The 72,089-nt window shown below is 32.7% G+C and overlaps 3 protein-coding genes across 3 annotated transcripts; 1 reads left to right on the top strand and 2 right to left on the bottom strand.

Annotated features, from left to right (window-relative positions):
* Positions 1-7,037: 7,037 nt before the first annotated feature.
* Positions 7,038-7,733, bottom strand: LOC139510390 (uncharacterized). Its single transcript, XM_071296972.1, has one exon. The coding sequence runs from the start codon at positions 7,731-7,733 to the stop codon at positions 7,038-7,040; it is 696 nt and encodes a 231-aa protein (XP_071153073.1).
* Positions 7,734-8,496: 763 nt separating this feature from the next.
* LOC139510389 (uncharacterized) lies at positions 8,497-9,801 on the bottom strand. Its single transcript, XM_071296971.1, has one exon. It carries the CDS (start codon positions 9,799-9,801, stop codon positions 8,497-8,499), a length of 1,305 nt encoding a protein of 434 aa, XP_071153072.1.
* Positions 9,802-39,723: 29,922 nt separating this feature from the next.
* On the top strand, positions 39,724-65,406 carry LOC139511191 (uncharacterized). Its single transcript, XM_071297769.1, has 6 exons — positions 39,724-39,826; positions 44,193-44,353; positions 55,199-55,763; positions 59,487-59,656; positions 62,473-62,690; positions 65,004-65,406. Exons 2-6 carry the CDS (start codon positions 44,234-44,236, stop codon positions 65,185-65,187), a joined length of 1,257 nt encoding a protein of 418 aa, XP_071153870.1. The 5' UTR covers positions 39,724-39,826; positions 44,193-44,233; the 3' UTR covers positions 65,188-65,406.
* Positions 65,407-72,089: the final 6,683 nt, after the last annotated feature.

Genomic DNA, 72,089 nt, shown 5'->3' with positions numbered 1-72,089 from the left:
CTTGACATACAAGGTAATAAAATATAAAATTTATACTAGATACTCTGAAACTCATTTAGCCTAAGTTTGGCTGAAATTGATACAGCAGTTTCAAAGGAGAAGATTTTTTAAAGTAAGTCAACATGATGAACAAATTGTGAAAAAAGTCTTTAAAGGGCAATAACTCCTTAAGGGGTCAATTGACAATTTTGGTCAAATTGACTTAATTGATGATCTTACTTTGCTGAACATTATTGCTGTTTACAGTTTATTTCTATCTATAATTATATTCAAGATGATAAACAAAAACAGCAAAATTTCCTTAAAATTATCAATTCAGGGGCAGCAACCCAACAACAGGTTGTCTGATTCATCTGAAAATTTCAGGGCAGATAGATCTTGACCTGATAAACAATATAACCCAAATTCAGATTTGCTCTAAATCTTTGGTTTTTGAGTTATAAGCCAAAAACTGCATTTGACCCCTATGTTCTATTTTCAGCAATGGCGACCATGTTTGTTGATAGATCATAACTTCGGATACAATTTACAAACTAGATACCCTAAGAAACATTCAGTTAAAGTTTGGAAGTATTTGGCCCAGTAGTTTCAGAGGAGAAGATTTTTGTAAAAGATAACTAAGATTTACGAAAAATGGTTAAAAATTGACTATAAAGGGCAATAACTCCTAAAGGGGTCAACTGACCATTTCAGTCATTTGACTTATTTGTAAATCTTACTTTGCTGAACATTATTGCTGTTAACAGTTTATCTCTATCTATAATATTATTCAAGATAATAACCAAAAACAGCAAAATTTCTTTGAAATTACCAATTCAGGGGCAGTAACCCAACAACAGGTTGTCTGATTCATCTGAAAATTTCAGGGCAGATAGATCTGGACCTGATAAACAATATTATCCCATGTCAGATTTGCTCTAAATGCTTTGGTTTTTTGAGTTATAAGCCAAAAACTGCATTTGACCCCTATGTTCTATTTTTAGCAATGGCGACCATGTTTGTTGATAGATCACAACTTCGGATACAATTTACAAACAAGATACCCTAAGGAACATTCAGTTAAAGTTTGGAAGTATTTGGCCTAGTAGTTTCAGAGGAGAAGATTTTTGTAAAAGATTACTAAGATTTACGAAAAATGGTTAAAAATTGACTATAAAGGGCAATAACTCCTAAAGGGGTCAACTGACCATTTCCGTCATGTTGACTTATTTGTAAATCTTACTTTGCTAAACATTATTGCTGTTTACAGTTTATTTCTATCTATAATTATATTCAAGATGATAAACAAAAACAGCAAAATTTCCTTAAAATTATCAATTCAGGGGCAGCAACCCAACAACAGGTTGTCTGATTCATCTGAAAATTTCAGGGCAGATAGATCTTGACCTGATAAACAATATAACCCAACGTCAGATTTGCTCTAAATGCTTTGGTTTTTTGAGTTATAAGCCAAAAGCTGCATTTGACCCCTATGTTCTATTTTTAGTAATGGCGACCATGTTTGTTGATAGATCACAACTTCGGATACAATTTACAAACAAGATACCCTAAGAAACATTCAGTTAAAGTTTGGAAGTATTTGGCCCAGTAGTTTCAGAGGAGAAGATTTTTGTAAAAGATAACTAAGATTTACGAAAAATGGTTAAAAATTGACTATAAAGGGCAATAACTCCTAAAGGGGTCAACTGACCATTTCAGTCATGTTGACTTATTTGTAAATCTTACTTTGCTGAACATTATTGCTGTTAACAGTGTATCTCTATCTATAATAATATTCAAGATAATAACCAAAAACAGCAAAATTTCTTTAAAATTACCAATTCAGGGGCAGTAACCCAACAACAGGTTGTCTGATTCATCTGAAAATTTCAGGGCAGATAGATCTGGACCTGATAAACAATATTATCCCATGTCAGATTTGCTCTAAATGCTTTGGTTTTTGAGTTATAAGCCAAAAACTGCATTTGACCCCTATGTTCTATTTTTAGCAATGGCGACCATGTTTGTTGATAGATCATAACTTCGAATACAATTTACAAACTAGATACCCTAAGGAACATTCAGTTAAAGTTTGGAAGTATTTGGCCCAGTAGTTTCAGAGGAGAAGATTTTTGTAAAAGATTACTAAGATTTACGAAAAATGGTTAAAAATTGACTATAAAGGGCAATAACTCCTAAAGGGGTCAACTGACCATTTCCGTCATGTTGACTTTTTTGTAAATCTTACTTTGCTGAACATTATTCCTGTTTACAGTTTATCTCTATCTATAATATTATTCAAGATAATAACCGAAAACAGCAAAATTTCCTTAAAATTACCAATTCAGGGGCAGCAACCCAACAACAGGTTGTCTGATTCATCTGAAAATTTCAGGGCAGATAGATCTTGACCTGATGAACAATATTACCCCATGTCAGATTCCCTCTAAATGCTTTGGTTTTTGAGTTATAAGCCAAAAACTGCATTTGACCCCTATGTTCTATTTTTAGCAATGGCGACCATGTTTGTTGATAGATCATAACTTCGAATACAATTTACAAACTAGATACCCTAAGGAACATTCAATTAAAGTTTGGAAGTATTTGGCCCAGTAGTTTCAGAGGAGAAGATTTTTGTAAAAGATTACTAAGATTTACGAAAAATGGTTAAAAATTGACTATAAAGGGCAATAACTCCTAAAGGGGTCAACTGACCATTTCCGTCATGCTGACTTATTTGTAAATCTTACTTTGCTGAACATTATTCCTGTTTACAGTTTATCTCTATCTATAATAATATTCAAGATAATAACCAAAAACAGCAAAATTTCCTTAAAATTACCAATTCAGGGGCAGCAACCCAACAACGGGTTGTCTGATTCATCTGAAAATTTCAGGGCAGATAGATCTTGACCTGATAAACATTATTACCCAGTCAGATTTGCTCTAAATGCTTTGGTTTTTGAGTTATAAGCCAAAAACTGCATTTGACCCTATGTTCTATTTTTAGCAATAGCGACCATGTTTGTTGATAGATCAAAACTTCGGATACAATTTATAAATTAGATACCCTAAGGAACATTCAGTTAAAGTTTGAAAGTATTTGGCCCAGTAGTTTCAGAGGAGAAGATTCTTGAAATAGTTTACCACGACAGACGACAGACGACGACAGACGACGGACGACGACGGACGCCAAGTGATGGCATACGCTCACTTGTCCCTTCGGGACAGGTGAGCTAAAAAGTAAACTTCTTTTAAATGTGGACAAATTAAATAGACCGTGGTTTTACACTAGTAATTTTGAGGCCCTTTATAGCTTGTTGTTCGGTGTGCGTCAAGGCTCCCTGTTGAAGGCCTTTCCATGACCTATAAAGGTTTACTTTTATAAATTGTTATTTGGATGGAGAGTTGTCTCATTGGCACTCATACCACATCTTCCTATATCTATGTTGGGCTGTCTTTTTTAATTTTTGATCGGTCCACACATACCATTTCAGTAGGACGAACACCCATTTATTTTTATTTGTACCGGGAAAGAGGTGTTCAAAATATTCAACATCATATTTCAGAAAGACACAATGTCATAAATGAAACAAATTGTAATCACATATATATATATATATATATATAGTCTTGATTTATAAAATTTTCAACATTATGTTTTAGAAAGATACAATGTCATAAATGAAACAAATTGTAATCACATAGTCTTAATTTATACGACTTTGTTGAATAATTTATTGACTGTGTCATTAACATTTCAGTGGCGCGATAGACTAGTTCTATTTGATGATAAAAAAAAAAAAATATGGCTATGAAAGAGACGCCTAGTAAAAATAGTTAACTCAGAAAAAAATATTTCACTTACCTGTTAGTTTGTTTGACAAATTCTTTGATGAGATCAATTGAAAACAGCAAATAAAAGTAAGCTATTGGCGCGGCATCTCTAGGCGGCATATTAATGGGTCCAGTGGGTGCTCCATTAAATGGAGGATCATTCATTGGCTCTGGTGGGAGAACCCGGAACCACGGATTTGGTTCAATTGCAGCCATGTTTCTTTCAGCGCTGCTCAAAGTCTATGACGTCACATATTACTTCATTGATGCTGCACATCAGTCACTGCCGATGTTTGCCAATCAAAGGTACATTTTTCAAATCGTCGCTCTTTTTGGGCTGTGTGTAAGAGTGGTATACCCTTTTTAGCTCGTAATGTTCAGTCGACATGCAAAAAAATATATTCGGTACCCAAAGGAACGGTATACAGTATCAGAAATTAACGTGACGAAAACGCCGAAATCGTTAATTGTTTCTGTTTATGCCACCACCCACCGTACGTTAAATATGACCTATATACTAGTATAAGATATCTTATAAACTATATAAGATATATTATAAACTCTATAAGATATCTTATAAACTCTATAAGATATCTTATAAACTCTATAAGATATCTTATAAACTCTATAAGATATCTTATAAACTCTATAAGATATCTTATAAACTCTATAAGATATCTTATAAACTATATGAGATATCTTATAAAGTTTATTAGATATCTTGAAGTTAGAATAAATAGTAAAACGGCTTGCCATAATGCTGTGTTTTTTGGTCTCTTTTGTGGTTTTGTCTCTTTAACAATTATACACATCTTCTTATTTATATTTATAAAGTCTATTGCCCATAAACAAAACATAGTTCTGTTTAATTGTTATATATATGATACACGGAATATGGCAAAGATGCATATATACAATTAGCATATTGGAACTCATAGGCGGATCCAGGGGGGGAGTGGCCTGGGGGGCCCGGGCCTCCCCTTTCGTCGGAAAAATTTGGTTGATTATATAGGGAATCATTGAAGCATGACTGGAGCGGGGTCCCCTTAGGAAAAGTTCTGGATCCGCCACTGGAACTGGGACGACTTTTAAACATATCCGTTCATTTGGTAAAAACAATAGAAAGAAATATGTTAATGTAATAAATGACAATAACTTCTGTGTAATAATAAATTGATAGGCTCCATCAAAGGAAAATTTCATGAGCCTGGTAGCAAAACTCTGAACAACAACGGATTTTCTTCAATGCTGGCTTCGCGGGGCACTGCTACTTCTCTATGACGTCAAGTAACACCGTCACAGCAGAAATAACATCGGCTTTGGGCCGATCCTTGGCAGTCAAAGGTACTGTTTCTACATCGGCCAAATCGGCCGTATGGCAGAAAGAAGGTTAATCTATTGAAAAGAGCTTGCATAATCAGACATATATATTTAAAAACTGAGACTGGACATAGCAGTGTAGTTTTTAATCCCGACAACATCATAAAAACAATTAAGTACAGGTCTGGGATTACATGCATCAAATAAAAATTCCTGCTTCCTAGATTAAAATATATTTACTTTACCATTTCTTCTATCAATAATTTACAGTACACTATATGTCATTTTCCACGCGACGGGCATACAATTAAGAAGTTTACTCAAATGAAGTTAGGGATACAATAGTTGTTTCCATTCTTCAGATGAGTTCGAGCTTTTGATTTTTCCATTTTAAAAAATTACACAGATAATGTTTTTTTTTAAATTTCAAGAAATGTGCTAACCCTCATTTGTTTCACAATTTGAACACTTCAGGAGTTGTTAAGATAGATACATGGTATACCGCCATCTTGGATTGTACAATCACAGTAAAAAATCGGTCTAGTTATTTACCTAAATCTGCAAATTTGGAGACAGATTTGCAATTTTAAGGTTATACTGTTTAATAGTATTAAGAAAACTTGGTAATTTATTGTATAATTCAAAATATTTAAACAAACATAATTTTTTTTTGTTTTTAGAATCATTTTTTTCAAATGAGTCATTTAAGGGCAGATAACTCTTTTAGTAAAAAATTATACTGGACTGATAGGGAATTTTTTTCTTTTTACTTGTAGCAAGAAAACAAGTTCGGTGACACCATTTTTTCTTTTTATTTTCTTAAAATATATTACAAAACCTAACTTTTTACAATTTATTTCAAAATTCTATCTCATAGATTTTTTTTTATGCACACAAATGTGTTTCAACGACTCATAGCTTGAAAAATAGCACGGTGACCCATACTTTTTATTATATATTTGAAAAGAGCATAGTAGAATCTTCATTTTGGCTTAGTATAAGAAAATTCTGTCTCAAAAAATATTTACTTTTGATCTACTTTAAGACACTTTACAATGTTACACATACTATATTGTGTCATGTGTACCATAATTTGTCTATTCTTCTATTATTTTTTTTTAGCCGTGGCGTTGTCAGTTCACTTTCAATCTACTAGTTTGACTGTCCGTCTGGTATATTTTGGGACAGGCACATTTGTAGATTATTGCGTTGCGTTGTGTATTTGATCGTAAGCTAACTAAGGCGTTAAAGATAGAACTACGTATGCCATTATACGTTTCTATTCAATACAACATAAAGTATTACAATTACGCGACGTCACAAAGATAGTGGCCGTACCGCAAAAAGGTACGTTGATATTAGCGCAATTCTTTACATTCTGGGGCCGCAGAAAATGATATTTAACTAAAATTTAAATACAATATGAAAAATTCGTAAATTTTAAATTAAATGTCTGATCAATTGTGACATAAATGAAATAAAATCATAGTTAAAGTCTCTCAATATTTTTTAACTGTTCACGTCTGAATAATTTAACACTTTTACAAGTCTATCTAATAACCGTAGTTAATTGAACAGTCTATACATAAACTAATTTCTCCAGGGCAGAAAAGTTCATTAACTGTCATCATTTGTACTGCGTATTTCTAACGGATAGAGCTTCACAATCGGACGGTTGGTGATTCTTGTGCCGGTCTTGATAACAGCTGATCGAATGAGCCCAACCTTTCCACGAACTAAATCTTGTACAACTGCTAATTTCCACATTATACGATTTGTGTCATTGTGTACTTGTACAATGTCACCTATTTGTATTGTTTGTTCGTTTGTTCCAGATGTACGGTGGAATTCACGGAGTGACGTCAGATATTCGTGTTTCCATCTTGAGCGAAAATGGTTGATTAGGTCATTATTTCTCTGTAATATTTATTCAGTTTCACGTGCAAATCTTCGGAAGTAACACTGTCAATATTCTGTTCCGATTGGTTGTCAAGTCGACGACCATATAAAAGGTGCGCTGGCGTCAGCGGTTCGGGATCTTTAATATCAGTAGAAATGTGAGTTATAGGACGATTGTTTAGAGTTCCCTCGATTTCGATTATAATTGTATTCAACATTTCCGTAGTGACACATGACTTTCCTAGTATTGCTTTAATTGGCTTTTTCGTGAGTCCAATTAGGCGTTCCCAAAAGCCTCCAAACCACGGTGCACGGTTGGGTATGAATTTCCACTCAGTTCCTTGATCGGCAAGTTTTTCTTGTATTCGGTTGTCTTGGCTTGATCTTGTAATCTTTTCGGCGGCTGCCTTGAAGGTTGTTGCATTATCGGACAACATAATCCTTGGTGTAGATCTCCTAGCGACAAATCTTTTAAAAGCAAGCATGAAAGACTCCTGGGTTAAATCTGTGACTATCTCCAAGTGTATAGCTCGTGTAGCGGCGCAAGTGAATAAACAAATATATGTTTTGCTTAATTCGTTGTGTTTTCCTATTGTATACAAAGCCCCTGTGAAATTAACGCCGGTTACTGAAAAAGGATAATCGTAGTTGACTCGATCTTTAGGTAGAGGTGGCGGATCGGGTGCACTATAAGGCATTCCTGATATTTTAATGCATTGAACGCATTTACGAATTTGTGATTTTACGCACTGCCTTATTCTCGGTATCCAATATTTCTGTTGAATATATGCGATTGTACTGTTAAGTCCGGCATGTAAAGTCTTTGTGTGTGCATCCATTACGATTAAGGACGTAAGACTGTGGTGTGTTGGCAATAACAACGGATATTTAGTACTCTCCTTCACAGGTGCGTTTTGTATTCTCCCGGTAGAACGTAGTAATCCATTTTTGTCTGTATATATAGTTTAAGTTGTCGAACAAGTGGCACTTTTTTCTGTGACGATGAATTCAAGCTTTCAATTTCATCCTTAAATGTTTCCTGTTGTACTGTTAATATTAGAACTTTTAATGCTTTACATCGCTCCTCAATACTGATAAATCCGATTGACCGTTTATCTTTTGAATTCCGTAAATTCTGTATAAAACGCAAGACGTATGCTGTTACTCTAATTGCTTTTTCTAAAGATCTGTATCGTTGTATATCTATACATGAAATTGTCTTTGTTGAAGCATTTGTACTTTTATCGTCTGTATAGTCATCACTAACAGTTACCATCGTGCTGCAGTCTTCAATTTTCCTCGTCCATATCGGGCAATTTTCACGATTTAAAATCCATTGTGGACCGTTCATCCATAAGCTGTTATTATAAAGGTGTTTAGCGTAAATTCCGCGAGTTAAGTAATCAGCTGGATTGTCATCTGTTGGACAATAATTCCATTCAGCATTCTCTGTTAATTTTCTTATTTCTTTAAGTCGATTTGATACGAACGGTTTTTTGACGATTTAATCCAACTCAAAACAATTTGACTATCGCTCCACATATACACATGTTCTGTTGTTATGACTTTAAGCAGATGTCTTGCTAATCTGGCGCCGATAAGCGCGCCCATAAGTTCTAAACGTGGTAATGAAATCGGTTTTACGGGTACTACTCTGTTTTTAGCCTTGACGATGACCGATGAATTTGCTGTAACTAAGTAAGCACAAGCTCCGTATGCTAACTGACTGGCGTCTGTGAAAATATGTAGCGACGTTTTCTCGTTAATAACTCCTTCCGTTAACATTCGTGGAAATACTATTTTGGTAGCCTCCTCGATATCTAAAGCTATTACCTGCCATTTACTTCTCAGTTCGTCGGACAAACATTCATCCCAATCCAACTTTGCCTTCCATAAAGTCTGCATAAACAGCTTAGCTTTCACCGTAATTGGCGTGATTAATCCTAGTGGGTCGAAAATTCTAGACGATGTGCGCAAAACCTCACGCTTTGTTATCATTTTGTCTTTTTCCATAAATTCAATCTGTTGAAATTTCAAATTGTCGGATTCCCTATCCCATCTCATGCCTAAAATTTTGACGATGTCGTCATTGTCGCCGATCTTGTCTCGTCCTGCGACGTTCTGTAATTCCGTACTATTAGAATTCCAAGACCGTAAGTTGAATCCTGCCTCTGACAATAATTTTCTTGACTCCGTGTAGAATTTCAAAAGTGATTGTTTATCTGTAAAACTGGTCAGAACGTTATCCACGTAAACATTTCTCTGTAATTCTGTTGATGTAGTTGACGGATTGTCTCTAAAATGTTTCATTAGCGTGGCGCTTAACATGAATGGCGAACAGGTGGCGCCGAAAAGTACAACCTCAAACCGATAAGTAATCAAACGGCTTTCTGTGTCCATGGGATTCTCTAACCAATAAAATCTTGTGACATCTCTGTCATCAACATCTAATTCAATATGCAAAAATGCTTTTTCAATATCCGCTGTAACTGCATATTTATACATTCTAAAGCGTACTAATATCTCCGTCAAATCAGTCATAATTGGTGGATATGTTTCTAGGCAGTCGTTAAGACAAGGACTACTGTCGTTCGCTCTACAGCTACAGTTATATACTATGCGTATCGGGAAGGTGACTGCATCCTTTTTTACGGGATGATGCGGAATGTAATGAACCTTGTTTGTGCATGTACTTTCATCATATACCTTTTTAATGAATCCTCTTTGTTCTTGGTCTGTAATTATCTCACCATACTTTCGGAACATCTCGGGATCCTTCTTAAGACGACGAATAACGCTTTCCGTTCTGCGTTTTGCGATCTCATCATTTGTACTGCGTATTTCCAACAGATAGAGCTTCACAATCGGACGGTTGGTGATTCCTGTGTCGGTCTTGATAACAGCTGATAGAATGAGCCCATCCTTTTCGCGACAACCCAGGTTCGAATCCTGGTCACGGCACCAATGTAGATTATTGCGTTGCGTTGTGTATTTGATCGTAAGCTAACTAAGGCGTTAAAGATAGAACTACGTCTGCCATTATACGTTTCTATTCAATACAACATAAAGTATTACAATTACGCGACGTCACAAAGATAGTGGCCGTACCGCAAAAAATTACGTTAATATTAGCGCAATTCTTTACAACATTCATACTGAATGAGGCGTGGTTAAACATGTTAGCGGAAACTCAACCCTCCCCTCAACCTGGGACAGTGGTGTAAGAGTACAATATAAGAATTGACTATAAAAATCAGTTGAAATACGCTGAACTCATCAAATGGATACAAATACTACACAGAGTGGAAGGTCACCGTCACTGGCAAGGTAATTATATATCACATCAACAAAAAGACAAAATACAGATCTGAGAATACTCGCAGCTACTGACAGCTAGTTCAAAGCCACTAACAACTAATAAAACAAATCATGCATCTAACACTGAATTATCAATCAGAACAATCCAACTTCAAATTGATTTAGTGTAAAATCGTCTTAATAAACCAGAGAAAAAAACATGACCTGATGTAATGTAAAAAAAAAAGTATCGACTTTTTCAACTGATAATAGTTTTTTATAGGTTGAAATGTTCCCCCACTGTCCAAGGTTAGTAGGAGAATTGGGATCCCCCTAACACGTTAAACACTGCTACATTATATATGAATGTGCCTGTTCCAAGTCAGGAGCCTGTAATTCAGTGGTTGTTGTTTGTCTACATGTTACATATATGTTTTTCGTTCAATGTTTTGTACCTAAATTATGCTGTTAGTTTTCCCGTTTGAATGGTTTTACATTTTCATTTCGGGACCTTTTATAGAGGACTGCGGTTTTAGCTTTGCTCATTTTTCAAGGTCGTACAAAGACCTATAGTTGTTAATTTCTATGTCATTTGGTCTCTTGTGGAGAGTTGTCTCATTGGCAAGTATATACTTTTCTTCTTGTAAGTCCCCTACCGACGAAGTCGATAAATAAACTCATTATAGATACCAAGACTAAATTTAGTATATACGCCAGACGCGCGTTTCGTCTAAAAAGACTCGTCAGTGACGCTCGAATCCAAAAAAGTTAAAATTGCCAAATAAATTACGAAGTTGAAGAGCATTGAGGACCAAAATTCCTAAAAGTTTTGCCAAATACAGCAAAGGTAATCTATGCCTGAGGTAGAAAAGCATTAGTATTTAAAAAAAATCAAAATTGTGTAGACAGTTAATTTTTAAATATAACCATATCAATGATAAATTAATAATAAAAGGGGTCGCAATTAGCGCTGGTCCGGTGGTCCGGGACCAGTAGAATGTGCGTCGGACCAGTAGATTTTGTCAGCTGGTGGTCCGGCGGACCAGTAGAAATTTATCGATGAAAATCACTGATTGCATCGCAACCTCCGTTTGTTTACAAAACAATTTACCTGTGAAATCAATTACACGGTACTCACTGGAGGGTATTACAATTGATCAAGTTAATTAATATCTCGGGTGAGCGTCCTTCAAAACAATATAAAATGTGGACATTTTTGGAAGGAGTTAAACCGCCGGACAAAAAATTTAAAATCAGTGAAAATCAAAAGGAAGATCGAAATAAAGTATATGAAATTTACAAAAGGAAACACAAATACCAAAAATCATGGGGAAAAGATCGCTCCAGACGACCAAGTCAGGCACCCTATGGTTGTCGTGAGGATTGCTGTGACGTGGAAGACAATGTTGATATTTTTTCTGTCCTTGATCCTGATTTTGATAAAGAAAATCATTGAGATTATCAAAGCCTTTATCAAGATCAGAATCATGCTAACTGGTTTTCAGAATATTCTAAATTAATGAAAGCAATACCAAAACAGTGGTTACAAGAGCTAACTAAAGAAGAATCATTAAAAACAAAAGTCACCATTGACTCCGAACATAAATTTAAAGATAAAAAAGGGAAAATGGTATCACTTAAAAACATTTCCTCCTAAGACATTTACATCTCCCTCTTAAATAGATATTATGAAAAACCAATAGGATTTCAAAAATGGGACAACATATTTATCTTAGAAAACAACACAAACAAAAGACAACAAATGCTAAATTATATCTTTTACTATATACAAGATAATAAATTCAAAATGTTAAGATGGAAATTTCTGCACTACATTTTACCAACCAAACAATTACTTTTCTCTTGGAAAATAACTAAAACTCCGCTATGTAATATTTGTGATGTCATCGAAGATTATGAGCACTACTTTTTAACATGCAAATTTCTGAAATCATTTTGGAATCAAATAAAACTTTTACTTGATAAACTTAAAATAGGACATCACATCATATCAATTAAATCACTTTTGTACGGATACAAAATAAACGATACAAGTTACTACAGTATTAATGATTTAATTACAATTATTCTTTTTACTGTATACAAAGGATACTATATATCCGAACAAAAAACAAAACAAATTAATATGTTTGAAATTTTCAAAAAAAGAATTTCTTCAATATCATGAAATATTGATAAATAAAGAAGGCAAATACGAAAAATTCCATAATCTGGTTGCAGCAAAAATTAAATTAATTTCATAAATTAGAATTTATTATACATCATGTTATCATATTTCTATTCAGTTACATACATGTTATTATTACTATATATACATATTGTGCACTAACAAGTACTAACTTATCAATAAAATGCTATATACTAATGTTAACGAGGCCGGGATAAGGTACCGGTACTTCTTGTATCTCTAACAAATGTAAAATTCAAATAAAATATTATAACACTTAAAAAAAAAAAAAAAAAAAAAGATCAGAATCAAGACTATCCTTTTGTTCCTGTCTAACTTATGTAAATGAAAGCATCAAAATAAAATTAAACATCTATCAATTATATTAGTGTTTGTCAAATGAATGTCATGTTTGCAGGGCCAGTAGATTTGGAGCCGGACCAGTAGAGTTTTCAGTCCATTGGTCCGGCTGACCAGTACACAAAAAAGCTTAAATTCGACCCTGATGATAATTCATGTCAGCACAAAAGTGCTGACTACGGGGCTGGTGATACCCTTGGGGAAATTAATCTCCACCAGCAGTGGAATCGACCCAGTGGTAGTAAATAAACTCATTATAGATACCAGGACTAAATTTAGTATATACGGCAGACGCGGGTTTCGTCTAAAAAAGACTCATCAGTGACGCTCGAATCCAAAAAAGTTAAAACTGCCAAATAATGTACGAAGTTGAAGAGCATTGAGGACCAAAATTCCTAAAAGTTTTGCCAAATACAGCTAAGGTAATCTATGCCTGAGGTAGAAAAGCCTTAGTATTTAAAGAAATTCTAAATTTTGTAGACAGTTAATTTTTAAATATAACCATATGAATGATAATTCATGTCAGCACAAACGTGCTGACTACTGGGCTGGTGATACCCTCGGGGAAATAAATCTCCACCAGCAGTGGCATCGACCCAGTGGTATTAAATAAACTCATCATAGATACCAGGACTAAATTTAGTATATACGCCAGACGCTTGTTTCGTCTAAAAAAGGCTCATCAGTGACGCTCGAATCCAAAAAAGTTAAAATGCCAAATAAAGTACGAAGTTGAAGAGCATTGAGGACCAAAATTCCTAAAAGTTTTGCCAAATACAGCTAAGGTAATTTATGCCTGAGGTAGAACAGCCTTAGTATTTAAAACAATTCAAAATTTTGTAAACAGTTAATTTTTAAATATAACCATATCAATGATAATTCATGTCAGCACAGAAGTGCTGACTACTTGGCTGGTGATACCCTCGGGGAAATAAATCTTTACCAGCAGTGGCATCCACCCAGTGGTAGTAAATGAACTCATCATAGATACCAGGACTTAATTTAGTGTATACGCCAAACGCGCGTTTCGTCTAAAAAAGAGACTCACCAGTGACGCTCGAATCCAACAAAGTTAAAATTGCCAAATAAAGTACGAAGTTGAAGAGCATTGCGGACCAAAATTCCTAAAAGTTTTGCCAAATACAGCTAAGGTAATCTATGCCTGAGGTAGAAAAGCCTTAGTATTTAAAACAATTCAAAATTTTGTAAACAGTTCATTTTTGAATATAACCATATCAAAGGGGACTTCAGGTTTGCACTCCGTCTGTCTGTGTGTTCATCAGTCAGTCTGGCAAATAATTTTTCCACACTGTTTTCTTTGTTCTTAAATATATATATTTAATATTTGGTATTTAGTTTTATCACGGCAAGTTATAGTTCAAGTTCGAAGGTTTGTTTGTTGTTTTGTATAAACTTATTTTCTGAATGCTATATGAAATCCTTTATTCAGATAATAATCTGTTTTTATTAAGGTATATATTTTACAACATTACATTGTGTAGATAAAGTTGTTGGCATTTTATAGATAAGTTATAAATCTATATAAGTTTTGTATGTGACAAATGAAAGAAAAAATAGTTGAATCTATTAATTATATCTCATTATTTTTTATTACATAGATATATATATACATTGTTCATTGTATTACATCATATCTAATTTTAGAGAACTGTCAATCATATCCAACGTTAGAAAGTTTATTACCACACTTTTTTTCATCATGCTTTAAGATATTGATTGATAATTGATATTTAGTTTTATCATGACATGAATATCAATAATGTGATCATTTTTATAAATTTCCTGTATACAAAACTTTGAACTTTTTGAAAAACTAAGGATTTTCTTATCCCAGGCATAGATTACCTTAGCCGTATTTGGCACAACGTTTTGGAATTTTGAATCCTCAATGCTCTTCAACTTTGTACTTGTTTGGGTTTATAAATATTTTTGATTTGAGCGTCACTGATGAGTCTAATGTAGACGAAACGCGCGTCTGGCGTACTAAATGATAATCCTGGTACCTTTGATAACTATTTACAGATTAAATTTAAATGTTTGTGTCGGCCTGACAATTTTGTGCAGAGTTATGGTCCTTGGATATGAAAAATTCACTCATTTTCAGTTGTCCATACTGTTTTCTTACGCCCTTTTACAACTTCGTACTTTATTTGGCCTTTTCTAACTTTTTTTGATTCGAGCATCACTGATGAGTTTTTGTAAACAAAACACGCGTCTGGCGTAAAACAAAATTTTATCCTTGTATCTATGATGAGTTTATTTACGGGACTGTTGTCCGTCTGTCCGTCCGTCGTCAACATGTCGGACATATCTAAAAAAAAAAACGCTTTAACTAATAAAACTTTAGTTAGTGAATTGTTTATATCTATTGTCATGGGCTTCTTTTGAATTTTTTACGTTTCGGAAATATGGGTTTTTTTATTCATAAAAAGGGAAGGGGAATTTTTCAGTTTTCGGGCAGTAAATCAAAAACACTTTCAGCATATCTCATGAAACTTTGGTGAATTGTTTATATCTATTGATGTAAGCTCCCTTTAGAATGTTTTAACCTTTAGACAATGTTAGATTTTACATTTCCAAGTTCTGTTTGATTTTTAAAAAATTTATTTGTTTATAGTCGACAACAGATTTACTAAGTATTGCGCAACATCACAGTGTTTTGAAGAAATCTTCAATTGAATTTTATTCAGAAAACTATATGTCAAATATTTAATATAATCTAAATTCAGATCTGTAGGGAATATTATATTGCCAAGCAATGCTCTCAGAATGCTTGTTTATTATAACTCGTCATTTGGATACCAATAGAAATACTACACAGAGTGGACTAGGCCGGGTACATGTATATCTCAACAACAAACAGACATAAGTACAGATCTGAGAGAACTCACAGTAACTGGCAGCTAGTTCAAAAATAAAAAAAAAAAACATGCGTCTAAATCTAAATAAGGTCAGTTTAAAAATGTGCAGTGAGAGTTCTTTTCAAGCATATCCTACAGAACTTTGAGTTTTGTCCCACATACTTAAATTATACACTGTAAACTGTTTAAAAATTCTTAAAACTTCCAAATTACTCTTTAAAACAGTGTATTGCATGTTTTGCTTTGATATTTGACAAAAATATTTTAAATGTGAATGCATATGATTACTTCTCTTTGACCAAGATATTGTTTATTTTTTATTTTCTTCTTGTCCTTCATCGTTTGTATAATAAACGCTGTAACTAAAATCATAATTAGCTGGAAAGAGATTATAATTATTATGCTTCAGCTTTAGAATATTTAAGTACACAAATTGTGAAGAATAACATTGCTATTTCAAGGTTATAGTTGTAAAGGACATACCGATAGGTAATTAATTTCGATATAAAATATTGTTACTTATTACCTACTTGCAGCAACCCGACAATAGCCACATATAGGGGAATATCTACTGAACCTGTCGGAGCACCCAAAATCATCTGGCTTTTGCTGATGATCCTTTTGCTCGGTGTTTAATCTAACCATGTAGAGTTTTGTATACTGTCTTCTTATTTCAGCCATGATTTTTTCAGTCCCTTCGACATGAGTTTTGATTGTGCTTCGACAACCACCTCTTCTCTATGGAAGAAATTTAATAGCAAACTATTGCCGAGACAGCCAAACGACAAGGAGAAGACTTTAATATCAATAAAATTAAGGGAAAATGTCTTTGCCGCTTCAGAAAATTTCTAAGCCAGTTTTGACATATCTTCTTTTATGTTAAGAGGTGATTTTTTTTCTATCATTTCGTTATTTTGCAATATTTTAGTCACATTAAAACAGAGATCCAGTTAGGAAGGTCCTTAATCACATAGCACAATCAAACCTAATGGATAACAACTGTCATATGCCTGACTAGGTAAAGACATTTCAAAGGGGAATGCATCTGGTTTATAGCTAGCTAAACATCTCACTTATATGACAGCCGCATCAAATTTCAGTACCTTGACAACGATGCGTGAACATAACAAACAGATATAATAGGTAAAAATATCAAAAATACAGCAGTCAATATTGTGTTATAATTGTAGGGACCAAATTTATGTTTAAAACAAGTTCTCTTATATATTTTTATTTTGGATTGCTGTTTAATCGAAGTCTTGTCCACGTCTCTCTACATTGTGTATTAAGGTGCAATATCTACATATTATAGTGTTCTAAACCTCTAAGTTTATAGTGGTAATCTATCACTTTAAGCTTTTCACGTGTTTTGAGTACTTGTACGTTCTCAGTTTTCAATTATTTTGCTTTGATCATTCCTGCAGTTCGGGCGCTCAGTTGTTTTTCCCCCTTATATTGTTTAATTCAGGCACATTTATAGTTTAAGAACATTTATTATACATAATATTTTAACCAAAAAATTTAATTGGACGTCTTCAAATTAGATAAACCACTGATATGTTTATCTTTTGTTAAAATCAGCTGATCCATCATTTTCAGTTTGAAATCTTTTTTAGCGTAGGAAAAAATATTACTAGTTGCAGAAAAAAAACAAGGTAATCAGATTATATTAACGCGTTGTACTATTATGAAATATAGGTTTCAAATTCATTTTGGAAATTCAGTAATTGTTAAATTTAATAGTTTAAATTCTATGTCTATTTTTGGAAGGTTTTAATTGTTTTTTTTATGACTTCTTTTCGATAGCAAATCACGGATTTACGTATAAATTAAGGATAACTACTTTATTCCAAGTATGAAGAGACCATATATTTACAAAATTGATTCTGAAGGGCGACATATACATTTGCTAAGACATATACAGAAAGTAGTGCTCTCATACTAAAAAAAGGTCGTTCGTCTTTTTCCTTCGGTATGATAGCACACAAATCGTCTCCATTTACATTCATTTCAATCGTCCTGAATATGCATGAAATATTTGCCACAGGACGTTAAGCAACCAACAATGAATCAATCAATCATTAATTTCAACTGTACAAAAATAAAACCATAACCAGACTGTTTCTGTACCGGGCAATTTTGGACAATAAGGACACATTTAGTGATGGACATGTTTGAAAGTAACAGCTTTTTATTGTAGTTTGCTTTTTTTGTTGTATTAGTATACCACTCTATCTGGAAACTAGTTTAACCCTTCAACATTATGTATGTGCTTCTCTGTCTCTGTCCTATATGTTCTCAAATTTATTTGTATTGAAGTCCTGTAATTGATTGTTGTCAATATAAAGTTATATTTAACATCGTCATAAAAGTGGAAGGTTTGGCATGCCACAAAACCAGGTTCAACCCCCCATGTTTTAGTTTAAATGTCCTGTGTCAAGTAAGGCAAATGGCCAATGTTAAATTATAGTTCGTTTCTGTGTGTGTTACATTTTAATGGTGTGTTTCTGTTGTGTCGTAGTATTCTTATATTTGGTGTGTTTCCCTAAGTTTTAGTTTGTAACCCGGATTTGTTTTTCTCTCAATCGATCTATGAAGTTCGAACAGCGATATTCTACTGTTGCCTTCATGGATATCTTATAATAATCTAAAACCAGTTTGCTTTATTGATATTCCATCTCAGATGATCTTTGCAATAGCAAGAGGAAACACATGTGGTTTCCTGCCAAACCCGTACCTTTCTTTTTATTTTGAATACTGTCTTTATATGTGTTTAAAAAATTGCCAATAGGGAACATATATTACATTGTTGTAGTATTTTTCCTCGGAGTCGATACATATGAAATGTCTTTAAAAATGGTTTATTACTACAATATTGTCTTTTTGTCTATTTTTGTTGTTTTCTATTGCATTCACAGCTTAATTGTTTGAATTTGCGTTTGAATATCCATGTGGAATCTGATGAAATTTAATTTTAGATACAGTTTAGTCACCGGTAGTTTGTCCATCTATATTATATTGTAAAACTATATATAACATTCCTGTAGAAATTATTCTGCTGAAAAAGACTTGATTTTGTTTTATTGTTAAATAATCAATGTAATCAATATGTAATCACTTGTATAAAATTGAACTGCGCAAATTATTGGGCGTCAAAATTGACAATAAAAAAGTTTGTATTGTATTATATTGTGTCTCTTGTATTTTTTAATTGTCAGAAAACAGTTAGCAGCTGCCTGATGACACCGAACAGAAAACAGGTAGCAGCTGCCTGATGACACCGAACAGAAAACAGGTAGCAGCTGCCTGATGACACCGAACAGAAAACAGGTAGCAGCTGCCTGATGACACCGAACAGAAAACAGGTAGCAGCTGCCTGATGACACCGAACAGAAAACAGGTAGCAGCTGCCTGATGACACCGAACAGAAAACAGGTAGCAGCTGCCTGATGACACCGAACAGAAAACAGGTAGCAGCTGCCTGATGACACCTAACAGAAAACAGGTAGCAGCTGCCTGATGACACCTAATAGATACTTTTTTTAAAATATAAAATAATTCATTTAAGAAGTTTGTGAGTAAAGTGTAAAACACTTGTTGGAGGTATAAATTAAACAGGTTTATGTGATAATGCCCCACTTATGGAAATCGGATAAGTATACTTTACATGGTTGTGGTTGGATAATCAATATAATTGACGAATAGTGACATGGAAAACGTATACTCGAAAATGTTTTACCATCTCCCTTGATATACTAAAACACATGTTTTTCATATGATATAAAAAATAAGAAAACATATGTTCTGAAACACATGGTGTTCATATGTAGCACAAAAGATAAGAAAATCATATGAAATTCATACACAGAGGAACAAGTGATCAGTATGTTTGAGTTGCTTATCCACAACATATTTGTAGAATTTGGTGTAGACGTTTTCAACGAATTGCCGCGGACTGTGCTTCTGTCATTGCCGACCTTTTCCTATTTTCAAATGAATTGGAGTTTCTACAGACACTTGTCAAATACAGAAAGATCAAAGAAAGCAGGTCATTTAATTTCACATTCAGATATATTGATGATGTTCTTTCTATTAATAATCAAAACGTTTTTGGTTGGTTTCCATTGATTTATCCCACAGAGCTAGAAATTAAAGAAACATACACGGCTTCTTCTGCAGAAATATTTATAGATTATATAAATATAAATAGAATCATACTTCGAATTTGACATACACGGTCATCTCAGTACAAGAATCTATAAGAAAACGAGACGATTTAAATTTTGAAATTTTCAATTTCCCCAACCTCAGTAGCTATATACCATATTTCCTGCAAATGGGTTATACATTTCCCAACTTATACTTCGAATTTGACATACACGGTCATCTCAGTACAAAAATCTGTAAGAAAACGAGACGATTTAAATTTTGAAATTTTCAATTTCCCCCACCTCAGTAGCTATATACCAAATTTTCCTGCATATTGGTTATACATTTCCCAACTTATTTGGTATGCAAGAGCTTTGAAAAACGTCTACAGTGTCTAAGCAGAAAGTTGATGAACCGGGGGTATGTCAAAGAAAGTCTCGTCCTTCTAAAAAAATGTTCAACAGAAAGGTACCAATACCTTGTTGATAAATACTCCGAATACACCTCACAAATGATACACGATGGTCTTGAAGTAAAGTTTCTTGGTACTCGCGCTGTTTATTATCTGAATAACGTGTTATAGTATTGTTTAACTTGCCTGTATGCATATTACTTTTGATGTTTAGTCTTGTTTCATTCATATAACGTGGCTCTGTGTTTATACATCCCGTAAAACTATAACACAATAATGACAGTATACCCTAATTTTTGACATTTTTACCTATTGTGTTTTTTTTTGTTTCGTTCACACATCGTTGTCAATATATATAACAGAGCACTTTCGAGTTCATCCGTCACCGGAAAAAACTCGTCAATTATACGAGCCTTTATGACGTCATTTACCAGATAGAGGGGGTCGCCTGTATCCCTGTTCTATTTACGTTCATCAAGCGTCTTAGTGATTGTCATTGTGCAGGATAAACTAGAAATAATGGTTGTTATGTAGGTACTTAATGACAATTCCCTAATGTCAGCAATGCTGATTGTCAATTTTGAGAATTCAATTTGCCGAATAATTCGTACAATATAGAATAACAGTTTTCCAACCACTCGCTCAACATTGGAATGGAAGTGACGACGCTCCTAAACGCACAAATGACGTTCACTAAAACCAGAGTTTTTGACGGTAATGCATCGAACTCGGAAGTTGTCTATTGAATTTGATGCGACTGTTGTACAAGTGAGAGGTTTAGCTAGTTATAAAACACAATGTTTAATACACCATTTTCACATAAAAAAATGCATGTACTAAGTCAGAAATATGACCGTTATTGTCTATTCGATGTGATTAAGCTTTTGATATTGCCATTTGTTTGGGACTTTTCTTCCTTAGTTTTCCTCGGAGTTTCGTATTTTTGTGATTTTACTTTTTTCATGTTTTTCATATGAAAACCCCATGTTGCAATTTTTTCTGTGAAGAAGTATTGAAACTTTAAGAAATAAGATAAAAGCAACAAAATAAATAGGATATTGCAAACATATCTACAATTGCGTCATCCCTACGATCAAAACTTTTTCATACAATGACAAGTGTATCAAAAATTAAAACACACCCTCTTTTGAAAAATTTAAGTGTGACGTTTCGGAATTACAAATTTTCTAATGATGTACACTATCGTGAGTATGCTTGAATAGATTAAATTCAACTGAACACGTTGTTTGAAATAAGAAAGCTACATTTTGATTTTGTTTTCGACTTACAAAAATTTATGAGAGTTTGAATGTCCTGCTGGTATCTTTCTCCTCACTTTAAATATGTAATGTTTACATGTCACTGATAATATTTACAATTTTGAAAGACCAAATCAACAACGATCGATTGTTTGTTGGTTCCTTAAGGATATCACATGAACCCCTGTAATAATCAATAGGGAAATATTTTTTCTCTTGGTACAGGCCACCTATTGAGTACAATTGCACCAAAATTTCAAACGTGCACATTTTTAACACGCTACATCTAATAAACGTCACTATTTTGACCTAATGTGGCTGCGTACTTGTACATCTAGCACAACGAAATTAACGGTTCACTTAAGCAAGGGTTATACAGCTGTCTGATTTATACAGCGGCGAATCCAGAACTTTTCATAAAAAGGGGGGCGCTCCAGTCATGCTTCAATGATTCCCTATATAGTCAACCAAATTTTTCCCACAAAGAAAGAAGGGGCTTGATCCGCCTATGGCTGATCGTAAGACCTGTAAGCTAACCGAACGTCCCACTTTGGCAAAGGTTATCCTGCTGGTCAGAGGACCTGAAGTGACAGTCCTTAATTCTCAAAAATGTAGACACAACTAAACAATCCAGTCTGGTTTAAATTCCTCAAAGTAAATTTTTCTTTTTAGTTTCCTTTTGGGTCGAATGTTTGTACCTTCTTTCAAAAACAATGTATATGTATCGTTAATACACCAATGGCTTTCACATATTCCGATTTGACGCATATTCAAAATGAGATTCTGACGTTCAACATTTATTGAGTATCATTTTAATTTTTACCTGTAGCTATATAGAGCAACACTACAATATAAATGAAAATTAATAATTGTAAACATTTTAGTTAAAAACATCGAATTAATTTGTTGCGCCTAATATACACATTGGTGTGTTTTTTTTCCATTTTTAAGGGTTTTACAGATCCCCACATCAATAACCAGTCAGCGTATATACTTACCTTTTTTCACTGAAAGCTTTTTTTTATACCCCCTAAAAAAACTGTCAGCGTATACTAAAATGTACAATAATTCATACCTTTTACTGAACTTACAACTTATATCAATATTTTAGGGAGTAATATATTCAAACGTAAAATAACACAAATACTGAACTCCGGTGAAAGTCCCTAATCACATGGCATAATCGAACGCTCAAAATAATGAATAACAACTGTCATGTGCACGACTTGTCGAAGCATTTTTTATGAAGAAAATAGTGGATTGAACCTGGTTTATAGCTAACTAAACCTCTCACTTTTATGACAAATCCCTATATCAAATTCTGCTAAATAGACAACAATGCGGACCTAATACAAACAGACTTAACGGATAAAACTGTCAAAAATACAGCAGCTAACATTGTGTTCTAATTATAATCACTATATTAACCATGATAGTACAATACTACAATGACGGAATGTTTAAGTACAGAGCCATGTAATATATATGTCACAAAGAAATATAACAAGGAACATAAACAAAGCACATAGCAAATATGAATGACAAACAACAAACATATTATACAATTGTACAATAACGGGATTTGTAAGTATAGATTCACGCTATATATATATATATATATATATATATATCTATATATATATATATATATATATATCGAAGTAATAGACAAAGCACATATACTAAAATGAAATACAAGAATACCAGAATATCATAAACAATAACGACCGGATGTACAAGTACCACAAGTATCGTAATCACAATAAAAACAAACAAATATTAAACAAAAAAGCACAAAAAGGCATATATCAAATTTAACAACCTCATTCATTGCTTTTTTATTTTTGAATTTTAAACGATGGGAAGATTTAAGTACTGAGTCCGAATGGTTAGATTTACACAGACTCTCACGTAGAATCGCGCGTTTGACGTCAGAATGTAAACGTCACATTTGTATGCCCCATTTATGGGCATTATGTTTTCTGGTCTGTGGGTCCGTTCGTCCGTTTGTCAGTCCGTTCGTCCCACTTCAGGTTAAAGTTTTTGGTCGAGGTAGTTTTTGATGAAGTTAAAGTCCAATGAACTTGAAACTTTGTACACATGTTCCTTATGAGATAATCTTTCTAGTTTTAATGCTCATTAGAGATTTTGCCTCATTTTCAAGGTTCATTTAACTAGAAAATGATAGTGCAGATGAGGCATCCGTGTACTATGAACACATTCTTGTTTTACATTTATATTGCAATTACCATCAACAATTCAAACAAACACAAATATGTTCTGTTATCATTTTTATATTCTTGCAGTCAGGCATGGAATGACCTTGGTATTCTATATGTATTCTACTTTACAAAAAGACCTATGTTATATTTCAAATGCTTATTTTTTAGAATAAAGCTTTTAACGCCGAAGTGTCACCCATTAAACATGTTTAAAGAGTTCAGGGAAAATATACTGTTGTTGATATCACAATAAAGTAATTACTTGAACGATCTCAGCGTGTTTATTTGCGAGAAAAATATTGTCAAGGTTGATTGTGCAGAAGGATAAATATGTCATCAGATTATCTCCCGGGGAACATTTTTGTCAATTGCAGTGCTTTGCATTTATAGTAACACAAATTCTTTAGCTTAATGTTTGGATTTAAACTAATTAATTTTTGACGAATACACAAAATACAAAATCACTGTTTATGATATGCACTGGTCTGTTGTCAACATGTTTCCTTAAAAATGATAATTATAGGTTTCATAACGACTTAGAATGGAATATCGCCTCATATCAACGAATGTTATTAAATTTCAATATGATAATAACGAGAGTTGATATCGAGCGATATCCAATATCCACAATTTGTTTAACCTATTCCTCTTATCGTCAACACTATCAATGTGTGAATTAAACATTCCGCCAAATCATGAATAAATGAAGGCAACAGTAATATACCGCTGTTCGATATTCATAAATCGATTGAGAAAAAAACAAATTCGGGTAACAAAATAAAACTGAGGGAAACACACATTGAATATAAGAGGAGTACTACGACACATTAAAATGTAACACACACAAAAACTAACTATAATATAACAATAGCCATTTTCCTGACTTGGAACAGGACATTTTAAGTAAAAAAAATATTGGGTTGATCCTGGTTTTGTGGCATGCCAAACCTCCCGCTATTATGGCAATGTTAAATATAACATTAAAATGACAACATTACACGACAGGACTACAATACAAATAAATTTGGGAACATTTAGGACAGAGAAACACACCAATAAAAGCTAACAAAAGGTACCAGGTTTAAAATTTAATACTCCAGACACGCATATTTTGAAGGAATATGCAAAAGATCTAGTCTTTGGTATATTCCTGTATGACGTTATATCTCTGAGCGTCATATGTCTTGTCCGGTGTCAATCTTGAATGTCAGACATTTTAAAGACTTTTTGTATGCTTCATAATGTAATAAAATGGATCAAAAAGAAGATTGCCTGTTGAAATGTGTTAAGTATCTATAATACTAAAATTACGAGGTCCAATTTGTCAGCCGTCATCGGGTAAAAACGACAAATCAAAGAATTCAACTATATTTATAACTAATATAGGACAATGGTGTAGATTAAAAATGATACCACTCCAGACCCTTTTGTTTTCAGCATAATTAATATTGCCAATAATTAACAAGTTCCGGGTCGAATCCGATACCGATACAAATAGTATATTCAGCTATTACCTTATCTGTACGTTCCGCATTTGACAGGCGCACCACCAAACGGTGTATTTAGGATTTTGCTATATACACGGGTCATAATCAAAGGACTGACACTACTAAATTCAATCATTGTCATCGTAGTTTTATTCAGCAATCAACAAGACTTTCTAAGATAACTAATATAGGACAATGCTGTTGATTGAAAAATACTCCATTCCTGGATAGCCAGGACCTTTTGTTTTCCAAATAATTAATATTTCCAATAACTGATAAGTTCCAGGTCGACGGGATCAAACAGAAAGATTTGAAAGCAGATAAAACTGTGTATCTTATAATCGACATGACTTATCAGATGACAATACCAGTTACTAAAATAAGGCTTAGTCATAGTTATATACTTGAATTCAGTCACGGACCCGCGATATCACGGGTGTGTACTTGTTTTGTATATTATTGATCTGAAGCATACACATATTTCCGTTGCTATAAACCAAATGTACATCGCCTGAACCAATGACCTAACAATCATTTAACTTCAAGGTCGGTAATGGTTTTATTTTCTCCAATTTTGATGAGAAAAAATATAACAAATTTCTGAATTCAGATTTCCCCCTTACCTTAATGTGGTAAAGGTGTGTTTTACGCTATACGATTTTCAATTCGATTTTAAACAGATTTGAGCAGGTATTTACATTTACATATAAACGCAGTAACTTAATTATATATACGGCATGTAGTCGGCAATTATCTTATAAAAGAATAAACACATATAATTAAATTAATGATACGTGATTAGCAAATGAATTTTAACCTGGCAAATGAATTTTAACCAGAGGTTCTATAGAGCCTGTAATCGGCCATCTGATTAGCGTCTGACGTATTTAATTATAATCTTGGTACCTTTGATATCTTTATTGCAAAAACTATTTACACCACATGGATCGATGCCATTGCTGGTGGACGTTTCGTCCCCGAGGATATCAACAGCCCAGTAGTCAAGCACTTTAGTGTTGACATGAATATCAATTATATGGTCATTTTTATAAATTTTCTGTAACAAAACTTTGAATTTTCGAAAAACTAAGGATTTTTGTTTATCTCAGGAATAGATTTTCCACCAAAAGATGGTTCCGTTTAGCCCAGTGGTTTCAAACAAGAAGACTGACTATATGTGAAATGTGGAAAGACGGACGACCGTGAATACCGGATGCATATTAATAGTAATAGTTCACATGACGTTGCCTTTATTTGGGGACAGGCGAATCCGGGTCCGTTCACACTAAAAAAAACGTTCGCACCCTTTTCACCTTCGCACCTTTTTTATTGATTTTTTTCAAGGACGGACTAGTAAGACGTTTTGTATTAAATAATTTTGTAATCGAGTTTTAATCCCTTCAGTGCCAGGAATGTTTTTAATTACCCCCTTTGAGTGGTAAAAATCGGCCCAACAAAAAGATGTTTTTTCATGAGTACGTGATAGACGTTATTTTTATACAACGTCATAAAAGTCAATGGAATCATTTTGTTCTGTGGGCGGGCATTTCTTAAGACAAGTAGACAGATGAAAGAAAGAGTTCACTTGTTCATGATTTAAACATGCAAACAGATATCTGACAGTTCGAAAAATATGCGTATGTTTGTTTTTATATTTTTTTCAGGTTTAGATTATGTACTTCTAAATCATTTTGAGTTCTAAGGGGAGAACCGTTTAACTAAGAAAAGGGTGGGGTTTTTTTCATGTCACGCATAATTATTTATGTTTGTGAAACGAAGCAACACATTATATTTTATCAAAAATATCCTCTCAAAATAATTTTTTCTTTCCTTATTTTTCTACGAAATAATTTCTTGTCCCCTTTTTTGCAAGTTAAGTTATCCGCCCAAAAGGGATCAGCTTCTGCGAGAATCCGGAATTTGATTCCTAAGCGAGATCTCTTGCTCGGAATGTATTACAACATTGCCGTTTCACCTTTTGTTCCGACCAACGTCTCGTCGATTGACAACTCCTGTCTCGGTCTATATTGAAGAAATTTTCGACTTACGAAGTCAATTAATGGTTTTAATCTTGAAGCCGGATTGTAGTTTTGGTTATTTCTTGTCGGGATATGTTTACAGTCTACAATATATAAGAATCTCAAAACATTTTGAAAGCGATTACGGGAAAAAGTCAGAGCTTTTCTTATTTAATCTCATATTGAAAAACCCCAAAAAGCCTTTAACTCTGAAATTGTTGGCTTTCCTTCTGTTCTCTACTGTCATTTCCTTGACAATCTACCAGTCTGGAGTCTAGTTCTGTCATACAGGTCTGAAGCATATCTGAAAATTGTAATGGTTGTAAAAAGTAAAATCACAAAAACACTGAACTCGCAGCAAAATCCAATCGGAAAGTTCATAATCACATGGCAAACTCAAATGACAAAACACATAAAAAAAACGAATGGAAAAGAACTGTCATATTCCTGATTTGGTATAGGCATTCTCAAATGTAGAAAAAAAAAAGGATTTTTTCAGAGTTCATGTTCAATTGAGATGTAAAAAAATGAGAAAAAAACGTTTATCAAGCCTACATGTATGCCTGGAGGAAAGAATCCTAATGTAAATAAAACCAACAGTAGTATACCGCTGTACAAAAATCATAAATGGATTGATGAAAAAAACTTAGCCGGGTTACAAACTAAAACTGATTAAAGCACATCACATATAAGAGAACTACGACACAACAGAAATACAACATTAAAATTTAACACACACAGATAACAATGACCATTTTCCTGATTTGGTACAGGACATTTTAATAATAATAAAAAAATATGTTGGGTTAGACCTGGTTTTGTGGCATGTCAAACCTCCAGCTTTTATGGCAATGTTAACATTAAAATGACAACCTTACATGATAGGACTACAGTACAAATAAATGGGAGAACATATATGACAGAGAAACACGAATAATAGCTAACAAAAAGTGCCAGGTTTAAATTTAATACGCCAGACACGCGTTTCGTCCACACAAGACTAGCAAGTGACGCTCTGATGAAAATAGTTCGAAAGCAAAAAAACAAAAGAACAAAATTGAAGAGCATTGAGGACCAAAATTTCCAAAAAGTTGTGCCAAATACGGCTAGGGTTGTGTGAGAACACCCTTATCATTTTATGCCCGTCGGAAAGAATTTCTACTTTTGATCGGACACAAATTATTCTATGTTGTCATACATGTATAAGTAAGAACCTATCCCAAAACATATTTTATTTAATTTATCGGAATATCAATGTCCTTTGGTAGCTTTTTTTTTCTCGTTCAGCTTTTCCATAATTAAAAAAAGGAGGTGAATCTCTAGCTAGCATCCTGATTGGTCCAAACGCACCTCCGTGAAACGGCCGGTCACGCTCTGCCTCTGGTGGAAACACACGAATCAAATTGGCTAATCTCCCGGGGCGGCCATTTTTTTTTTACAGCATCGGTTGGCGTAGTTTTAGGCTATGACGCCACATTCTTTGTGATGTTAAACCAAATTCAAAATTTGGGCTGAGTCGATCTTGGGCACTAAAAGACAAGATCGGCTAAAGCGGCCCTATGACACAAAGCAGGTTAAATCAAACTTAATCATGTTTTGGTTAGTGTATATCTATAAATATTTGTTGTCATTGTTTTAAAATAAAATGACAATCTGACGGGTTTTTTTTTTGTTCAATAAGTCTTAATGGTATTTTGGTAAATGAATTGTTCTCCTCACACCAAGCTAAGTACATGCAGTATTTACATCAAAGTAAGTTTAACAGCAATCATGTTTTTTCCAACACAAAACAAGAATACCATTTAGCTGTGTATAAATACCATTTAGCAGTTAATAAACACAATTAACATCAAATAAATAAACAGAAAGCATCTAATAATTCCTTAATTTTTACTGAGGAAATTATATAATTCATTTTGTATATATAAAAAAAAATCTGATATTAATTCAACTGGAATTTGAATAAAAATTGGGTGCGAACATGCGAGGTGCAAAAATGGATCGGGCGCGAACGGACCTGATACCGGAACAGGTGAGCTAAGAAATGGAACTACACGAATTTCCGTGATCGGCTCATCACACAGTCAGTTCAAGGTAGTGGTCAATTTTCTACTCCATGTGACAAATATAAAATCACCTTAGCCGAAACACATTGTTGGTGGATTGAAAAAAGGAGGTGTTAGTAGTCGCATTGATTGTTCATTTTTATCTGTTGAAAAGCATGAATGTGTCCACTTTTGAACACCAATGTGTCCTGCAGTTGCATATTGTGGAATATTCATTTTCAGTCTTTTTAGTGCAAAAGAAAAAAATGAAAACAACACGTTTAACAATTTCTTGCGTCCAAAGCGCTTTTCTGGATTTACCTTCACCAGGAACGCTCAAAGCCAAACATTTAAAATCCGAAGAGGTATAAGTACCGAACCCGTTGAAGAGCTATATGTCAAAAACACCTATAATAAATAGCCAAATTCACCTTAAGACAACTTTGTCTGAGGGAGTTGAAACTTAAATTTCTTAATAATTTTTAAAATAAACGGACAATTTTACTAAAATTTGTTAAATCATGTCAGGACCGAAATTCTGACTACTGAGCTGATGATACCATCGGGGACTGATAGTCAACTAGCAGAGTTTATTATTAACAGCTCATACAAGCCCCATAAGACCAAATGGTCTCTAAATAAATTTTAAATGAATACCACCAATACGACAGCAACACACGTCAGCATTAAAAAGGGAAACAAAAGATAAGCTTGGACTGGATTGTTGTCATATAAGCAAATGACAAGGGTACAAGTATACTTTCAATAAGTTTGTATGCCCCACCTTGATAACAATAAATTGATAATAATTAAATGCTACGATGTCGAATTATCAATTTGCAACTACAATGTACGTGTAGGTTACTTTATTTGAAAATAATATATGTCACCATCAACTAGGCTTTAAGAAGAACAGTAGGACTTTAGATGGTGTCTTTATTGTAAAGACTGTTTAATAAATATATAAATTATAAATTATAAAAAGAAAAAGATTTATGGTTGTTTTGTAGACCCGAAAAGGCATTCGATTCAGTGTGGAGGTTAGATCTTTTGTACAAAATAACAAAAAATGAGAATATTGGTGTAAAGTTTTATAATTTGATAAAAATATGTACAAGAATACTGAAGCTTCAGTGTATCAAAGGAGAATATATCTGAATATGTCTCTATTGATAGAGGAGTGAAACAAGGGGATAATATGTGTCCAAACTTATTTAATGTTTACATAAATGATCTACCAGAAATATTTGATGAAAGTCGAAAACCAGTGATTCTGCAAAATATTTCAATGAACTGCCTTATGTTTGCAGATGACATTTTGTTATTATCTGAAACTCCTGAAGGTTTATAGAACTCTATAAATAAACTAAATTCTTATTGCTATAAATGGCAGCTCACACTAAATACACAAAAAACTAAATTAATGGTCTTTCAACAGAAAAATATTTTATATAATAAATATGATTTTTACTTAAAGGGTAACAAACTAAAAAAAAGTTTTAAAATATAAATATCTTGGAAATATAATTGAAGCATCTGGGAAATTGACTTCATCGCACACTGAATTGTCTAAGAAAGGTATAACTCTGAAATTTGGTATATGGATTTTTATGAAAAAATAATACGAGCTGAAAGACGAGCACAAATTAAAGAAATGAGAAAATATGATTGATAGTAGCCAAGTGGAGAAGACTCATTTAAAATTTTGCAAATATATACTGGGGCTTAGTAAACAATCTGGCAATATAGCTGCAAGAGCAGAACTAGCTCAGTATCCCATAGATGTCTTTATTAAAGTACAATCATTGAAGTACTTAGCAAGAATTTCTAGTGAAGAAAATAACCCTTTATTATATGATGCTTTCTGTTTATCTAAATGGCAAACGGTATATTTTCATGGTTCTCTTATGTAGAAAGATATAGCCCATGCAAATAAATTAGACATAAATAAAATACAGGATATTAACTATAAACAAGAGAACAGTTCATTCTCAAAAAATATTAAAAAAAGAACTAAAAGATAGCTTTGAAAATGTTTTCTTTGAAAAATTCAAATTAACTAATGAAACCAGTAAAATATTCTTGTTCAGTAAAATAAGGACAAAATATGAAATAAACAAATACATTTCTAAAAATAGTTTTGAAAATAGAAAATTATTATGTAAAATGCGAGTAAGTGACCATTTCTTTGAAATAAAAAGGGGTAGATATATAGAATTCAAAGAGAAAATAGAATATGTAAACATTGTTATATAAATGCGGTTGAAGATGAAACCCATTTTTTCTTAAAATGTAAAATTAATAAATCTTTACGTAATCAGCTTGAAAAAATATAAATAATATATGTCCAGAATACTTTAAATTGTCTGAAACAGATAGATTACAATTAGTTCTATCTTATTTTGCTATTATGCAGCTTACTGTTCCGTTCATTATAAAGTAATTTGCTCTGAGCGGAGTGGACACAACGCCTGCATAAATATTACTGTTTTACCACTTTATATATGATGCTTAATATGTTAATTTTTCCATTGTGTATATTGTATTGTTTGTATATGCCTGCAACCCCTAGGGGTATACATGTGCATTTCATAAATAAATATAATAGTTTACCTCTAGGAAATACACAATTGTTCAGAGAGATAACTCCTTATAGTAGTTATGCTTTCGAAAAAGTCGTGTTTCATCAATGTATCTCAAGCATTTACGTGAAACATATAGATTTTATTATCCTGCAATTGGGCGTCTCCTATACAGATACAGCCCTATAAATATCGCTATGCTCGGCTCGAAACCGGAGTAATGGCTCGCATTGCACATGTTTCATTTCCCTAAACCAAGGTATTAATCTCCTTCATCAAGAATGCACTTGTGAGTCTCAAATAAAAAAAAAATATCACGTGGCTTGAAGCGCATAGGAGACGAAGCGATTGCCCCCGTCAATCAAACTGAAACCATGCGCTATGTAAATGGAGTAATCAAGCTTATTCAAATAAAGCCGAAAACAGGTATTTCGTTCGCTGAATTTACATAAATGACAGTTCAAATGTAATAATGTGTTGCAGTCAAATATCCATTTTATGTTGTATGTCATGTAGTGCAATGGGATTATGTAAATGGAATTAGAAATAAAGAAATTGATCTTTTAAAGATAGTAATTGGTCCCTAGATCTGTGGTAATAATCTTAAATCCATACAGGCTTTAGAATACGAATGAACATTTGATCAAACTATATAACAAAGGAAAAAAAGTAGGCAATAAAGACGTCTTTGGATAAACTTTTATTAAGTTTGAGACTCAATAAGACACATCTTCAAAGTGTAAATGTATCATTTCGTAGAATCAGTTTTAAAACGTTTCAATATAAATTCTAAACATGCTTTCATCAGATTAAGTAAGTCTGCGGTCGTTTTGTATTGTCCGTCAAAGGAATATGATTAATCGATCGATTAAATCGTTAAAGTGAACGATCACGAATTTGCTTCGTATGAAGCGCTTTCATGGAATATTCATCATTCGAAATACACCACATCTTCAAAACGCAAGAAAGTTAAGTCAACACAAGGCAATTTCATATAAATCTACATCTAAAATAGCTTAGCTTGTCTAAGGACAAATTTGTATGATCGGTTTTTAAAATAAGAAATGTGTAAACAGTATAAACATTGTCTACTTAATAATTATTGAAAAGAATGGACTGATCTACATTGTATCGACAATAAGTTACAAGAATATTTTTTTTTGTGAGTTATACTCGCTAAAAGAAAGTCCGAGAACCGGAAGCACAAATGCTTTTTATGCCCCACCTACAATAGTAGAGGGGCATTTTGTTGTCTGAAAAAAAGGGAGAGGGCTAACAAAAAGGTCATATGAATTTTGATACCTTTTCTGAAAATCTCCAGACATGAAATATTTTATAATTTTTTTCAATCAACAGCTTACATACTTTCAACCAAGCTTCTAAATGCCCGCGATTTCGTGGGTGTGTTCTAGTACAGTATAAGATGAAGGGTAGAGAAAATTAAAACAAAATATTACTTGAAATACAGTGGCAAATATATGAACAAGACAGGATATTGGTCGATATTAAGGTAGCACAATAAAGAGTTTTTACATCCAATTAAATGCTGTAAATTTCGTTATAACGCTAGAAAAGTTATAGAAAGGTCCGAAATATCGTGAGCCTAAATCCATCAATTGGAAATACAACTTTAAAATTTTGATGGATTCAGTCGAGGATTATGCCAGGCAATGGGCTAAGCGCGAGAAGGAAGACGTAGACACTCTATCCGAATGGATAAAGGCAGTGAGGTCCTTAATACAAATCAGAATTAAGAAACTGAATGGGTCCATCAATGCCCATGCTACGTCAATTTTTAAAGACCCAAATGTTGCTAAACACCTATCAGACCTCCATGATAAATATGTTGTTGTCCCCGCAGACAAAGCCCCAAATAACATCGTTTTTGTCTGTAAAAGTCATTACATTAATTGCTTGATAAACGAATTAGGTATAGACAATTCACTTGGAAGCTCAACATATACCCTCACGACACTTACCAAAGAGGAAATCCTGGATAATCATAGGTCTGTTCTTTGTTCCTTTGGTATTTCAACCAAAGATGAAGAACTGGATCTTCCATCACTGTATTGGATACCTAAACTACATAAGTGTCCTTACAAACAGCGGTATATTGCTGGGTCTTCCAAGTGCTCCACAAAGCCTCTTTCTAAATTATTAACATCCATTTTATCAGCAATCAAAGACGGGCTTCAAAGTTATTGTGAAACTGCCTATTCTAGAGGTGGCGTGAATCAGATGTGGATACTTAAAAATTCCAAAGATCTTTTAGAGTACATACAATCTAACTCTCTTTCATCTTGTAACAGTATTAAAACATTTGACTTCTCTACTCTTTACACAAGTATTCCACATTCCAAACTTAAAGACAAATTAAAACAGTTGGTATTACTTTGCTTCATAAAAAAGAATGGCCAACGTAGATACAAGTATCTTGTCTTAGGGAGGGATAAATCCTACTTTGTAAAGAATCACTCTGATTCAAACAAAAAATTCTCTGAAACCGATATTATCAAGATGCTTGATTTCTTGATTGACAACATATTTGTTACGTTCGGAGGACGTGTTTTTCAACAGACTGTCGGCATACCAATGGGAACAAACTGTGCCCCTCTACTTGCTGACTTGTTTCTTTATTATTATGAGGCTGACTTCATGCAGGAACTTCTTAGGAAGAAAGATAAGAAGTTAGCAATAGCCTTTAACTCTACTTTCCGCTATATATATGACGTTCTTTCACTAAACAATTCAAAATTTGGTGACTATGTGGAACGCATCTATCCCATCGAATTGGAGATAAAGGATACTACAGATACAGTTAAGTCAGCTTCATATCTTGACTTACATCTAGAAATTGACAATGAGGGTCGGTTAAAGACAAAACTTTACGACAAAAGAGATGATTTCAGCTTTCCAATTGTGAACTTTCCATTTCTAAGTAGCAACATTCCAGCAGCACCTGCATACGGGGTATATATCTCTCAATTGATACGATATTCCCGTGCTTGCATTTCCTATCATGATTTTCTTGATAGAGGGTTACTGCTCACAAGGAAGCTATTAAATCAAGAGTTCCAAATGGTGAAGTTGAAATCATCCCTTCGTAAATTTTACGGACGCCATCACGAGTTGGTTGACCGTTATGGAATAACCATTTCACAAATGATATCGGATATGTTCCTCACGTCGTAACTACAATCCCCTTCCCTTTCATGAATTTGACCTACCGAATTAGACTATTTACCGGATTTGTAATCACATAAGCAACACGACGGGTGCCGCATGTGGAGCAGGATCTGCTTACCCTTCCGGAGCACCTGAGATCACCCCTAGTTTTTGGTGGGGTTCGTGTTGTTTATTCTTTAGTTTTCTATGTTGTGTCATGTGTACTATTGTTTTTCTGTTTGTCTTTTTCATTTTTAGCCATGGCGTTGTCAGTTTGTTTTAGATTTATGAGTTTGACTGTCCCTTTGGTATCTTTCGTCCCTCTTTTATACAAATGGTATTTATGGATAGCTAACAGATTACTCTTTCAAATTAATGCAATGTTAGTATTATGCAACAATTATGTAATTAATTATAATGTTAACTGTCTACAAAATTGTACAAGAAATTTTCACTTTCAATTGAAATTAACTCCTCCATGGATACCTCGAGAGGGTTGATTTTATTATATGTTCCCTAGCCATTATTAACAACAGGGTGTCTCAGATTTTGAATAGCATGTATAGATCAAATTTTACACCTTCAAATCAAACATTAACTACTGTTATGTGGTAAGGATTTTTACACTAATTACAGATTGATGAGAGAATGGAATATACAATACTGAATTTTAGACACCCTTTTGTAGCTCATATAAAAAAGATAAAGATCAATATAAATAATGTGGCGGGGTTAAACATGTTAGCAGTATCCCATCCCCCCTAACCTGGGACAGTGGTATAACCGTACAACATAAGAACGAATTATAAAAATCAGTTGAAATGGGCTTAACTCATCAGATGAACAAAAATACAAGTAGACGCGGCCGGGTACTTATACATCCCGCCAACAAAAGAAAAACAGTAGGAACAGATCTGAGAGTACTCGCTAGTTCAAAGCTACTAACAACTAATCAAAAAATCATGCATCTAAGACTAAACTATCATTCCGTACACATCCAACATCAAATGGATTTAGTGGAAAGACGTCTTAAACAGTCAGAGAAAAAACATGACTTGTGCAATGCCAAGTTACAGGTATCGACAGTTTGTAGATCCATGAATGTGTATATGAATATAACATACTAGTAATATTTAGTTTGCTTTTAATTTACTGATAACAAAATCAATATTTATACCAATAAAAACAATATTCAATGATCTTATTACAGTGTCGAATTCGAAATGTCGAAATCAGTGACGCTCATACCAAAATATTTATAAAGCCATATAACAGAAGTGGTGACTAACTACAGAAAAAAAACCCAAATACATTATATAAAACAACCTAGTCCAGCACATAAAAATACACAGCCGAGTTAGCCAAGGCCTCAAAGCACAAAGTGACGTCACATTTGAAATTCTAGAAAAGCACGCAAGTGTAGTCACATTTAAATTTCTAAAAATATTTCTCAAAAATAAGATAGAATTAGGATTGATTCAAGATTAGATGTTTTATACTGATATTGCATTTATTAATAACAATGAAAATTACAATCCTTATTAATATAAAATTGTAGAAGTATTTAGACAATTAATCGTATTATCTAGCTATGTCGGTGTTTCTTCTGAATCAATATGTAAACGAAATATATCGTATAAATTCCGTTGAACCAGACTAAAATCTAATGCAACACAAACGCTTTCAATTTGTCTTTTAGTTTGGAATGGGGAATATTTGTGTAAGAGTGTAGAAAAGTAAAATGTTTTGACACTGTTGCAAGATAAAACAGTCTCAGTGAATGCACTATAAAAGATCTTGGAGTTTTATAGTATCCACATCTAATTCACGCAACTTCGAGAATATGTAGTTTTACAATTTAGAAGCTTTGTTTTTAAATTTATGCTTATAAATTAGGAATAAGTTTCGTGGAGTACTTGACAGACCCAGAAATATACTGTTGTGTGAAAGACACTTATGTAGCTCATGTATCCAATGCAGTGACAGACGATACAGTTCTTAATCTCTGGTTGAAATCCGAAAAGAAACATATAACAGATGATTTCATCTGCAATAAGTGTCATGTGGGTATACGTTGAGTTTTCAATACCGATTTCATTTCGGTTTCCGAAATGTGAATTTGCAAACACACACGATGTTGTTTTGGGATTATTTGCCGGGACAACAGCATATTTGTCATGGAGTTAGGACAAGTGTGTTGCAAAATGTAAGTCTTTAAACATTAATGTAGGATGGGTATTGATGGACCCATTCAGTTTCAGAATCAGTAATTCTGATTTGTATCAACGACCTCACAGCCTCAATCAATTCAGAAAGATGATCTGCTTCTTCTTTCCAGAGTTTTACCTACTGCCTTGCAGAATCTTAGACTAAATTCATCGGGATTATGAACTTGTGTTCCCAATTGATAGATTTAGGCTGATGATATTTCGGACCTTTGGATAACATATTTATCAGCCGGATTATTTATAAATGATGGTATTTAGCACATGTGCAATCAGGCGGTTTCGACCAACACGTGTTTGCAACTGAAAATTTTAGTTGCAATTGTTTTGGTATGGTTATAATAATTATTTGGTACAGACTGATCTTTAAAAGAGGGAGGCATTTTTGATTGAACTAATTTATGATTAAGGTTATTTCCCAAGTTGACCTATGTTGGCAATTGAAAATTTAAGAAGTTTTTTTCCAATGAGAACTAATTTGAAAAGTCTGTGACTTGCAATATGCGAAATTATAGCTGTACGTTTGTAATGGTTTGAAGGAGGGTTTGTGACCGTGGTTTCCAAACAAAAGTTGTACAGTGAATTAAGTTGTGACAGGGATAATGAATAAAGCTTTGTGCGAATGTGATGACTATCTAACTGCTTTTGTATAAATGACAGCAAGTAATTAATAGAGACATCATGGAAAGTTTGTGATACAAATAGACGATGACCATGACTGCGTCTACGTCGAGGAGTAGAGTTGAAAATATTCATCACATTTACCGAGCTACATATAAATTCCTTAACACGTCTTAATTCTTTCATAAAATACACGAAATTTTTGGTAAAAAAATGTGACTGTACCTGTAGAAAACTTATAACATACAGGAACTTCTTAGGACGAAAGATAAAAAATTAGCAATATTCTTTAACTTTACGTTCCGCTATATAGATGATGTTCTCTCACTAAATAATACAAAACGTTGTAACTATGTTGAACGAATCTATCCCATCGACCTAGTGATAAAAGATAATACAGATATTATTGGGTATTAAACCAAACACTCCAAATGGTGCAGTTGAAATCATCCCTTCGTTAATTTTACGGATGCTATCACGAGTTGGTTGACCGTTATGGAATCACCGTTTCACAGCTGAAATAGGATATGTTCTTTAGTTTTCTATGTTGTGGCATGTGTACTATTGTTTTTCTGTTTGTCTTTTTTCATTTTTAGCCATGGCGTTGTCAGTTTGTTTTAGATTTATGAGTTTGACTGTCCCTTTGGTATCTTTCGTTCCCCTTCCTTTTGTCGTAACTACAATATCCTTTTCCTTTCACGCATGTGATCTACCGAATTAGACTATTTACCGGATTTATAAACGCGACGTGTGCCACATGTTGAGCATGATCTGCTTGCCCTTCCGGTAGAATCCGACGCATTGTGTATAGATTGGGTTACGATCTGTGCGCGTTAAGATCCGTTGCTACTATTCTTTGATGGATCCATAGGTGGCCAGTTACAAGGCTAGATTTCTATCCCTATCCAATCTACCCTCAATTGTGGAAGTGAAAGCAGAAATTTCTTCGACCTATGGCCTCCGTTACAGAAAATAACTATTGTTTAGATTGTTTTAAAATTTGTTCTTGTCCTGAACATACATTAAATATTTATTTCACTTTCAATGTTGACATTCCGTTCATTTGAATAACTTAACATATACAATGCACGCGTTATCCATTTCTAGCTAGTGGGTTAAATTGAGGTTCACGTGAATACGTATTGAATGAGATCGAAATATTCACTTGCAAGTGAATTATACATTATCAATGTTTCTTCGCGTATTTTGACAAAATTGAACCATGCTAAAAGCGAATTATTATTTCATTATTTCACTTTCAAAAATGAATGATTAATTTTGTTTTAGATTTTGTTTTAGATATTTCGTAGCTAGTGTGCCTTTAAAAGATACTTGGTATACAATCAATAAATTAAGACTAAACTATAAAGGATCATGCTTATTTGATATCAGAGACAAATAATGTTATCGACTGGAATAAAGTTTAATTCATCCTAAGAAATAATGTGGTAACAATATTTATCAATAGATTGTCAAAATTATTGGAATGCGCCCATACCTTTAGACATTATGTACACTGTAAATAAGTATTTTCGCTTAAAACTAAAGTTTCAGAAAATTGAAATAGTTCTCGCTGCGATATAGCTTTTTTGAGTTGATGCAGCATTAAACAATTACAAATCAATTAATCAAATAGACATAACAATCCAATTTTGCAGATATATGTATGTAATGATGTACAATTTTGTTATGCATCGTTTGCTTACATTGTGATGTTGTAACACTTATGTTATTGACGACATATTCTAAAAACTTCCTAAAATCATTGGACCATACGTTAGAGCCTCACAATTGTTGGACTATTTTACGAAATGGGTTTACAAATTTAGAATTACAAATATGTATGCAGTCTATCCTAATTGAAATATTTTTCAAATACGTAAGTTACACTTATTATTCAATTAATCACAGAACAGTATATATGTTTATTTTGTAATAGTTTTCAATATCTGGTCTTCAAGTACTACCATTATAACCTTAAGACATGTCATTATAATGTTATCATCCGTCATTTTTTGTTAAACTAATGTATTAGAGAAAATAGATATAACAGTGTTGATAAGATTTAAAACATAGTTAGAAATACTATGAAATGTGAACAGTAGTACTTCGAAAGCAACAATAAATCGCAACCAAAGTCTTTGGACATTAATTTAGGCAATGAAGGTTTACTTGATCGATTTTTGTAATATGTGGTATGTTTACGTTTTTATGACTGCAATTTTAATAAAATATGCTATGATTTGTATCAATATGGCATTGTTCTTCAAGCTATATTACCAATGCTTTTCAGGTCGATTTGAAATTGCTACTTGCAGATTATCATCTTACGAGGGTACAATTTACCAAGTAGCAAGTTCTTTGATTTCTATCATATATTCTGTTTTCCTTTTTCGAATTATAAAATATACATTTATGGAAAGACCAGGTTCGCTTTTCTTTTTCTGATAACTGTTAACGGATTTGACTAATATGAAATTTGTTGTTTGGGCTATTCGACATTTCAGATCTTTGAATTTTTTGTTCTGAGGCATTCCCAGAATAAATTGCCCTAACACGCCTTTATAACTGTCAGAAAAAAGCACGTTATCAGACTGTTTACCATACAATTAGTAGCACGGGTTCGGCAATTGGTACATTATAAATATTTGTTGCACACAGATTATTGCAAAACTGTATATGTAAAGTTTTTTGTGAAAAAATTAGATGCGCAGTTTAACCATTATGACAAAATCATGATATCATATAACGGTAGATGAGTTAAAATGTTACATGATATATTGTGTTTGTTGTGATTTTCGTAATGCTGCCTTGTAATATTTGAGTTCGTTAACCATATTGATATATTGAATGTTCAAAAGAAGTATTGTTGTTTAGTGAGCTAGTTTTAGTAGTGTACTTTTTCTTTCAAAAATATCTAGTGTTTTTGTTTAACTTACCGTCGAGTAAAATATTCATGGAGGATTATAAGAACTCTTCATGTTTCCCATTCGCTCGTTTATAATTTATTCTAAAAATAAGGAGATGTGGTATGATTGTTTATGATTCAATTTTCCGCAAGAGTTCAAAAATAAACATTCATATGTCAATATCCAGCTTTCAACAATAGTAAAACCATTCTGAAAAGTCCGCATAATAGGCCCTAACATTTCCCAACCTGGCATAGGATATCCAAAGAAATAATGGTGAAATGAACCTGGCCTAACGGCTAGCTAAACCTCGCACCTTAAATGCAACGTTAAACGTAAACGCACATGGTATTGTACCTTTATAAATATATAAAAGCGGCAATGTTTAGTATAAGTTGGTATATGCAAGGTTAGCATGGTTAATATCAATGAGATAAATAGTTAAATCAAAGATACAGACTTATCGGTCTAGGTTAGAATCCTTGTATTATCTTTGCTGTCACTATTCTTGAGTTTTTCCGTTCATTTTATTTTGTATATAATGTTGATATGTTAGTAACAAGAGTAGGTTTTCCCGTCTATTTTTTTATTATTATTAGCTATTCGCATCTTTGAAACGAAAATAATTAAAAACAAGTTGTCTATTTTTGTTTTATAAATATAGTATGATTACATCTGTTTTACTACAAAATTTTATTCGGAAATCCTTATTCGAGTAAATCACCATGTACCTAGCATTAGGCTTCTTGCTAGACATATCGGTTTCATACTTATTATATATGCATGTACTCAGAAATGAGTTGAATATGTCTCATTTTGTAAATATTTTATTTCACCAAGATCACTGATAATTTAACAACAAGCGCGTTATGTTATATTTACACAATTACAATATCATCTAATTTATAATATAGCAAAGTGCTCACGACCAATGGAATCATAGGATTTGGTGTTTCTTAATTGTGAAGAATGAATGAAATCATGTTCTTAGTAGGGGATTTTCCTTTCGTTTAGGCCTTCTTGCTACCAAAACAAACAATTTTTAAAAAAGAGTCACAACTGCCCCGAATCACATCTACTACCCTTAAAGAATATGGGATTTAAGTTGACTAACAGTTGAATTTAAAAAAAATTAAAAAAAATAAAAATAAGATTTAAGTTAAATGGTGCAGTAACATTAGAACTGTTAACTTTGTTATGAGAATATTGACAAAACCTTCAAATTACTATAAACATGATACAAAAAATTAAACAATATCAAAGCAATGCTTAAAATCATTAACAACAATATAAACAAAAATAATGTTCGTTTGACCAAATAGGTCAAGCTTTCCAACTTTTCAATTCAGGTAAAATATTTGACCGTTGCAGACGACTCAAAATTTTCCATTGCAGATACCACCCCTCAATTTAGGAATCGACTATGGTCGATGAAGTATTTATACTTAATCATGATAGTTATTAAAGGTAACAGGATTAAAATTAAGCACGCGAGACGCGCGTTTCGTCTACATAATACTCATCAGTGACGCTCATATCAAAATATTTATAAAGCCAAACAAGTATAAAGTTAAAGAGCATTGAGGATCCAAAATTCCAAAAAAGTTGTGCCAAATACGACTAAGGAAATCAATGCCTTGGATAAGAAAATCCTATTTATTCTAAAAATTCAAAGTTTTGTTAACAGGAAATTTAATCTCAATCCTGGAATTTAAATTCAAAAACAATGCTTTAAAAAAATGTTTTCTCTCCGCTTCCGTGAATGTTCTAGTTTTTTGGTGGGGTTCGTGTTGTTTATTCTTTAGTTTTCTATGTTGTGTCGTGTGTGCTGTTGTTTGTTTGTCTTTTTCATTTTTAGCCATGGCGTTGTCAGTTTGTTTTAGATTTATGAGTTTGACTGTCCCTTTGGTATCTTTCGTCCCTCTTTTTTGCTCTCCACTTCCGCGAAAGTATCATTTGATTTATTATATGACATTATATGAAATTTGTAAACTTTCTGAATACCCATTCACCATCGATTCGACTATTCTGCACATTATGTATTCTGGCCGATTAAGAGAGTGTTAGAGGTCACACTGTGTAAAGCAATACGAAACGCATGTCCCAATGGGATAGAATAATTGCAGAACAAGGTGTGTTGACATACATATTCCTTTCTTTTGTATATTTTCTATAGTCTACATAACTGTTACTGTCAGCTCCAATAGTGGTAATTATTAAATTATGGTCATCATACGGCTTGGCTGCGGTTTACAATGTCTATGATACGGAAGATTTCCTTTAGTTGTTGTTCCTATTTTATTCAAATATTTAATATTAAAATTTGATCACTAGAGTAGTGAACATAAATTATATCAATAATGATAACAAATACGAGCGGATGGATCCAGCCATTTTTTAAAGGGGGTTACCAAACCAAGGAGTAAAATCACAAAAATACTGAACTCCGAGGAAAATAAAATAGGAAAGTCCCTAATCACATGGAAAAATCAAATGACAAAACACATTAAAATTGATTGGATAACAACTGTCGTATTCCTGACTTAGTACAATCATTTTTAAATGTAGAAAATGGTGGAATGAACCTGGTTTTGTAGCGCTTAACCTCTAACTTTGTACGACAGTCTCATCAAATTCCATTATATTTACAAGGATGCGTGAAATAAACACACATAATAAATAAAATAGTCAAAATATGGGTACATCAGTCATCACCGTGTTACAATTTTAAAAAAAAAAACCACAAAAACATCTATCAAATAAAAACACATTCATTGCTTCGCATGTCTGACGTCAGAAAATTTATACGTCACATAAAAAGAAATTTTGTCGTTCAATGTTTATATAAAACAATTTTATAATTTCATGATTTTATAATTTCGAGTCTTAGGAATTAATGGAAGTAAGGTTAAAGGGAATTTAGAGTCGAGCGGGGAACCAGGTGAAGACGTTAGTAAAATAAACAAAATCTCTTCTTCACAAAAAAAAAAAAGTGAGGGCGATGGTTATTATTATAAATGTAAACTAGATTATACTCTTGCAAAAAAACTCAGGTAACTGGATTTGCGGTTGATGAAAAGAGTAATTTACAATATTCTGATTGAATAACAGGAATTAAGTTTAACTTTTAATATATTTAAACATATAAAGGCATTGTATTTGATCAATATAGTTCAAGTTCTAGATACACTGAATATGCCCTCCGGGTTCATAGTTTCTTTTTTAGTAATCATTGCTGATTTATTTATCTATACTACGTATTCAAATTAGTGAAACACAAACAAAATTATTGCTTTAAAGTAAAAGACAAAACGTGTATCATATTTATATTTTCAGAGATAAAAGCTGCTGAAGAACTTCAAATTGGAACCATAAAAATGACAAGATTCTCGAAATATAGAAACTGTTTAGTACTGGTAATATTTATATTTCTTTTATTTACCATGAGAAAGAAGATGCGAAATGAAGAAATGTTTTTTATGAAGGAAATAGAAAAGGTACGAATTATTTGTGGTGAACTTTGCGATACATCACGTATTAGGCAACCGGGTCTATTTTTTGAAAAAATAACAGCAAAGGTAAATTGTAAGGCTTTATTTAGAAACGTCTATGTCGATTCGACCCATGGATATTCAGAGGCTCCAAGATATATACCCTCTGTTTTTATGAACGATTTTACTATGGGAGGAAACATTAGGTTAAATGAAATGTATTTCAATCAGCCATATCTAGGAAACAATGCAAAAACACCAGTCTGGACTAGGTTATTAATGAACCAATATATATCACAAGCAAAACTAGGACAATTGAACGGTACTTATGGCATATCTGAAACAAACGCGTTAAGAGATGGATTAAACCATGCACCTGGTGTAAAACACGGGCGTATTTTAGTGATTGGGTCAGAATATCCATGGGTTGAAGCATGTTTACTCGAAGCGGGTGCAAACAGTATTGTCACACTTGAGTATGGCCAAATAAAAAGTGAACATGACCAAATTTCTACAATGGTCCCGTCGGAATACAGACGTCAGTATTTAGATAACACCCTAGGATTGTTTGATGCAGTTGTTTCATTCTCTTCGGTCGAACACTCTGGCTTAGGCAGATACGGAGATGCTTTAAACCCATGGGGAGATCTAATTGTAATTGCTAGAGCATGGTGTGTAACAAGAAACAACGGCTCATTGGTTCTTGGTGTACCTTACGATATTAATAATGATCATATAGCCTTTAATGCTCATAGGTGTTACGGAGCTAAGAGATATCCATATCTGACTACGAATTGGCATCAATATTATTTAGGAAAAGGAATCCACCGGGTTCATGTTTTTACAAAATAAATTTTGATATATATGCATGTGTTTAGATATATAAATATATATGTATAGAATGATTCATTTCAACGAATCATTTGTTTAATGATATTTGCTAGCAATGTATGGCATGGTTGATGCAATTGCTTATTAATACGATGTTTAGGACAATTTAGATCATTAATGATGTGTTTTATTATTATTGATGAAATATCGATTACTACAATACATGTGTAATGTATGGTTTTGTTACATAAATCCTCTCATTTAATGTATTATTTATGCGTGTCATCTAACTTACAAATCCGACATATTCAATAAAAATAGATGAATTTCATATTTCGAATTGAGTTAAGATATTTACCAAGATCTTTCTGTATGTTATGTAAGGAAAGATAATTCAATTAATCTCATACAACTTTCTTCTGTACAATGCAGTACATTCAATCTAAGGTTAAAATTTAAGCTGGTTAGGGTAGCTAGGTGTCATCCTTCGTCTTGCATTTTGAAAAACGAGAAAACTATTGGTCAAGATCTTTAATAAAATGTGCAAATTTCTAGAGTAGTAGGTAATTCTTGTGTAAGAATTTTGAAATTCAATATAGAAAGTGACATCGATGACTGAAATGTAGGGGCAGATAATTCAGATTAAATTACTTTTACAATAGAATGTGTTAGGAACTTACCTATGTTATTATGTAGCAATAAAACAAGTCCTGAGACCCCATTTTTTTCTGATCTGAAAGCATATTATCTTCTCATTTTTTTATCTCAAAGTTATATGGTGTAGTAAAATGGGGTTTTCTTTGTATAATCTTTACAAACTTTGTCAATTTTGCACAGCCTGTAGCATGACAATAAGACCTATGACACAATATTTTTATCATTTTTTTTTGAAAAAAGCATGATATTAACTACATTTTGACAAATTATTAAAAACATATATGGATTTTAATTTAGACACCTCATCTACCCGAAATGAGTTGTAATATCAATTTTCATATTTTTGAATATTATGCAAGCTAAGATAAGAGTTCTGCATAAGCCATGTTGATGAAATTATCCTATCATTTTACCAAGTTTTGCATGTTTCTCCATATGTATACCATGGAGATGTTTCAACTATATGTACTAAAAGATGACAAGCTTATAACAAATTAGACAAGATGAGAGGGATTATAGTTTATCAATGGCGCCGCAATTTAAACAGAAGGTACACTAAAATTATCAAAACATTTACATCTCAAATTATATAACATTATTATGCCAGTTCCGAGGAGTTTATTTACAAAAAATAACGAGAAAAATATAAATGTAACTCTTTAATCTATTTTAAACACCTTGAAATTCGTTTTTTTATTAAAAGTTGTTTTTTCTGTCTGAACAGGTCTTAACGGTACCAAATTAAGCCATGTTTTTGGTCCTTCGCGTGCAGTAATTAAAGATCTATTCAGTTTGGGATCGGGCTGTGTGGTAGCTTGGATTAACCTTCACATTTCAAAAAAACAAAAAAAGAATAAAAAGTGAGCAATTTGACAGAAAAGCTACAAAACAAACGTTTATTGACTGCAATAACATAACCGGTACCAATTGTTCTGCACAACATGTGCATTTCGACAATCAATGTCTATTTAGTGATGCTCAGAGAGGTCAAAATATTTGAAAATTCAAAGCTAATTCCAAATATGAAGAGCCATAAACAAATGCAGACTTTTCTAAGCTGTCCTGGATTTACAACAAGGAAATATGCCGAAAACGTTAATCTAAACACGACTAAAGGATGTTAGGTAAATATTTATTGATGATGTCAAAACCATAAGGTCTGTGCATGATTAAAACGCATAAACAATCGAAAATAATCAATAAAAGATGACTGGTGAACTTGATATACATATAGTAAACAAGCATATCACAACCACATCAAAGTTTAAGGCTTCTTCTGAACATTTGAAGGTCCCTACTATGTATTGGCTACCTAAACTACACAAAGAACCATTTAAATATCGTTTCATCTCGGCCTCTAGTAAGTGTTCTACAACTAATCTTTCAGTGCTCTTAACTAGTTCATTAACTACTATTATTAAGAGCTTATCATAAACTATTGTCATAAAATATATGAACACAGTGGTATAAACCATTTTTGGAGTGTAAAAAATTCTTTGGATGTTTTAGATAAATTACGTGCTTATGATGGTCCTTTTGATTCTGTAAAGAGTTTTGATTTTTCTACTCTTTACACTACACTTCCATACTATCTTATTAAACAAAAGTTTTCCTATTTAATTAAATGGTCGTTTGGTAAAGCGTAATGTAGATATATTTGCAGCAACTCATTTAAAGCCTTCTTCCCTAACGAGAAAGGTAAATATGCTAGATATACTTACTGGAGGTGTGATGAGATGATTCAAGCTATTAATTTTTTCCTTGATAACATTATCCTCGGCAACAAAGTTTATCGACAGGTTGTAGGTATCCCCATGGGCACTAATTGTGCACCTTTAATAGCAGACTTGTTTTTGTACTGTTACGAATCACAAATCATGACTAAACTCAGTAAAGACCCGTCTAAAATGCATTTAATTGATAAAGTCAACAACACTGACCGTTATCTTGATGATATATTTTCATTAAATAATCAAGAATTTTCTCAATATACTGCGGAAATTTACTGTCCTTTCCTGGATTTAGATATTTCGGTTTTAAACGGGAAACTCCACACTAAAATTTACGACAAAAAAGACGATTTTTCGTTCTCTATTGTTAATTTTCTATTTTTAGATGGTGATGTTCCTTTAGCACCATCTTACGGTGTTTATATTTCACAACTTGTTCGCCATGCCCGTGTCTGTTGTGACGTTTTTGATTTCAACGAACGCAACCCATGTATTACTGGTAAATTATTAAACCAGAGATATCGTTACCATAAATTACTTAAAACCTTTACTAAATTTTTCCATAGATATAAAGATTTGGTTTTGAAGTTTGATTGTACCAAACGGGATAGCGCATCCTTACATTTACGGAAATGTTGTTAACCGTGCCCTGAAATTTAGAAATGATCCATGTAAACTTGTCGCTCCTTTAAATAAACTTATTCTAAAAGGTTACCTATTCAATACTGTAATAAGATCATCGAATATTGTTTTTATTGGTAAAAATATTGATTTTGTTATCAGTAAATTAAAAGCTAACTAAATATGCATATTCATGGAACTACAATCTGTCGATACCTGTAACTTAGCATTGCACAAGGTCATGTTTTTCTCTGGCTGTTTATGACGTCTTTACACTAAATCCATTGGATGTTGGATGTGTACGGATTGATAGTTTAGTCTTAGTTGCATGATTTTTTTTATTTTTTTTTATTCGTTGTTAGTGGCTTTGAACTAGCTGTCAGATAACTGCGAGTACTCTCAGATCTGTTCATTGTGTCTTCTTGTGTCGGGATGTATAAGTACCGGGCCACATCCACTGTATTTTTGTCCATCTGATGAGTTAAACCTTTTTCAACTGACTTTTATAGTTCGTTCTTAGGTTGTACTGTTATACCACTGTCCCAGGTTAGGGAGAGGGTTGGGATCCCGCTAACATGTTTAACCCCGCCACATTATTTATGTATGTGCCTGTCCCAAGTCAGAAGCCTTTAATTCAGTGGTCGTTGTTTGTTTATGTGTTACATATTTGTTTTTCGTTCATTTTTTTTTACATAAATAAGGCCGTTAGTTTTCTTGTTTGAATTGTTTTACATTGTCTTATCGGGGCCTTGTATAGCTCACTATGCGGTATGAGCTTTGCTCATTGTTGAAGGCCGTACGGTGACCTATAGTTGTTAATGTCTGTGTCATTTTGGTCTTTTGTGGATAGTTGTTTCATTCGCAATCATACCACATCTTCTTTTTCATATATTGAACTCATAATTGAATAAACACTGTTGATACAATATTAGTCGAAATAGTTCTTTGCTGCAAAGGGGAAGCAAACTATCTAGGAGAGATAAACTTGTTGTCGTCGCTTTTACAGATGTTTAAAAGAAATGAAATTAAATAAAGTTATTGTCAAAATCTAAATATTTTATAATCAGTAGATAACACCGGTGTCAGATGATAGGTTAATTGAAACAGTGTTTATTGTACTTTTTGTTGAAGATGATCAGCTAGTTAAGGTTACAAATGTTAAATGGTGGTAGAAATAAAACAGATTTGATCTAGAATAAATTCTAAAGTCTCTGTACATGCAACAGGCAAAAATAAACAGGAAAGCTTTTTCTTACATATTTAGTATGATATATTTTAAATTATTCCACTGTTTATACATTTTGATAGTTTAAACAATATTTGATTTATTGATACTCTTCCACATTTCATTAAACACATCTTCATATTTCCCTCTGAGGATTATATTCCCCTCTCAAATGTTGGGACTAAATCGTGCGACGTTACTCGCGGATAATGTACATCACGATTTGAATTTCTTATTTTTCATATAGCGATCATAGCAAAAATAAAAATCATTTTCAAATGTAGACGTTAAAACAAAAAAACATACTTAACTTTTCATCTGTTCTGTTTATTAATGTGTATGTCATGTTTAGTTACAAAAACAAGTAAATTAAGAAAAAAAATGTATGCAAACTAATATTTTATGTTCAGCATATGGGCAGTGGAATAAAACATTCATTTCCCTTGGCTTCGAGAGATATGAAGATTTACTTACCCTCGAAAATCATATTTCCTTCGGACAAAGCCCTTGTAAAATAGGAATATTTTTGTGTAAACAATTCTTTATATCTCCTTAATGCAGGGGATTTTTTTTAAATTTTTGAATTCATTGATAACCAATATATTTTATAAAATGAGAGTAATAACTTCAGGTTTACGTAAATAGCTTTTATGAAAATGATTTTAAAAATACATAAGCTTTGGTACGTTACTTTAAAAGATGATGTTCTTTATATTTTTTGCGGGCGTCTATTGTTTTTAAAAAGCTATATTTACATGCTCGACATAACTTTGCTATATCCAGTTTACACAAATTCACTCCCAATATCATTTAATACTTTACTTCAAAAAATATTTAGTTTTGTCAATTACGTACTTTCATATGAAATTTTATCAAAATTGACTACTTTGGATGTACAAAGTTCAATTCCAGTTGAACGAAAACACATTTATCCTTAAATTATAAAAATGATGTGCCAGCATGAACCCTTCACAGGTACAAAATATCCAGATATTCAATGTTGAAAAATATCTGATAAGTTTCAACGTATTTGTTTGAACCAGCTCTATTATATTTTTTATCATCTTTTGTCCAAAATCTAGGACCCAAAAAAGGCTTAGACCAATGCCTTAATCTTAAATCAAAAGACCTTTTTATAACTTCCTTTAAAACATTAAGATGCAGCATTATTGCAAATAAGACAATTATCTAAAAGAAACCAAATGTTAAAGTAGCATATTAAAGCAACTACTAGTTCATGTCAACGTTTTCCCTTCAACAATAATCAAATAGATATCATAAAGTAAGATATGACAGACCCCTACCCTTCAAAATGTTAAACTATTCCAAAAAGAAATCCAAAAACAATTTACAAATTACAATTTGTCGCAATAACAATTGGTAAACAATTTTTGTCGATATCTATACTGCGGTTTTATTGGAGCAAGAGCAAACAACAATTGTGTGAACTTATCCAGTGCGAAGTTCCAATTTTACAGCAGTAGCATACCCTTTGTTAAATTGTAAGGCGTTTACATATATCAGGTAATACATTACGTTCGTGTATGTGTACAGTTCAGAGAAACCATATACATGAATAGGCTTAACAATGAATTATGTTGTGTCATGTGTACTATTGTTTGTCTGTTTGTATTTTTCATTTTTAACCATGGCGTTGTCAGTTTATTTTCGATTTATCAGTTTGACTGTCCCTCTGGTATCTTTCGTCCATCTTTTATGCAGCTATGCTGTATATCAGTCAATTTTTGGATTTATTCACTGCGGTAAATTAAGTACTGTTCAAACAAATTTGATAAAAATTGATTTACTAGCGTAGTCTATTATCGCATTTTTTGGGAACAATTTCTTGTTATTGCTTTCCAATAATTTCGTTTACTTATTACTGTACATTTTCGAAAGAACTACTTAAGATATTTTGTTTTAACCAAGTATAGGACGTTAGGCGAAAACATAAGAAGAAGCTTCAAAAACACTTACTACGACTTGCTGTTCCCATTTGTTTACCCGATAGACCCCTATTCAAAGGCAATTCTCCTTGAAATATTATTTTGAGACTCTATCCACTCAGAATATTTCATGTTTGTAATACTTCAGTGAAATAACAGAATAAGTAACATGATACTAGTAGTACTTAAAAGGGCAAATGTGCATGTGCAGCGTCCCGTAGAAGGAGTAATACCATCATGATTTTTTCCCTTATTTTTCTATGTTAAGTTGGCATTTTACCACTGCTGTGCAGAATTTATCGTAGATTAATTAAAATTCAGCATAAGTACAGTTTTGTTCTGTCCAAAATGAAAGTCGAAGTTTCACGTCATATTTTATTGCAGATAAGCATTACTGGAAGTTAACCAATAAAATTGAACCCCTTGCCCTTTTAGCCTGCGTTTATAACAATGCAACCTATTTTTCAAAAATATTTAATAAAAAAGGAATGGTGCTTTGCGACATACACAATACATGTTGTTCTGCCATGACAGGCAGGTTTAATTTCATACGTCTGTCAAGTTCAAGGGTTCACTTGATTTTAAGTACTATTTTTTTTGTGGTATCACACCAACATGTATATGATACAATTATAGCCTTTGTATGAGGTCGATACAATGATATATTGACCTGAAAGAAGTATATTGACTGATGACGATGTCTGAGGTCGATATACTTCTTTGGGTAGATTTTTCCTTGTATTGACCTCATACAAAGGCTATAATTGTTATGTTATTAATTTCCGACCATATTGTCAAACACATCGTCAGTGTTATATATTCTATCATTTGATTTTGTTGTAATTGTTAAGATATCAACATGTTAGTTGTTATTTCATTTATTTTTGCATTCATCTTGGTACATCAGATGTATTTGACGATTTTTTTCTTCTAAGAATCGATTATCAATATACATTTTTCAAAACTTTTAACAATATCATAAAATACATTACATGACGTCATAAAGTATACCAGTTTTTAGATATTTTAAACTAACCGTGCAATATGCTTTTTTTTTTTGCTATCCGCCGTTTTCTATCTACCTTCGAAAATATAGTTTAACATGTGAACAAATCAAATTAGTTAAAATATACTAATAAATTATGTTATAGATAATGCATGTTTTAACGTTTTTTTTGTCGTAGAACAACCCGAGGTGTGTCAGGATTTATCTTTCTTTGGGTAATCCTAACACCTCAAGGTGTGTTATACGACATATATAAAATATGCCTTATCTGTTTATATATCGTCAAAAATATTTTTATTTCAAAATATAGCATCCTATTTTACCGATCAAACTTAAGTGGGATATTCCTTTCTACTGCATTTAGGGTTTAAAACGCCCTACGGTTCATTTAGAATTTTAAATTTTAAACTCACTACTTAATCAAGATATAAACCCTAGAAGTTATTATCAATTACACCATAAAAATAACTGTAATTGCATGAAGTATGAATTGTTACCATCTGACATCGGTTAATTTAAAAAAAAAAAACACTTTGTCAGTGATTGGTTGTATCAACTTAGTTTATTGAAATGTGTTGTTGTGTTTTTTTATTTTTTGACATTCCTATCGCGGAAAAGTGATTTTTTTTCAACAATTTCGATTGAATCGAATGAAATTTCTATAAGGGTTTTCTTTTGAATTGCAAAACATTTAATTTTATTTCTCTCCCCCCTTTTTTACGACCTAATTGTGAGGTACGTGGTTTTTATTCGATAGAATTAAAAAAATATTTTATTAGTTGATCATTTGATATGGTAAAAGCTATACATAAGTGTAAATAAATTAAGAACTGACTAGAAGGGAGCACGAAATCGTGATACATGTACATGTTATACGAAAACGAATATTAATAGTGTATAATTTCCTTTGCAGTGTGAATCAATAAGATTTAAAAAATCTTACACAGGAATATGTTGAATCTGACCTTTTTTTTTCTTTAAAGTTTTATCAAAGTTTTACATCTCACATTTTATGATAATGTCTCTTTATTGAAACGATAAATATACAAAACTTCACATTATTGTTACTTAAATCAAAATACGGACAATGACGATCTTTTTATACATCTATCATTGTAGATTGGACTTTAAGCAATAGATTCCCAAATCGACAACAAAAAACTAACACACGAATATAATTTTGAAGTAAATTATAGTTTGCATTTTTATCAAGGAAAATAAATGACCTCACACACGTTATTATTTTATGCCTTTGGGCATATTTCATTGACACATCGTATCGTCCGGTTTGATTCTTTGAAAGAATGACCTTTTGTTCTGAAAGGAAATATAGGTATGTAAATAGATACATATATACAGAAGATATGAAATTTAATATATCAAGAAACAGTCACTTGAACAATCGGTAATATTTATATAAACCCTTCATTCTGATGCATTCAAACAGAACAATTCATACAAGACCTGTCATCGTTTCAAGTAAATAAATAAAGAATAGCATTCAGTTATGTTGATGAAGAAAGACCGAACATAGGATAAAGTAGAATATTCTTCCTTACATAACATTCGAAATTTGATTTAAGAAACGAGCAAAACCAGGATCAAAGGTATCCAGATTCATTACAATACTACTATGTAGGATGCTGTTAATGACTGCCTATGTGGTGAAATACTTAATTTGCCATAAGGACTAGCACGTTAAAACGATAACTGAATTTGTAACAAAGCACATAATATTGATTTATTTTCAAACGTATATGTAAGTCACTTACGAATCAAAGGAATATCTATTATTCATTTATGTTGTATCTTTTCGTTGAGACGTGGCGCACGTCTAGCGTATTAAATTTTTAACCTGGTACATATTAGTCTAATTAGTTATCAAAGGTACCAGGATTATAATCTAATATTCATTTGTTTCTCTGTCCTATATTTTCTTTCATTTATTTTACACCAGTTCTAAAAACCCTCCATCCTTTATGGGTGCATTTTACATAGATAAATAAAATCGTAAAATATAAACAAAATGAGGATGTTAAATTTGATGTATGCCTTTTTGTGCTTCTTCGTAACATTTGTTGGTTTTATAGTGATTAAGATGATAACACAATGTTGACTGCTGTACCCCTATTTTTCACATTAATGCCTATTGAGTCTGTTTGTTTTGTTCACGCATCGATGACAATATAATGGAATTTGATGCGACTGTCATACTAGTTAGAGGTTTAGCTAGCTATCAAACCAGGTTCAATCCACCATTTTCTACATTAGAAAAAACCCGTACCAAGTAAAGAATATGGCAGTTGTTATCCATTCGTTTGATGTGTTTCAACTTTTGATTTTGCCATTTGATTGGGGACTTTCCTTTTTTAATTTTCCTTGGAATTCAGTATTTTCGTGATTTTACATTTTATTAGTATAGTATTGTAGTCCTGTCATGTAATAATGTCATTTTAATGTTATAATTAACATTGCTATTAAAGCGGGAGGTTTGGCATGCATCAAAACCAGGTTAAACCCACCATTTATATTTTAAAATGCCTTGTACCAAGTCATTGAAATGGCCATTGTTATATCATAGTTCGTTTTTGTGTGTGGTACATTTTAATGCTGTGTTTCTTTTGTGTCGTAGTTCTCTTATATTTGAAGCGTTTTACTCAGTTTTAGTGTGTAATCCGGATTTGTTTTTTGTCTATCGATTTATGAATTTCGAACAGCGGTATACTACTGTTGCCATTATCTATATATTTAGAAAGGTTTTAATTTATCAATAATTTTCTAGGATATACCAAAGTGTATGCATATACTTGTAATAGCTGTATGGTTTCTTTTCAGAAAATCAAAACTTGTTCCGAAACGGTACATATTTTTTCTGCTGTTGCACAAGCAAAGTTGAATTTGAGTCTGATCGAATATGTTGTTTTAAATGTTCTTGATGGCTCTATTTATTCCAATTACGACTGTTGTATTTATGGAGAGAATGAACAAGCTGTTCATCGAGTAAACGCCGTTTTGAAAGAAACATACGATCATGGCAGTAAATACGCCGATCTTATAGCAAGACAGTATGTATGTTCGGTACAGCAAATTAACATAAAGATGCAGAATATACAATTGGTCGGAAAAGGGGATTTTTGTAATTGTTCTCATAATTTTCATCCTGTTTTATATGCAGCAGTCAAGGAAAACAAGTTTGCAATATGTGCTAAAATAGCTTACAATTATCTTAATCCATTATATCTTATTGAATGGTTCGAATATCAAAAGATGATGACAGTAGATACAGTACTGATGTTTATACAAGATATTAATCAAGATGCGTATGCAGTTTTAAAATATTATGAACGAGAAGGGATTGCAACATTGATTCCATATCCAAGTAAAATGCCTGGAAAAATAGGTTTGTATTAAAATGCACATGATTAATATGAAAATGTATTTTGAGAAGAAATCAAAACAGAAGAAACTCATAATATATCAGTGTATTAAAAATCTTCACATTGTTCCTTCCGATTTCACTTTAACGCCAGATATTCATAATAAATACCCATAGTACATCATTACAATAGAAACGTGTTCGTATGTTACGTTACGTTACAATAACAATCTTCAATGAGGAGTAAAACCTGTCGGAACAATGGGAATAATTTTAAATACATTTGTGCATTTTCTTCTTTCTTCTTTTTTTATTTGCAATTGAATATTTTATTTTATATGAATTCGGGGATGTGGTATGAGCCCAAATGAGACAAATCTCCAACAAGTCACACTGTATAAAAAGTTAACAATAATAGATCAAAGTACGGCCTTCTTCACGAAGCCTTGACCTACACCGAAAATTATTTGCGTAAGACAATTTAAACAAGAAAACCAAAGGTCTAGTCGATATAGAAAACGAGCAAATAAGAAACGAAAAACACTAATGAACCACACCAACAAACGACTACAACTGAACAACAAACTCATGATTTGACCTGGGACCCTATAAACATGAATCGAAACGGCATACCAAATGAAAAGGAGTATTGAAGTTAATATTTGTTACAAAACTAATAGATTTGTTGTCAGGTCACCCCAATTTAATTGTTTGTTCTATGGATTTTTCCCCACAACAGAAATAGGGGAGAGCGAGCGATTTAATTTATTTTCAGAAAAAAAAAATGAATTTGCTTATTTTTGAAGCGAAGCTAGCAAGTAAAAAGCGAGTGATTTTATTTTTTTTTTGGCAATATTGGTCAAAACGAGATGGTATTGTACTTGATTCACCACTTGTAATGTAATACGAAATTTCTTTTATCTATCAACTGCTAAAGTAATTTCCCTCCAAGACAGGTAAAGCCCACTTTTAATTGAAGCATATGTATAACTTCTTGTATTACTGTAACTTTATGATGACATCAGATCTTGAACGGATTAATATTTTAACTGCCTTTAAAATGTCCTTCATCTGACAAGACTTTAAACAAGAAACACGACGGGTGTATTGCACAAGAAGCTGGAATTTCTTACCCTTCCAAAACACATGACTTCAGCACCAGTTTTAACGGGTTTGTGCTGTTCGTTGATGTTGATGTGTGTACTTTTATTCTTATGTGTTATATGTTGGATGATTTTGTGAAGAACCACTTATAGTTAACGTGTTTCCCTCGGTTTGGTAACCAAGATTTTTTCTCTCTCAATCGATTTATGACTTTTGAACAGCGATGTACTATTGTTGCAAAACCATGCGACGGGGTTAAACACGTTTAATGAAATCTCAACCCTCTTCCTATACGTCTAGCAAATTAAACAAACTCATATCAATACAAACAGTACAACTCAATTTAAAAGACGTCCAATTCCGTGTTCTTAAAAGAAACTGGTCAAATAGTTATCAAAGTCCTAAGGATTATAATGTTATATGCAAGACGCGCGTTTCGTCTACATCAGACTCATCAGTGACGCTCAGATCAGAATAGTTATTAAGCAAAACAAATAAAAGGTTGAAGAGCATTGAGGACCAAAAATTCCAAAAAAGGTTGTACCAAATACGGCTAAGGTAATCTACTTCTGGGATATGAAGACCCGTCGTTTTTGTCAAAGTTTTGTAACAGGAAAGTTATAAAAATGACTTATAACATTTATATTCATGTCAACACCAAAGTGCTGACTACTGGGCTGGTGATACTCTCGGGGACGAAACATCCTGTTAACTAAACTTTGATTTTTACAAAAAAACTAAGTATTTTTTCAATCCAGGAGTAGATTACCGTAGCCGTATTTGGTACAACCTTTTTGGAATTTCGGGTCCACAATGCTCTTCAACTTTGTACTATTTTGGCTTTATAATTATTTTGATCAGAGCGTCACTGATTAGTTTTATGTAGACGAAACGCGCGTCTGACGTATTAAATTATAATCCGGGTAACGTTGATAACTATTAATACCTGACAGTATCAAAATTTTATACCTTCTTAATAAGTCTGTTTAAAGGTTATTGATGAAGCATATTGTCATAACGGATTAAATGTGAAATACCCGAAGGTCTGCAAATTGATTTATATTTACGAATGATGTACAGATGATATAGTAAATGTTTTGACTAGTTTGTTTTGTTTTCAACTTCTACGCTCTATCACGGAAAGCATGATAGGAAATATAAACCCTAAAATATCATATTAACTTGTAGATATATACTCCGTATCCAGGCGTTTCTAAAATGTCGATACATAAAGAAAACAAATCGCAATTTGGAAGCTAAGCCTATCTCTTTTTCATAAAGTTTTGTATTCAACCGACCCTCATTGTTATTTTAAAGATATGATGCAGACTTAAATGTGTCTGTTGTATCGGATTAGATAGATGCATTTTATATAGCCACCACATTTTTTGAATTACTTACTGAGATAACATAATCTTTATAGCGGAAAATAAAGTTAAAAAGATACTGCTAATTTCTTTTCTTGCTTCCTAAGATGTTCCTGCATGAAGTGAGCATCATATTGACAAAGAATTTGATTTGATTTTTGGTATTATAAAGCCACTTATAATAACTCAATTAGGCTTTTGCGTGGCGGCATGTTTTTATTAGTGGTGGAAGTCGGAGTGCCCGAAGAAAAAAACACTGACCTTCGATAGGAAAACTGACAATCCTAGTGAATTAAGATTGAAGTCGAGTGCACCTACTAGTGATTACAATAGTAACTTCTTACAATGTTTGGCCAACGAGCCCCATATTGATAACGGAACAAGTGGCAAGAAACGGGTACAATTTGGTCCTATGATAATGCCGCTTGATTGATGAAAAACACTTCCTCAAAATGTAACAAATATTTTGTCAATCAAGATATCAAGCGTCTTGATAATGTCATTTTCAGGATCAAGGTTTAGAGAACAGTATTTGGTTTTCCTTCTTACATTGATTGAACACGTTTGATTTTGTCAGTATCATTGAAATGCTAGGCTTAACAAAATATTCAAATATGTTCTTATACATAGTAATTGGTACTGTTTGTATATAATTTAAATTACAATTGGTATTATTATCTTATTGTAGTATGTTTCTGTGTTACTCTTCAATGTATTCTATCAAAAATAAAGGTAACATTAGTTTACCGCTGTTCGAAAGTCATAAATCGATTGATAGGAAATAAATCCGGGTTACAAACTATAACCAATGGAAACATATCAACTATAAGTGGAAAACAAAGAAACAACAGAAAAACTGTAGTGCAACGAAACAAAACAAAAGACAATGGAAAATAAGTGTTAAAAATTATGCATCTATTGTGCATATCTAAACAAATACATGTGTCCACATTGTACGGGGAAAAGCTACATGTATTGCTCTTGTCAATATGAAATGAATACGAAGACAACCAAAAGGAAATATCAACTCACTAGTTAAGTTATAATAATATTACACTGCAGTATTCCACAATTATTCTCATATCGGCGAAAAATATAAAAATGACCTATACTCGACACAAAACAATTAAAAACAAGTCATGAACAGACTGTTTTTCCTATTTGTAAAACTTCTTTTTTTCCGACAGGAAATTAATAGTTTTAGTATACGTGAAATCATAAAACATACAAATAATTCGTGGAACTTACAGATATTTTTTATGATTTTTTTTTTTAGATCGCGGTTTCCTTATTCATCGATGGCATAATCATCAAAGTACTCATGATGAACAAGTGGCAGTGTATTCATGCAAAGAAATTTTACAAGGATTTGCTTTTGTGGCGGTGGTAGATGTAGACGAATTCATTGTTCATGACAAATTTTTAGGATATACAGAAATACTTACGGTAAATAACGATAAATTAAAAAAAATATGTGATATAAAATATTACTCGTTGTTATATCTATATCTGAAATATTCAGACAAGAACATTTTGATGCATTTTATTAACTTAGAAAATTAAATGAAAAAGGGACATTTAAAATCATGAGAGTAGGAAAACAAATTGTCATGTAAGGTTAACGTGTATGTTATTACTACCGCTCACTACAAATGTCTAAAAGTCTGAAAAGACCAGTTTTGGTCTTGATTTGCATGAACGTTTAGTCGACATTCTCCAAAAGTATGACTTTTGTCTTATTTTTTTCATGATAAAGACTTATCTATATTAAATTTGTATGAAATGTACTCGACATATTCTAAACATTCAGAATATGGTCTTAAAATTTCTTGACAAATTCTTGACATTTGAATACTGTGTTGAAATTTCTCGACAAATTCTTGACATTTGAATACTGTGTTGAAATGTCTCGACATATTTTCGACATTCTTATTTTTTCCTAGTATGGCTTGACATATTCTGAACATTTTTGAATTGTGTCTCAAATTTACTTGACAGTTCTGAGTTTACAAATCATGACACATATTCAAGATACAACTTTAATCTGTATTTCTCTTTATATAATATACTGTTGTTTCAAGTTACGCTTCTTACAATAAAAATGGAAACTGGGCATTTAATCATACGTTTTTTGATTGAGTTAAGTCTGCCAATTGATATTTTATCGTATGTTTTTCTTTGTTGTGATGTTATGCTATTGTTTCAGAAAAAGGGAGATGGTTTGGATCCATTAAAACGTTTAATCCCGCTGCAAATGTTTGCACCTGTCCTAAGTCAGGAATCTGATGTACAGTAGTTGTCGTTTGTTTATGTAATATATACGTGTTTCTCGTTTCTCGTTTTGTTTATATAGATTAGACCGTTGGGTTTTCCCGTTTGAATGGTTTTACACTAGTAATTTTGGGGCCCTTTATAGCTTGTTGTTCGGTGTGAGCCAAGGCTCCGTGTTGAAGGCCGTACTTTAACCTATAATGGTTTACTTTTTAAATTGTTATTTGTATGGAGAGTTGTCTCATTGGCACTCACACCACATCTTCCTATATCTATGTGAAATAACTGAAAATTTGGGTATTTGAATATTTTTACAAATGCGAACATGGCTATGAAATCTAATGTATAAAATAATATAAATGTGGGTGTGTTGATAAACAACAATTTAAATGTGGGTTTTAAGAAAAATACTAGTTTTGATTTCTAAATCTTATAAATTAAATGATTTAAACCAATCATTCTGTAGACATATTTTATGCTACACATTCATAATATTCAATATTAATATGGTAAAATGTATTGTAAAAAAATGTGGTTTATATAAATAGCAAATTGTGATGATATACAAATCATTCATTTAACAGAAGAAATATTGTGTAATGTCATCTGTTGGAATATCTATAAAGTATTACATATGGACAGGATGTTCCCCTTAAAAAGAAGGTATTACACACACCCTTGTACACGCAACTGTCAAATAGAAATTACTGATTTACCTATAATCAGCCATACAACTTATCAGTTGACCAGCCATGCTACTACAATTACAAGTGTTTGTCCATAGACGAAAATTTTGAAAATCATCATTTTGATGAAAGTCATACAAGTCAAATGGATTTTCTTCATCAAAATTATGAAGTGAATTATTTTAACATAAAAAAAAATTGAATAATTCCCAAAGACTTAAAAATTTTATTATCTAGTTCTGGAATAATAAAAAAAAGTATTTATAATGGGTCCCATCAATGATTTCTAAAGAAATAATTTGTCTTATGAAATGGATCTCAAACACGGAAGGAGTTATCACAAATATTTATTTTTGATAACAAATTATAAAATTCAACACTCAAATTTGAATATAAAATGTTTTTGGGTTGTTCTAAAAAATGAATAAGGTTTTTGAATCAAGATTAGAAAAAATACTTTGACCTACACGAAAGCCCCCCCCCCCCTCCCTCTTTATTTAGCCACACAAACCCAAAATAATTTATACTGTTAAAATAGTGTCAATACATATTTAAAACTGTCAAAAATGTGTCGAGACATATTCAGACATTATTTAGAATGTCAAGAATGTGTCAATGCATATTTAGATATTATTAAGAATGTCAAGAATATGTCAAGCCAGATCGAGACAAATTTAAGACAGTCAAGAATTGGTCGAGACTAATCCAGAATCTTTATCAGATGATACAGGAAGGGTCAAGAAAGACAATGTTCATACTGTCAAGACTCTTGCTGTTACAAATGTTTTGAAATTATTTTAATTTAAAGAATGTATGTCCCTCAGGCTTTTAATAAGCTTGGATTTTTTAAGATATTGGCCTCGATTATAACCGAAGAGACATTGATTGTCGAAATGCGCATTTGGTGCAGATAAATTGGTACCTTTTATGTTTTTAAGCTGTGCTTACTTCATCGTTTGAAGCTGTCGTGCTGCCTTTAGCAATTGATTTTTCCATAAACATTAACTGTCAGTGATGTCACAATCACCAGATATAGGACATACTTTTGACTTAAACAGTAGAGACATATGAATTAACTAAGCAAATCGCTTTCGGAGGTGAAGATAAACGAAACGCATTGTATGTGTGGTAAAACATCCGTCACGAGAGAAGTAGATTTTAGATTTCATCAATAAAGCAAAACCCTTAAGAGCAAGTATTAAAGGAAATGAAAATATTAATACAAAAGCTAATCATTAATATCTATTTTATCATTACCATTATTTGATTGTCATTTGTAGTCTATTACAATATTTTGGTCTTTAGACAGAGTTGTTACCTGTCTATCCAGACGCTGCTGGTTTTACTCTAAATGCGTCATTCTTCATAACAGATTGGGGAGTTTCTGGAGTTGAACCTTTATTAACTAGTAAATACATAAGAAGATCAAGCCCACTTTATCATCGTTATAAAAATATCTACTTGCCTAACAGAACTACTTCGATGGATACACATAAGATGTGGCCGAATAAAGGTTACCGCAGGTAATGATCATTTTCTAAACACCATTTAAGACAATAATCGTAAATTACTTTGCACATAGTTTTCTTCGCGGCGTCCTCAGAAGATGTATTAGTATAATATAAAACATTCAATTAAAAAACAACTTCGCGGGTCATAGGCGGAAGTGTGCCAACCACATTCCGTAAACCATAACACAGATCAATTTCAATAAAGGCAACAGTAGTACACCGCTGTTCAAAACTCATAAATCGATAGAAAAAAAAACCAAATCCGGGTTAAAAACTAGAACTGAGGGAAACGCATTAAATATAACAGGAGAATAACGACACAACACTAAAGTGTAACAAACACAGAAAAGAACTAAGCAAAAGACAAAATCCGATGAGAATAGCAAATATAACATCAAAACTAAATGCATGAATTTGGGATAGAAAAGTACCGTGCCACGTCTCATAGTAATGTGAATTCACACTCAAATAGAAGAGGAAACAAACGACACAACAGAAACATGACGTTAAAATGTAACACACACAGAAACGAACTATAATATAACAATGGCCATATTCCTGACTTGGAACAGGACATTTTTAAAGACAAAAATGGTTGGTTGAACCTAGTTTTGTGGCATGCCAAACCACCCGCTTTAATGGCAATGTCTTATCCTTTCAAGGAAATGACAAGACAGTATACAATTATCTCTAAAAAATATATACGTAGGCAAAATTATTTGAAATACCAGATAACCTATTTGGGCAAACGATGAAATATTTAAGAACAGAATGAGCCACATGAACTAGATGATATTTACAAAGTGATACTACTACATACGTATTAGTTATAATACTACAATAAAGGCTCTTACCCATGAATCAATTTATATCTGTCAACGTTATTTTCACTTTCAATTAACAATAGGGTCCTACCGGGCAGTACTGCTACAACATTTCGACAAACAACACAATCCGCATGTTTTGTACTGAAATTCTTTGTGCTTAAATGTTGTATATCATACTATACTTGAGGTGATCTGAAGACCACTATATACAAATATACTTAGCAGCAATTTTGTTGTTTTCAATTTCGATTAATTATTATTTTTAGAAAGACAGATATGTTGGTCAAGCGCAATCACCACCTCATCGAATTATAGTTTATTTAAATTGTAAGAGGAATAACAGAATTACAGTTTATTTAAACTGTAATGTGAATAACAGAATTATAGTTTATTAAAACTGTAAGATGGATTATGCGTATTATTGTTGACTAGCGACTACCATGCGAATATCTCTCATGTTTTTACATCTTCCATATATAGTTGATATATGTCTTATTGCCAATCATAACAGATTTTCTATTTTTTTGCTGAAGACCAGGTATTTTTAAAAGGGGAAAATTACTGTTTGATTGTTGAGTGATCAGCAATATGTTAAATATTTATAATTGTTTTGGTATTATGATCGGTCCTTACACATATTTAATTTTATTGATCTAGTATCTAGTTAGACTTTCTTTCTTATTTTGATTTTCCACCAACACACGTTACGGGTAACAGGAAAGTATTAGTTTAAAAACAGTATTACTTGTTAAACTGAATTCAAAGGGCACACTCTATGGTTGATAGGAATAGAATGTTATTTCTCATTTAAAGTCCTTGTCGTTGACATCGGTTAAGGAATTTCAATGATTGACTAATATGATGTTTTCCAAGATCTCCATTAGCAAAGGACGTAAGGGTCTTAAAACTGTTTAGGGTAACGCATATTTGTTGCATTTATATTTAATGGTGGGTAAATAAAAAACAATTTCTTCTGAATCAAATATCCACTAAAGTTAAATAACAATAACTGTAATCGAAAACATAATGATGTCAACAATGCACACTTATACATATTGTAAGATATAACATGTCCGGGATAAAAAAAAAAACATGAATGCTAAACAATGCAAAATGACCAAACAAAAAGGCTGTATTTTTAATGGGCAATGAAGCTATTTCCCAAACGGATACAGTCGTGTTACAGCCCAGCATCAAAACTGTAGATTTATATTAGATATGGATCGAATAATCAAATTGATACTAATCACAAACAAAACCAAAATGCCAATATTTACCTATATATAAAAAGCATTGGTAACAAAACACATTTTAAACTTATGTTCAAAAATCCATCAGACTGAATTAATACACAGTAACAAAGTATTTAGTTTTTCAGTTTTCTACTGATTAATTGCGTTTTTTCGCGTTTTGATTGTTTTAGATACATTTGATCAGAATGTAGTAATGTATTGGTATTTCTAACTTCATACACAACAATATATTTTCTCTGTTACAGGATTGAGCTACGATCTCATAATATAATTTTGTATCACTACAGAAAATGTCAGAGATCAGATAACAAAACAGACATATGTTTTCGATTTTCACGAAATACTGATACAAAAATGCTAAATATCATGGATAGATTGTATGAAAGAGTAATTGCTGTTAAGAGAAGATTATGTATATCAGCCGTGTAAATAGCATATTTTTTTAGGAATCGAGTTGTTCTATAACATTTACATTTACAAGGACTCGATATTGACTTATGTTCAATATGTGCAGCCAATTCTGAATTCAGTATACAATTGTTTTTAACTGTCCACCATTTTCTACATTTGGAAATGCCTGTGCCAAGTCAGGAATATGACATTTGTTGTCCATTCGTTTGATGTGTTTTGTCATTTGATTTTTCCATGTGATTAATATATTAGGGTCTATCCGATTGAATTTTCCTCGGAGTTCAGTATTTTTGTAATTTTACTTTTTAAAGAGTTTCAAGTGTAAATGAAGATATTTGGACGCATTATAATAGCAGCAAATTATTTCTATTTTTATGTATATTTTCTTTTTCTTTTTTAGCCATAGCGTTGTCAGTTTATTTTCGATTTTTTAGTTTGACTGTGCCTTTGGTATCTTTCGCCCCACCTATATCACTCAAAACTCCTTTTGATCATACATGAGTATCATATGTAATTTTTTTAGGCAGATGAGATGAACATTTGATCATTTATTGGCCCACACCGTATCATGTCATGATGCCGCTTGGTTGGAATTGTTCGAAGAACTTTTGCTCGAACTTCTGTAGATAGTTATCAAAGGTACCATGCTTATAATTGATACGTCAGATGCGCGTTACGTCTGCATAAGACTCATCAGTGACGCTCATATCAACATACTTATAAAGCCAAACAAGTACAAAGTTGAAGAGCATTTAGGACCCAAAATTCCCCCAAAGACCACCGAAATGCTGACTTATTCGTAATAGCCTCGGGGATGAATCGTCTGTTAACTATTCTACCACGTTCCAACCATATGTATCTGCAGTACGGATAATCTTATTCCTTTGTAGTGATTCCTTCTGACTCTGCTCGATCAAATTCTTAACCAAATCGTATGCACCTCTCTCCATCAAATCAAAGACAATGTTCTGTCGATCTCTTCATGACGGGACGAATTGAACTCATGCTGTCGGTCGTTTCCTTCAAACTTGAACTTAGGATTGGATTTGTGAGAAGGTCTTGAAGGACGATTGAAGGAAACCTTTTCCTGTATTTTAGCGATGATTGGCTGCTTGTGCTTGACCAAGGCGCTGTCCTATTTCTGTGAGAAAAGTCGTACTCGGCTACTGTTAGCTCTTTATGTCTTGATGTGAAATGATTACCCGATTGGTGCATAGCAGGAGATTCATGTTGCACTTCATCATCACTGCTTAACATGGTCAAACTGGTTATCGTCGCGAATATGTAAAATTTGGATCTTTCCTTAATAAACTACATCATGTAAATCAGAAAATCGCGAAACTAAACAACAGCCGCAAAATGGTTGGGTTACAGTAGTATTGTCCCGAAATGGAAGATCCTTCATAGCATATGTTCCAAGTGGAAGAACTATTCTGTAATATTATTTCCATTGGAACAGGTTTAGTTATATTTGTTCCTTACGGAATATAAGGTATCGAATATTTGTTCCAATAGAAACAGATAAAATGATACCATTGCTAACAAATTTAATTTTTCCCCTATCTAACATCACATGTGTCAGCAGTCACATACCAATTGTCCCAATGTATAAATGAAAGTGTTTCTACATCTTTATTTCTCTAATTTTTTGTATAAATCATTTTTGTTTGCTGCTTATGTTCTCTCTTTAAACAAGGTCAGTAGTGTACGTTGTTGCTGACCTTTTTGCAACTGTATTTCCTCGAGTGGTTTCACATGCTTGTGCTCAAGCTATGAATTGTTGTAATATTATATTTGAATCATTAAAATCCTATTAACATATGTTTATATACTTCTGAGTTCGTCAAAACAAGAAGATAAAACAAGTTAGGCCATTTAACATTTAGAACAGAACGGTTTCCTCAGCTTTAGACTTATATCTCGATTTCGACATAAGCGGTCATCTCAGTACCATAATCTTTGACAATAGCTAATTTTGAAATTATCAATTTCTATCACTTTAGTAGTATTATATCAACTTCACCTGTATATGAAATATATATCTAACAACTTGTTCGGTTTTCATGAACTTTCAGCTGCTACTCATCCTTTTAACGTCACCAAAGTGTAGACAGTTGATGAACCAGGGGAATATTATCGGATGATGCAAATATCTTGTTGATAAATATTCCTAATCAATTTCACATGTTATACATGGTGGTCCCGAAGTATATATTTTAGATGCTGACGTTATTTTACATCGTCAGCACGCATTATATTGTTCTTTAATTTGTATGTAAAAATATAAACCTTTACTGTTTCAACAGTATTCTTATGGCGTGGCTCTAAACTTAAACATGCCACTTTTTTGTTACTTTCTATGGTTATTTTATTTGTATTCTTGTCTTTCAGTTTTGCTTTTGTGCTTTGTCTATATAGAATTAAGATGCGATATGAGTGCCAATGAGACAACTCTCAATCCTAGTCACAATGTGTATAAAGTAAATAATTATTGTCAAAGTACCACTTCAACACGGAACATTATCTCAAACCGAACAGCAAGCAATTAAGGACACACTAAGGACAATGTAATACAGTTCAAACAGGAAAACCAACTGTCTAAGATTTAAAAAAAAAAAGGGTCGATGCCACTGCTGGTGGAGTTTTAACTCCCTCAGGGTATCAAAAGCCTAGAAGTCAGCACTTCTGTGTTGACTTGGATTATCATGGATATGGTCATAAATATAAATTTATGTTTACAAATAAAGACAACAGTAGTATATTGCAGTTAAAAAGTCATAAATCAGTTGAGAGATAACAAATCAGGGTTACAAACTAAAACTGAGGGAAACACATCAAATATAAGAGAGAAACAACGAAACAACAGAAACACCAAAGTGCAACAAAAGAAATAAGACAATGCAACACATAGAGAAACGGACCATTAGATAAAAATTGCCATGTGTCTGACTTAGGACAAGACATTTTAAGAAAAACAAGGTGGGTTGAACCAGGTTTTGTGGCTAGCCAAACCTCCTGGTTGTATAACAAGGTTAAATAAAACACTAAATTGACAATATTACATGACAGGACTACAAAAAAAAATAAAAATTGAAGAACATTCACACATAATCCAGGACAGAGAACTACACACATTAACAATACAATGGAACATTACGACATGCTAATAGTTTGGTTTATTGTCTTTTGTTTCCTATTCTGATATTGGACTCAGGCTTCCAGTAAACTGAGTTTAACTGTGATTAATGTTGTGCGATTGTTTTTCTACATTGAATAGAGGTATAGGGGAAGGGTTTAGATCTCAAAAAACATGTTTAACCCCGCCGCCTTTTTGCGTTTGTCCCAAGTCAGGAGTCGCCGGCCTTTGTTAGTTTTGTATCATTTTTTATTTTGGTGTCTTGTGTATAATTCAAAGTTTAGTATGACGTCTATAATCACTGAACTATTATACATATTTGTGTAGGGGACAGCTGAAGCACACCTCCGGCTGTGTGAGTTTCTCGCTGCATTGAAGACCCATTTGTGAACTTCGGCTGTTGTCTGCTCTATGGTCGGGTTGTTGTCTCTTCGACACATTCCCCATTTCCATTTTCAATTTTATAAAAGGTACCAGGCTTTTCATTTAATACACAAGACGCGTGTTTCGTCTACATAAGACTCATCAGTGACGCTCAGGTCAAAATATAAAAAAACAAAGACGAAAGCATTGATGACCAAAGATTCCAAAACGTTGTGTCAAATTCAGCTACTGTTATCTGCCTGAGATAAAATCAAATCTTTAGTATTTAGAATAATTTATACTTTTGCAGACAGTACATTTATAAAAATGATAATAATTGATATGCATGTCAAGTCTGAAGTGAAAACTAACCACGGAATAATTTTTGAAATACTTATTTTTCGTTTGTACATGATTCCGGTGAACTGTGTGTATATACTTTTGCTATAAATCATAATAAATGCTTGCCAAGATTTTTCTAAATAAATTATCACCTCAGCAAGGTAAATTCGAGTTGTATAAATGCAATTCAGACAACTCTCTAACCTAGTCACAATTCGTAAAAGTTGTAGCTCATAGTACGGAGCCCTGGCTTACACCGAACAACCTGCTAAATAGGACCCCCTAAAAATGTGTAAAATCATTCAAACGGGACATCCTACAGTATAATCTATATGTTAAAAAAGACAAGCGAGAAATACTTAACATCAAGTTCGTGACTTGTACAAGTGCAAACATATGCAGCGGGCTTAAACGTTTAATAAGGTATCAACCTTACCTCAAACAATAGTGCATCATCCTAACATAGAAATACACACTATAAAGTACTATTGAAATGCTTGTATTTCACCAAAAGACATTAACACTACTGTATAAACTATACCCCGACCACAATTACCAAAGATGAAATTATGAATAATCATAGGTCTGTTCTATGTTCCTTTGGAATTTCAACCAAAGATGAAGAAAAGAGGGACGAAAGATACCAAAGGGACAGTCAAACTCATAAATCTAAAACAAACTGACAACGCCATGGCTAAAAATGAAAAAGACAAACAGAAAAACAATAGTACACATAACACAATATAGAAAACTAAAGAATAAACAACACGAACCCCACCCATGAAGAACTTGATCTTTGATCTAAACTACATAAGTGTCCTTACAAACAACGGTATATTGCTTGGTTATCCAAGTGCTCCACGAAACCTCTTTCTAAATTATTAACAACTATTTTATCAGCAATTAAAGACGGGCTTCAACGATATTGTGAAACTGCTTATTCTAGAGGTGGCGTGAATCAGATGTGGATACTTAAAAATTCCAAAGATATTTTAGAGTACATACAATATAATTCTTTTTCATCTTGTAACAGTATTAAAACATTTCACTTTTCTACTCTTTACACAAGTATTCAACATGCCAAACTAAAAGACAAATTGAAAGAGTTGGTAATACTTTGCTTCATTAAAAAAGAATGGCCAACGTAGATACAAGTATCTTGTCTAAAGGAGGGATAAATCCTGCTTTGTAAAGGAGCACTCTGATTCAAACAAAAAATTCTCTGAAACTGATAATATTAAGATGCTTGATTTCTTGATTAACAACATATTTTTTACGTTCGGAGGACGTGTTTTTCAACATACTGTCGGCATTCCAATCGGAACAAATTGTGCACCTCTACTTGCCGACTTGTTTCTTTATTATCATGATGCTGAGTCATGCAGGAAATTCTTAGGAAGACAGAATAGAAGTTAGCAATATCTTTTAACTCTACTTTCCGCGTGTAATTTTTGATTTTATAAAAGAGATAATTACCACGTGAATCACTGTTTACATTTACTCGGAAGAAATTGTTCCGAATATTCCTTATTTTGATTGGTCAATATGTTACCTGGATACAAGACGCTCTTATATATTTCTTTGTTTCGGGATTCGCGGTACATTTGAAATTGAAATTGTATTGAAATGAATGAATGGTTACTGTTAGATTCAAATAAGGATAAAATGCTGATTGATAAAGGTGAATTATCTAAGTCAATGGAGGTTTCTAAATTTGATACTTGTACAGTTAATAATGACAATTATAGAATTTCTAGTAAAAGGGTGGTAAATAAATCTTTACCAGTTCAATCAGCTTTGAATTTAAAAATTGATGAATTTTGTCATAAACACAAAAAGTGTTTAATTTGTGATTTGAATGTTAATTCTTTAGATTTGCAGTATTTTGTGATTATTCAGAGAGAAATTAAATTGTCAGGTTTACCGAATTATCAAGGTTGTAGAATACCAGTTTTTTCAAAGTTAAAATTGGAATTTTTTAGATCTATGTTAGTTGATTATAATGATCACATTTTGTGTGACTTATTAGAATTTGGTTTTCCTATTGGTTATACAGCAGGTGATATAGTAGATATCAAAAAGCCGCGTAATCATAGCGGGGCCAGAGATTTTCCAGATTTCATTTTGAAGTATTTGAAAAAGGAGTTAGAATATAAAGCTGTTATTGGGCCTTTAAAAGTGAACCCTTTTAAATATTCTTCATTAGTGTTATCTCCTTTAAGTTCAGTTTTGTGGGAAGCCTGGTAATTTATATAAATGATTTTCTTTCACTAAATAAATCAAACTTTGGTGACTAGGTGGAACGCATCTATCCCATCGAACTAGAGATAAAGGATACTACATATACAGTTAAGTCGGCCTCATATCTTGACTTAAATCTAGAAATTGACAATGAGGGTCGGTTGAAAACAAAACTCAACGACAAAAGAGATGATTTCAGCTTTCCAATTGTGAACTTTTCATTTCTAAGTAGCAACATTCCAACATCACCTGCATACGGGGTATATATCTCCCAATTGATACGATATTCCCGAGCTTGCATTTCCTATAATGATTGTTGTTGGGGTTCGTGTAGCTTATTCTTTAGTTTTCTATGTTGTTTTATGTGTACTATTGTTTAAAATTGAGAAAGGAAATGGGGAATGTGTCAAAGCGACAACAACCCGACCATAGAGCAAACAACAGTCGAAGGCCACCAATGGATCTTCAATGTAGTGAGAAATTCCCGCACCCGTAGGCGTCCTTCAGCTGACCCCTTAAAAATATGTATACTAGTACAGTGATAATGGACGTCATACTAAACTCCGAATTATCTGTTTGTCTTTTTCATTTTTAGCCATGGCGCTGTCAGTTTATGTTCGACTTATGAGTTTGACTGTCCCTCTGGAATCTCTCGTCCCTCTTTTGCAGCAACATAAAGACTTTTGTTTTTTTCTACGCTTTACACTACTATTCCCCATGCTCAGTTGAAAGATCGACTTCACCATCTCATTAAACCGAGCTTTTCTATAAAAATAGGAATCATAAATAAACATTTCTTGTTTTGGGTTACAATAATTTATATTGTGTGAAGAACCCC

Source organism: Mytilus edulis, chromosome 2 (assembly GCF_963676685.1).
Source record: "Mytilus edulis chromosome 2, xbMytEdul2.2, whole genome shotgun sequence".
Taxonomy (NCBI): domain Eukaryota; kingdom Metazoa; phylum Mollusca; class Bivalvia; order Mytilida; family Mytilidae; genus Mytilus; species Mytilus edulis.
The sequence above is the reverse complement of the archived record's forward strand: the minus strand, read 5'-3'. Positions and strand labels throughout refer to the sequence as shown.

Coding starts and splice junctions, on each gene's coding strand:
- LOC139511191 (XM_071297769.1), top strand. CDS start 44,234: ATGACAAGATTCTCGAAATATAGAAACTGTTTAGTACTGGTAATATTT. Junction 55,764..59,486: donor TAAAATGCCTGGAAAAATAG/GTTTGTATTAAA, acceptor TTTTTTTTTTAG/ATCGCGGTTTCCTTATTCAT. Junction 62,691..65,003: donor CCGAATAAAGGTTACCGCAG/GTAATGATCATT, acceptor TCTCTGTTACAG/GATTGAGCTACGATCTCATA.
- LOC139510389 (XM_071296971.1), bottom strand. CDS start 9,801: ATGTTCCGAAAGTATGGTGAGATAATTACAGACCAAGAACAAAGAGGA.
- LOC139510390 (XM_071296972.1), bottom strand. CDS start 7,733: ATGCCTTATAGTGCACCCGATCCGCCACCTCTACCTAAAGATCGAGTC.